Genomic DNA, 70,541 nt, shown 5'->3' with positions numbered 1-70,541 from the left:
TTAGTAAAATTTCGATGCCGCAAAAGAAATTGCACTCAAAGATAAATCTTCTCAGCAAGGCAGTTTACTTTATAGAAGGGTGTGGCTCACAGATGGAACAATGGTGAGTGCACACTTAGACAAGGGAGGAAAAGGGATACTTATTTCTGACGGGGGTCACACCTACTGCTGTCATTCCCTTATTGGCTAGGGTTAGACCTCACGGTCTAGACTAACCCCAATTGGCTATTTTAAAGAGAGCAGGGATCTGAGCTGGAGTGGCAGGGTGGGTGGTTTGATGGGAAGGATGGTTATGGGAGGGTCAGAGCAGGTAGCCAGTGGTCACCTAGGTCAAGGCGGGTGATTGAAGCAGGCGACTGGAACAGGTGACTGAAGCAAGTGACTGAGGATGAGTTAGGATGGAGCCCGGGGCCAGGGGAACAGATGTGAACTACTGATTAGAACCAGTGGAGAAGGTTGTTTACCGGAACTACAAGGAAGTTAAACTTTAAAAATGGAGGATAAGGCCGGGTGCGGTGGCTCAAGCCTGTAATCCCAGAACTTTGGGAGGCCGAGGCGGGTGGATCACGAGGTCGAGAGATCGAGACCATCCTGGTCAACATGGTGAAACCCCGTCTCTACTAAAAATACAAAAAAATCAGCTGGGCATGGTGGCACGTGCCTGTAATCCCAGCTACTCAGGAGGCTGAGGCAGGAGAATTGCCTGAACCCAGGAGGCGGAGGTTGCGGTGAGCCGAGATCGCGCCATTGCACTCCAGCCTGGGTAACAAGAGCGAAACTCCGTCTCGAAAAAAAAAAAAAAAAAAAAAGGAGGATAAATAACTGAACATACTGACATACTGATTCTTTTAAGAGAAATTTAGAACTCATTGTATCCAATACAAATGCCTCCATACTTTTCCCATCAGTGGACCCTCTGTACACACAAGTGCCTGTCAACTTGTCCTCTCCCCTGCTCACAAGACTGGGTCTGTCTTTGTCATCATCATGTCCCAGCCTGTAGTATGGTGCCTGCACATAGTAAGTGCTCAGTAAATGCCATTGTCTGTGGCAGAGGCTGCTCCCAGGCAGAGACCTCAGCAAAACTGTTGTGGAACAAATGTTCAACTCATTTCTGTCACCTCTTTCTTTATACCTTTAAATCTATCTGGTGTATTCTTGTACCATTCCTCTAGCACAGAAGCGAGTTGGGAATCCAGACCACCCCTTCCAAAAAATAGTTCTAGGTGATGTCTTGGCCCTTTTGTGCTCATCCCTGGCCTTGTCTTCTCCTTCGTGAAGCTCCAGGCTCTTGACCCTTACCTGTTGAAGGCCCAATAGGCCCAGACAGCCCTGAGCACCTATCTATACAGCTGGGGAAGTCTGAGCAGATCAGTGCTGCCTCCACCCAGAAGCAGCTAATGCTTACACTTCAGGAGACATGAGAAGACACATGGCTGCCTGGAGCATAAATGGCCAGTGCCTGGCCACAGGGCCTGTGTCTTCCTCATGTAAGGACCTCTGGGGATTTGGTGCGGGGGCGACATTTACAACTAAACAAAACTTGCTTCAGGCTTTTCCAAGTGGACACTGGCATCCTTCAGTACTCACTGGGCCCTTCTTCTTCCTTCCTCCTGGACTAGGGGAAATTCCACACAGTGCTGTCAATCAAGAAAAATGCCCAGACAAGGCTCAATCATTTTAGAAGGTTTATTTGCCAAAGTTAAGGGCACGTGCCCCTGACACACCCTCAGGAAGTTCTGATGTGTGCCCAAGGTGGTCGGGGAACAGCTTTGTTTTATACATTTTAGGGAGACAGGAGACATTGATTAATATATGTAAGAAGTACTTGGTTCTGTCCAGAAAGGTGAGGACAATTCAAAGCAGGGAGTGGGCTTCTCACAGGTAGGTGAGAGTCAAGTGGTTGCATTCTTTTGAGTTTCCAATAAGCCTTTCCAAAGGAGGCAATCAGAATATGCATTTATCTCAGTGAGCTGGAGGGATGACTTTGAATAGGATGGAAGGAAGATTAGCCCTGAGCAGTTCCCAGTTGAATTTTCTCTTTAGCTCAGTGATTTTGGGGGCCCAAGATATTTTCCCTTCACAGTGCCCAACGGAGCCAAGGATCCCCTGGCCTCAGAGCAGGAAGGGAGGCCAGGCCAGGCAAGATCCAAATAGGAGGCAGAACATCAAGGGTAAGGCTTTTTCATATCTTATCATTCAATCGATTCCCTTTCATACAAGAAAATAAAGACGCAGCAACAAGAACAATTATTAAATTCATGAAAAAAGCAGTTATGTGACAGCAATATTCTGTAAAGGAATCGAAACACATAAAAGCAAAAAATGAGCTTGCTCAGATAAGCAAGCTGCCATGGGAAACTTAAGGTTTTAAATCCACGAGTTTAACATGTTCTTGTTATAAGTAAATTTTCAGTGCTGCAAAAGAAGTAGCACTTGAATATAAATTTTCTCAGCAAGGCAATTTACTTCCATAGAAGACTGTGTCTCACAGATGGAGCAGTGGTGAGTGCACACCTGATCAGGGAAGGGGAAGGGGTTTTTACTCTTGACACAGGTAGCCCCTACTGCTGTGTCATTCTTCTGTTGGCTAGGGTTGGACTGTACAGTCTAAGCTAATCCTGACGGGCTATTTTAAAAGGAGCAGAAGTATGAGCCAGAGTGGCAGAGTGAGCAGTTTGGCCAGAAAGACAGTTACAGAACAGGTAACTAAAGATGACTCAGGTCACAGCAAGTGATCAGGGTGAGTCAGGACTGAGGAGATGACCAGGGGAACAGGTGTGAACTACTGATTAGAACTGGTGGAAGAAGTTGTTTACTAAAACTATGAGGAAGTTAAACTTTAAATGGAGGACAAGGAACTGAACATACTGACACACTGATTCTTTGAACTCATTGTAATGAGAAACTTAGGGGAATTTAGAACTCATTGTATCCAATCCAGTTATATAACGGCAATATTCTATATGGGAATCAAAAGGCAAAAAAATGAGCTTGTTCAGATAAGCAGGCTGCCACACCCACAGTTCAAAAGGAAAAACTCCTTCAGGAGGTTAAACATATTCTCAAGCTTGCGAGCCAGGTTCTGCTGAAGTGAAGACCCAGGGTGAACCTGGACCAGGGGAGACGAGGCAGGAAAACCTAAGGATTTAACTCCATCAGCCTAACATGTCCTCCTGCCCCATTCTCACAGTGCAGGAAATGCTTCCTCCCTTCAATGCCTTGGTTTTCACCAACAGAAAACTCTCACATGGGGTTGTTACAGGAAAGGGTCCTGATCCAGACCCCAAGAGAGGGTTCTTGGATCTCACACAAGAAAAAATTCAGGGTGAGTCCCTAAGCTGAAAGCAAGTTTATTAAGAAAGCAGAGGAATAAGGGCCAACTGCTGTGGCTCACACCTGTAATCCCAGCACTTTGGGAGGCCAAGGTGGGCAGATCACCTGAGGTCAGGAGTTCAAGACCAGCCTGACCAACATATAGTGAAACTCTGTCTCTACTAAACATACAAAAATTAGCTGGACGTAGTGGTGCAAACCTGTAATCTCAGCTACTTAGGAAGCTGAGGCAGGAGAATCATTTGAATCCAGGAGGTGGAAGTTGCAGTGAGCCGAGATAGTGCCACTGAACTGTCTAAGCGACAGAGCCCATCTCTCAAAAAAAAAAGGTAGAGGAATAAAAGAATGGCTACTCCATAGGCAGAGCAGCCCGAGAGATGCTAGTTGGCTATTTTTGTGGTTATTTCTTGATTCTATGCTAAACAAGAGATGGATCATTCATGAGTTTTCCAAGGAAATGGGTGGGTGATTCCTGGAATAAGGGTTCCTCCCCTTTTTAGGCCATATAAGGTAACTTTCTGACATTGCCATGGCATTGTAAACAGTCATGGCACTGGTGGGAGTGTCTTTTAGCATGCTAATGCATTATAATTAGTGTATAATGAGCAGTGAGGCCAACCAGAGGTCATTTTGGTCACCATCTTGGTTTTAGTGGGTTTGGGCTGGCTTCCTTCATGTGTCCTTTTACCAGCAAGGTCTTTGTGACCTGTACTTTTTGCAGACATCCTGTGACTAAGAACACCTAACCTCCTGGGAATACAGCCTGGTAGATCTCAGCTTTATTTTACCATTTTATCCAGCCCCTATTCAAGATGGAGTTGCTCTGGTTCAAACATCTCTGACACTTTCTCCAGTCTGCATCTCTAAAGTTTCTAACTCTGATCTTCTCTCTCTCTCTCTTTCTTTCCTTCCTTCCTTTCTTTCTCTCTCTCTTTCTTTTTTAGCATCTCACTCTGTCACCCAGGCTGGTGGGATCTTGACTCGCTGCAGCCTCAACCTCCCAAGCTCAAATGATCCTCCCACCTCAGCCCTCCAAGTAGCTGGGACTGTAGGTGTGTACCACCACAGCCGGCTATTTTTTGTGTTGTTTTTGTAGAGTCGGGGTTCGCCATGTTGCCCAGGCTGGTCTTAAACTCTTAAGCTCAAGCGATCTTCCGCCCCTCCTCCCAAAGTGCTAGGATTACAGGCATGAGCCACTGCACCTAGCCAGATTTTCTTCATATGTATGTCTACGTAAAAGAGGAAGCCGAGGCAAAATTAATATAGAGAGTCTATTTGGGCTAGAGTTAAGGAATGCTGCCTGATGTACACCTTCAATTTGCCTTGGGAAGTGTCCCAGAGAGCAAAGGAGAAGGTCATTTTTAAGACAAAGGGAAGAATCAGAGAAGGCGATTACAAAAGTTGTTTGTCAAGAATTCTCATCGGTTCTCAGAAAGAACATTGATTAGTGATTGCCTATACATTACTGAATGACAGGGTAACATTTTGGTGTCCAGTATATGGCAACGTCTATTAATGTAGAGCCCATATAGCAAGTGACTTCAAGAGGTAACTACATAGCTCAATGGGGGAGCTGTGATTACTGTTCCATTTTAAATGCTTCTCTGAGGCCGGGTGAGGTGACTCATGCCTGTAATCCTAACACTTTAGGAGGCCAAGACCAGCCTGGCCAACATTGCGAAACCCCATCTCTACTAAAAATGCAAAACTTAGTCAGGCATGGTGGTGCATGCCTCCCAGCTACTTGGGAGACTGAGGCACAAGAATTGCTTGAACCTGGGAGGCTGACGTTGCAGTAAGCCAAGATGGCACCACTGCACTCCAGCCTGGGTGACAGAGCAAGACTCTATCTCTAAATGAATGAATGAGTGAACAAACGAATGAATGAATGAATAAATAAAACATCCATGTGGCTAGCCAGTTATCCCAGTGCCATTTATTGAATATGTCAACTTAAAAAAGTATCTGCCAGATTTCATGTATTTGGGATCAGATACATGAAATAAATTGTATTTTATTGAGAAATAAAAAATACATAGTTACTTATTTGTATATATTTATGCTGTACAACACAACATTTGGATATATATCTACACAGTGGAACAGTTCCAACAAGCCAGTTAACATAAGCATTATCTCACACACTTACCATTGCTTTTTGTGGTGAGAATGCTTAAAATCTACTCTCAATAATTTTCAAATACACAATAGATTGTTATAACTATAGTCATCATGATGTATGGTCCTCCTGCCTAACTGAAATTGTGTGTGCTTTGATCAACATCAAAGAGATGAAAGATAACAAGTGTTGGCCAGAAAGTGAAGACATTATGTTAAAACCCTCAACAAGTAAGGCATTAAAGGAACACACCTGAAAATAATAAGAACCAACTATGGTCAGCCCACAGCCAACATCATACTGAATCAGCAAAAGCTGGAAGTATTCCCTTTGAGAAGCAGAATAAGACAAGGATACCCACTCTTATCACTCCTATTCGACATAGCGACATAGCACTAAAAGTCCTAGCCAGAGCAATCAGGAAAGAGAAAGAAATAAAAGACATCCAAATAGGAAGAGAGGAAGTCAAACCATCTCTGTTTGCAGATGATGTGGTTTTATACTTAGAAAACTCCGTCGTCTCTGCCCAAAAGCTCCTCAAGCTGATAAACAACTTCAGTAAAGTTTCAGAATGATAACCAATGTGCAAAAAATCATTGATTTCTATAAACCAAAACCAACAGTGTCCAAGCTGAGTGCCAAATCAAGAACACTATCTCATTCACAATAGCTACACAAAAACTAAAATACCTAGGAATACAGCTAACCAGGAAGGTGAAATATCTGCCTGTGGTCCCAGCTACTTGGGAGGCTGAGGCAGGAGGATCACTTGAGCCTGGAAAATGAAGGCTGCGGTGAGTGAGCTGTGATTGTGCCACCGCAGTCCAGGCTGGGAATGGACTGAGAACTTGTTTCTAAATTATTTTTATTTTTATTTATTTTTTTGAGACGGAATTTAGCTCTTGTCGCCCAGGCTGCAATTGCATGATCTGGGCTCACTGCAACCTCTGCCTCCCGAGTTCAAACGATTCTCCTGCCTCAGCCTCCCGAGTAGCTGGGATTACAGGCACACACCACCATGACCAGCTAATTTCTCTGTATTTTTAGTAGAGATGGGGTTTCATGATGATGGCCAGGTTGGTCTCAAATTCCTGACCTTAGGTGATCTGCCCACCTTGGCCTCCCAAAGTGCTGGGATTACAGGCATGAGCCACCATGCTTGGCCTCTAAATTTTTTTTTTTTTTTCATTATTAAAAAGTCCAGGCACAGTGGTTCAAACTCGTAATCCTAGCACTTTGGGAGGCCAAGATGGGAGGATCACTTAAGTCCAGAGACCAGCCTAGGCAACATGGTGAGACCCCATCTTTACAAAAAAATACATATATTTTTTTCAATTAAAAAGTAAAATCATCTTGCTCAGGAAGTCCTCTCTTTCTGAGATAAACAGCTGCTTGACAGTAAACAGAGGCAGGAAATCTCATATTTGATCTGCTGCTTGATAAGAAGATATCAAAACCACCATATTAGCAGCTTAAGATGATAAAAATGACCAGCCTCAGTACATGAAGACTGTGCATGAGTAACGTATCTCCAGCTCAGAGGAAGTTCAGCCCCAGCTACCACACATTTAGCAGATCCGTCCAGAACATCTGAGCCCATCACTGAGCCAGGAGGTGCAGTGACCGCAGTGGCCAGGGCAGACATGATGCCTGCTGTTGTGGATTTCACAGTGGAGGAAGAAGGCGGAGGATGATTTATTGGCTGAGTGTTAGAAAAGAGCATGAGGAGTGTGAGGAAGACACGCCAATGACTATGGGGGCTGAACAATCTCATCCTTATAAAACAGGCAGGCTCTTGGGGCTTCATGGAGGAGGTGGCATTTCAGCCAAGACATTCTGCTCCAGGAGCAGAGGGAGAGGAAAGGGTGCACCAAGCAGTGAGTGGGAAGAGCATGCGCAAAGGACCAAAGGTGGGAAGATGACTGCACATCCAAGGAAGAAAGAAAGCCAACATGGGCCGGGCACGGTGGCTCACGCCTGTAATCCCAGCACTTTGGGAGGCTGAGGTGGGTGGATCTCTTGAGCTCAGGAGTTCAAGACCAGCCTGGCCAACATGGTGAAACCCTGTCTCTACCAAAAATATAAAACATTAGCTGGGAGTGGTGGCACGTGCTTCCAGTCCCAGCTTCTTAGGGGGGTCAGTCAGGATAATTGCTTGAACCCAGGAGGTGGAGGTTGCAGTGGGCTGAGATCATGCCACTGAACTCCAGCCTAGGTGACAGAGCAAGACTGTCAGAAGAAGGAGAAGGAGAAGAAGGAAGAGGATGAAGAAGAGGAGAGGAGGAGGAGAGGAGGAGGAATTTGGCAGCAAGGAGTGGAGGAGTGACTCACGGAGCCTGTCTTTTTAGGCTCGGGTCTGATTTCAAAGGCTCTTCCCCCATAATCCCAACAGTCCCAAGATTACACTCATCCACATGGGTGATATTGTCTATGATACACACAGGAAGAACAGTGAGTTCAAATGAGATCAATCACTCCTGGAAAATGAATTTCAAATAAAGCGGGGAATAGCCATTCACATTTCAGAAGGATTTTGCAACTCACAGACTCTCCATAGCGCTGGAATGAGAGAGTCATTTGCTTGTTTTCTCATAAGTATTTACTGAGCACCTATTAGAGGCTCGGTGGTGTGGGACACAATGATGAGTGAGTCCTACCTTCTCAGGGCTTCCACTCTAGGGGAAGGAGCAAGGGATACATCCATTAAGTACCGTATGTGACATAGTGCAGTTCGCATTGCAGTAGCAGTAGAAGCGTTGGCCCCTCTGAGAGCCCTGGAGAACTCCCCCTCCATCTACTCCGGTGGCATGGAAAGTTCACAGGGGCCACGCTTGGCAGCAAGTGTTTTCCATGCTTTGCTTCTGATGACCAAGATGCCATGGTGCTTTCTGTAGCATTTAGCTGTATGGAGCTCTGAAACTCTTGTGTCTTGGGGGAAGAAAGGGCCACTTTTTCTTTTTTTTAAAAGACAGAGTCCTGCTCTTTCTTGCCCCGGCTGGCATGTAGTGGTGCAGTCTTGTCTCACTGCAGCCTCCACCTCCCGGGTTCAAGTGATTATCCTATCTCAGCCTCCTGAGTAGCTGAGATTACAGGCACCTGCCACCACACCAGGCTAATTTCTGTATTTTTAGTAGAGATGGGGTTTCACTATGTTGGCCAGGCTGGTCTCGAACTCCTGACCTCAGGTGATTCACCAACCATGGCCTCCCAAAGTGTTGGGATTACAGGTGTGAGCCACCGAGCCCGGCTGAAATGGCCACTTCTAATTCCTACCTATGTCTCTTGCTGCTAATTAAACATCTAAGTTTGGATTTGAGGGGGATGCTATCTGGGGACCATTCCTCCGGAGTGGAGTGAGCCTGCATTTCTGTCTTCACCTTAGCCCTGAGCTATGGATCAAACCTCGTCTGCCTGCAGCTCTGTGCCTGATCCTGAGGGACTCCTTCATTTGCACAAATGAAATGTATATAGGAATTGTGTGTCAACTTTTAATGAGTCCCCAGATGTCACTGAGAAATCCCATGGCTTATTCACTAATGACAATTAGAATTGGCTTCCCAGGCATTGTTATGACAGTAATTTGGTAGATTGTGCCGGTATGTGTTCCATTGGGCTGTTTGAGCCAGTTAAGGCCCTAACCAGGTGCGTCTCTGATGAGTCCTCCAGGAAAAGTGTCCAGGGGCTTTGATCCATGAGCATGGGGATTTTTGGAGCAGGGCTGGGGGTGATGGGTTCAGATGGATTCTATTAATTGCTTGGTATGTGGACCCTATGACATCACTCCAACTGAATTCTCCGGTAGAAGGGAAGGGAAGGGAAGGGAAGGGAAGGGAAGGGAAGGGAAGGGGAAATGTTTACTGAATTATGACTAGGCTCTCTTCAAGCAGGTGTCTTAGATGGGCCACCAGAAGCAGATTGAGTTAAAGAGCCTAGTGCTGGGACTATTTTAAGTGTGATCCTTAATCCAACGTGGGGCAGTGCACTGAGGACCTCTAGAGGACAGTGTAGGAAATGCACTGTTATTCCAGGAAAAGGGCTGGTTGGGGGTGAAGGATTCACCTGCCAGCTCCCATCAGTCCTTGGTTCAGAACCGATCCATAAGGGGTTAATTTCCCAACACTTCTAGGTGTGTCTGAAAGGCAGAGTGAGATCCAGCTATAGGAAGCCCTGCAGCAAAGAGACCTTGGCAGCTGGAAGACAGGAGCAAATATTTCAACAGCAATATCCAAAGAGATGCAGGCGGAGCTCTAACAGAACCTACTACAATTGGATGAAAGAACAAGAACAGACAGGGCAAGACCGATCTCTGCCTTACGGAGCTTGCTGCTCGATGAAGAAGACAAACTATTGCATAGCTCATCTGCTTTCAATAAACCAGGAAACAAACATGCTCTCAGAGCAATAAAATGCTATGACCAAAAGATCATGGGATAAAAATTATGTGGGTTGGAGGTGGTGTTTAGATAGAGGAGGAACAGCCTGGATGAGGTGACATTTCAGCCAATCCTGGCATCAGAGGAGACTCAGTCACAAAAGAGTTGGGAGAAAAGCATTCCAAGCACAGGGAACCACAAATCCAAAGGCCCTGGGACGAGAACAGACTGAGTCTGTTAGGAAATCAGAACTGAGCCCAGAGTGGTGGAGTGCAGCCAGCCAGGGAGGGAGAGCAGCCGGGAAGGGGGTTTGAGGGGTCTGCACGGATCAGTGGTGCCAAGTCCCTTATGCTATGAAAAGAGATCAATGTTTGCAGCAGGATCTTATTGGGAGATACTAACCGAGGTTTCCCTGATCCTCCCACCTTCTTGCACCTCCAGGTGCCCCCACCGCTCTCAGAAAAAAAAAAAAGTGCCTCCTATCCACACAGCAGAGAGGGCAGGCAGAGCTCATCCAATAAGCACATGTTAGAATTCTTCAGACAGGCGCGGTGGTTCACGCCTGTAATCCCAGGACTTTGGGAGGCTGAGGCAGCCAGATCACTTGAGACCAGGAGTTGGAGACCAGCCTGGCCAACATGGTGAAATCCCATCTCTACTGAAAATACGAAAATTAGCCATGTGTGGTGGGTGGTGGCTGTAGTGGGAGACTGAGGCAGGAAAATCGCTGGAACCCAGTAGGCAGACGTTTCCGTGAGCTGAGATGGTGCCTCTGCACTCCAACCTGGGTAACACAGTAAGACTCTCTGTCTTAAAAAAAAAAAAAAGTGGGACTGAGAGGAGTGGCTCACACCTTTAATCCCAACACTTTGGTCAGGAGTTTGAGGTTGCAGTAAGCTATGATTGTGCCACTGCACTCCAGCCTGAGAGACAGAGGGAGACTCTGTCTCAAAAAGCCAAAAAAAAAAAAAAAAAAAAAAAAAAAAAAACCCAAGAAACAAACAAACAAAAAAGCAAATGTAGGCTCCACTCGTGAAAAGTCTCACCTATTGTCTGTAGTCTGTAGGGGTGCCCAGTTGTCTGATGTGCCTAGGGCTGAAACCTGCTTTGAAAATCATGTTCTTGATAAGGCATGACCTCTGATGCCAAACTGCTCAGATTCACTCCCAACTCCCCACTTCACCGAGTGACCTTGAGCAAGTGAGTTCACCTCCAATCTTTAAGATCAGTGTAAGGATGAAATCAACATTTACCTGGGGGGAGCTGAAATGTCACCTTCTCCTTTCTCAGTGATCTGCTTCTGTTAATACAACCAAAACATTCATGTCTGTGGAGTTTCCATACCACACCTGTTCTATGAACACCTGTATCTTACATGAATATTTGCACATGTTTGCTGTGAAAATGAGATCTGTACCCCACAAGTTACTTGATGAATAATAACTCAATTTATTACTAATAGTCATGGTATATGAAGATAAGTCTTACAAAGTGAGACAAAGCACTTTTATTTTCTAACATAATGTCTTTTTTAAAAATTAAGACTGGGGCTGGGCGCGGTGGCTCACGCCTGTAATCCCAGCACTTTGGGAGGCCAAGGCGGGTGGATCACGGGGTCAAGAGATCGAGACCATCCTGGTCAACATGGTGAAACCCCGTCTCTACTAAAAATACAAAAAAATTAGCTGGGCATGGTGGCGCGTGCCTGTAATCCCAGCTACTTAGGAGGCCGAGGCAGGAGAATTGCCTGAACCCAGGAGGCGGAGGTTGCGGTAAGCCGAGATCGCGCCATTGCACTCCAGCCTGGGTAACAAGAGCGAAACTCCGTCTCAAAAAAAAAAAAAAAAAAAAAAAAATTAAGACTGATTTGAACACTTGGACTGATGGATACATAGATAATACACATGTTGAAGACCACAAAATAATGTTTCCTAAGATGATTTAATGTCATGGAAAGATGCTCACCATATAGTATGTGAACAACCCAGACAGAAAAAAAAATATGTGAGATAAAATAACATTTTTTCTGATTGAGGTAAAATTCACATAACACAGAATTCACCATTTCACAGTGTTCAGTCCAACAGCATTTAGTGCACTCACAATGTCATGCTACCTTCATCACTATCTGGGTCTGGAACATTTTCACCGTCCCAGGAGGAAACCCTGTCCTGATCAGCAGGTCCTCCTCAGTCCCACCTCCCCACAGCTCCTGAAAACCATCAATCTGCTTTACATCTCTTCACATTGGCCTGTTCTGGAAATTTCAGCTAAAAGAATCATACACTATGCGACCTTTTGCATCTGATGCCTTTCATTCAGTATCATGTATTCAAGGTTCATCCACAGTGTATGGATCAGTACTTCATTCCTTTTTATGGCTGCATAGTATTCCATTGTATGGATGGGCCACCCTTTGTTTATGCTTTCATCTGGTAATATATACATTGGGGTTGCTTTCAGCGTTTGGCTGCTGTGAATCGGGCTGCCATGAACATTCACGCACAGGCGTCTTTTTGTTTGAACACCTTTCTCAATTATTTTGAGTATATATCTAGGATGGAAAGCTTTACAGTGGAATAGAGTCATACGGTAATTGTATGCCCCACTTCTGATGAATCAGGGGGCGTTTTAGGAAGGGTAGAGTAGGTCTCTGCAGACCTCAGCTCAGGGGCTCCACACGCAGCCAAAGTCCGCCCTCCGCACGCAGGACCAGCTCCGGCTTCCTGCGGGGCTCGGTGTGGTCCAGCAGGACGCGGAAGCGCAGCAGCGTGAGCGCCAGCACCACCTTCATCTCCGCCATGGCGAATGCCTGCCCGATGCAGTTCCTAGGGGAGGGAGGTGGGAACTCACACTGCAACCAAGAACCCCATGCTGGCCCCATCAAGCCGGGAACCTGGCCTAGGTCAGTCAATTCCACCTAGATCGGCTTGAGGAACAGAGGCTGGGGGAGGTCTACATGCCTGGAGTCCCATGTGGGCTTGCATATCCTGCAGGCCTAGCCCAGAGCCAGCCCCCAGCCCAGACCAAGGTGGGGTGGGAGGGGACTCTGAGCAACCCACAGGGCTTCCTAGCACCAACCCAACCCTATTCTATGGACCTTTTCCCGTAAACTCCAGAGGCGGGGAGGGAAGGAGAGCTGGAACTCGGACCATCCGCAATGTCCTCCTTTTCCCCACTGTCATGCCCAGACCCCCGCACCCATCACCCTGTCCCTACCTCAGACACAGGCCGCCCTTACCTGGGCCCTGCCGAGAAGGGAATAAAAGCCAGAGGTGACCTCTCCTTGCTGTTTTCTGGGTCAAAGCGGAAGGGGTCATAGACCTGGAGGTGAGACCAAGGAGGCTTGCTGGGTGGGGACTCCCAGGACCGCCAGCCTTGGGGAGACAGACAGTTGTGTGTGTCTGGGAGGGAGGTGATGTTGGAGTCTCCGGATCAAAACCCTGCCCCCTCCTCTAGGAGCCTTGAAATGGACAAAAACGGGGGGTGGGGGAGGCGGGAGGGGGCGGGGAGCACCTCAGGGTCCGGCCACACAGTTGGGTTGTGATGGGTTCCCAAAACACTGATGAGGCAGATAACGCCTGTGGGAGAGAAGAGGGCAGTCAGGACAAGGCTCCCTGCCTGAGGGGCCCGTCCTCCTACCCAGGAGACTCCTCTCCCCGAGGCTGTGGGCACCTTTAGGGATGACCCGGCCGTCTGGGACCACAATGTCCTGTGTGACATGGCGGGAGATGACTGGGACCGGGGGATGTAACCGCAGGCTCTCCTTCACGCACATGGTCAGGAAGGGCAGCTGTGCCAGGTCATCCCTAGGGAAACACCCAGCCCCAGTCATCATCGAGGGAGCCAAGACACAACTCTACAGCTTCTCTGTGTGGAAGTGAGACCTTTTCTCCCTGTCACAAAATAAACTTTTAGAAAGAATTGTTACAAAGTCACAGGAATAAAAATAGTGTGACACTGTTGCAAAAACAAGAAAATAGACCCATGGAACAGAACGGAGAGCTCAGAAAGAGACGAGAGTAAGTGAAAACTTTCCATTTGTTCAAGAGAGCCCCTGCCCAAAACAAAATCCTGGGAAACTGATGGATTTCACTGTTGTGAAAGAAAAGTATGAACCAATTCAACTTCACAGAAGTTGAATGTGCTCAAGGTAGTAGTTTTTGGAGATAAAGGATAGTAACCAAAAGTACCCTCCGAAAGCTAAAAGGCAGTATTTTGCCACACAAGACAGAAAAAAAAAAAAAATCTAACTGATTTTATGAGACCAACATCATCCTGATACCAAAACTTGGCAGAGACACAACTAAAAAAGAAAATTTCAGGCCAATATCCATGATGAACATTGATGCGAAAATCTTCAGTCAACCGAACCCAACAGCACATCAAAAAGCTTATCCATCACGATGAAGTCGGCTTCATCCCAGGGATGCAAGGCTGGTTCAACATATGCAAATCTATAAACGTAATCCATCACAATTCTAACACACCATTCTTAAAAGTAAATATGTTTAAAGAATCAAAAAAAAAAAGTGAAATAATAAGGGAACCACTTCCATAAAAAGAAAACACGTAACGTCAACATGTGCAAGAGATGTTCAACCTCACTCTTATTTAAAACAATGTTCATCAAAAGGAGAAATACAAAGATTGGCATATATTTTAAAATTTAATAAAACATCAAGTATTGATAAAGTTATGGGAAAGCTTGCGCCATCAAATTCAGCTAATAGGAAAGATTTGCAATGATAATTAAAATCGTACAATGCAAATGGTCTTCGATTCAGCAATTGCACTCAGAGAATCTGTCCTGCAGAGATGCTTATACATGTAAGGAATGGTCACTGTGCAGATAGGCTGACTACCTCATGTCCACTTTTAGCAAAAGGTTGGGAACAAGCCACATATACACTGATGGGAAGAGGTTTAGGTAAGCATCCACACAATGGAATACTATATAGCTGCAAAAAAGGAGGAAGTAGGGATCACATGCCACAGGCTAGAAGGCAAATCAGTGCAGACATTCTGGAAGGCCAAATGGAAATATCTACTGTAATTGAAAACGTGTATGTGTCTTCAGCATAGGAATGGATTGAATAAAAAAAGGAATCAAATATGCAGCACTCAGAAAAAAATAGCATTAAGATACATTGTTGAGTGAAAAAAAGTTACATATGTATGTGTAAAAGGGCAAAAAATATATGGATATATATTTATGAAAATGAATGATTTATAGAAAGATGATGGATAAATGATACATACATACATATATACATAGATGAAAGATATGGAGACACATAGATATAGATAGATAGATGACAGAGAGATAATAGGTAGATAATAGATATACAAAGATAGATAATAGATACATAGATACATAGATAAAAGACAGATACAGAGATATGTAGATGATAGATATATAGAGAGAAAGATAATAGATAGATGCATACACAGATGATACAGAGATACATACATGATAGATAATAGATTATAGATATAGAAAGATAATAGATATATTGATAATAGAGATATGTAGATGATAGATAGATGATAGATGTAGAGAGATACATAGTAGATACACTGATGATACAGCGATACACAGATGATAGATAGGTAATAGAAACATTTGTATGTTTCTTAAATGAAAACATACAAATGGCAAACAGGTAGATGGAAAAAAGCCCAATGTCACTAATCATCAGAGAAATGGAAATTAAAACCACAATGAGATAGCATCCATCTATCTATTATCTGTCCATCATCTATCTATTTACTCTCTTAGCAATTTCAACTAATACAATACATTGTTCGCAACACACTGTCTCACATAAGCCAGGCTCAGAAACACAAACACACGTGATCTTACTTATCTTGGGACCTAAAATAGTTGAACTCATAGAAATAGGAGTAGAATGGTGGTTACCAGAGGCCAGGGTTAGGGGAGGGACAGGGAAGGGGGAGATGACAGTCAAAGGGCAAAAGCTTCAGTTAGACAAGATGGGTAAGTTTTTGAGACCTGCTACACAGCGCAGTGCCTTTAGTGAACGATGTATTGTATTAGTTGAAATTGCTGAGAGAGTAAATTTCAAATGTTCTCAACACAAAAATGATAAATACATGAAGTGATGGATTTGTTCATTACCTTGATTTAATAATTTCAGGTTGTATACATGCATCATAACATCACATTGTACCTCTAATACATATTATTAAAATGTACCAATGAAAGAACAAATTTAAAAACAAACTATTTTTCCAAAACTCATATTTTGAGAAAAATAAGATCTCAGATATAATGTGCAGACCTGCCATCTATTTCATAGTTTTATTTACAAAGAAAAATTCAATGTGTATTCACATAAATAAAAAACATAGTGTGAGTTCATATAAATGTGGGCAGCAAAATAGCCATTTTCTGGAAGAATACACAGAACACTATTGACTGGAGTCACTGCTAAGGTGACTTCTTAATAAGAAGGCTCATTTTTATGATAAAAATTTTTAAACCCTTTCTTTTAACCAGATGCATCATTCTGCTTGAAATCTGGGTTTTACACTCCAGGACATGGCTCTGGCCAGAGATTTTCTAAGTAAGACCTCAAAAGCACAAGCAATAGAGAAATCAGATCACATCAAGGCAAGAAGCTTCTACGCAGCAAAGGAAACAATCAACAAGGTGAAGAATCAACCCACGGAATGGCAGAAAATATTCGCAAATCACCCATCTGACAAGCGAATAATAACCAGAATATATAAGCAGCTCTAACAACTCAATAGGAAAAAAAAAATCTGATTTAAAAATGGTCAAAAGATCTGAATAGACATTTCTTAAAAGAAAACATACAAACGGCCAACAGGTAGATTGGGAAGTTTGTTTGCTGAACGTGTGCTATGTGGCGTTATCTGTCCTCACATATCATCACCAATTCTCTCAGCAGCCCAGTCTTTCACTCCTAAGGGCTTGCAACCTTTCCCCTGACAGTCGGGCGGGTATTAAGCCCTGCCTGTGGTCCTCTGCTCCTATTCCCACTAAGCAATAGTGGCTGAATCAACTCTTCCTCCCCTCCCCACCTGGAGAGCAGAGCCAATGAGAGGGGCTCAGGAACAGCCACCAGCACCCTCACTCACCATTCAATCTCTTTAGGCTCACGGTCCTTCAGAAGCTCTTGCACCTCCTGCCTGCAGCGCTCCTGGTATTCTGGGTGCTTTGCAAGGTGGTAGAGGACCCAGGAGAGACCACTGGCCGTGGTGTCATGGCCTGAGGGGCAGCAAGACAGGATTGGGTTTCTGGGCTGCTTCAGCACCTGAAGGTGGACAGCGCCCACACACTGAGGACCTCAGGGAGGATGGGGGAAGGGGCATGGGAAGGCTGAGGGGGTCGAGCCACCACATTCCTGGAATGGAGAGATCCTGGCCCCCCCATACCCCCACACTGGGACTCTCACCCTCAAACATGAAGGTGTCAGCTTCTGCTCTTATGTCTTCATCAGACAACTCCTTCCCATCTTCATCCTGGAAAGAAGGCAATAATCCCCCCCAAGCACCCCACCATAAAAAGTCACACCAGCTCTGAAGGCTCTTGAGTCTTATTGAGACAATCTCTGAAGATTCATCCTCTTTCCAGAAACCCCAGTCCATCTTGCACTCCTAGACCCCTCTTGGTCGCCATGGCCAGAGCCCCCACTGCATGGGCTTCCTCCCTGGCTTCCTTGTCTCCTCTTGGGTCCCTATTGGGAAGACTCAATGATCCATGAATGCTTTCCTGTTTCCGCATGATGACAACTTTCTGAGAAAAGGTTACTGGCAACCTGAGTTACAGGATAATTAGATGCCAATTTGCCTTGGAAATTAGAGATTAAGTATTGCTCCAAAGATATTTGCTCACATTCTAGAGTGGTAAATCCAGAGAATCTTATCTCCCTGGAGACATTTGGGTTGTAAGTCTATGGACTACTTGGGGGATGGAGAGTCAGTGCCACAATTCTACTGTGGCTGATAGTATTGCTGTGAGCAAGACATCGGCTGCTCTGATCCAGAGGTTTAATGCATCTGTCACGATAGACATACACATAGACACAGACACACATAGACAAAGGCACAGACTTAGAAACCGACACAGACACACACATACACATAGACATAGACACACAGACACACACGCACACACATGGACAAAGTCATAGACTTAGAAACTGAGACACACGCATACACATAAACATAAACACAGACAAAGACATAGACATAGAAACACACAGACACAAATAAACATAGACAAAAACAGACACAGGCACAAACAGAGATATAGATGTGGCACTGACACAGACATAGCCGTAGATGAAGACATAGAGATAGACACAGAGAAAAAGCACGGACACAGTCATACACTGAGACAAACACACAAACACATTGACACAGACACGGACACAGATGTGCACATAGACATAGACATGGATGATAATATAAACAAAGACAAAGACATCAACATAGACACAGAAAGACAGGACAAGCCAGGCACGATGGCTCACGCCTGTTATCCCAGCACTTTGGGAAGCCAAGGTGGGCAGATCACCTGAGGTCACGAGTTCAAGACCAGCCTGACCAACATGGAGAAACCATGTCTCTACTAAAAATACAACGTTAGCTGGGCACGGTGACTCATGCCTGTAATCCCAGCACTTTGGGAGGCCAAGGTGGGCAGATCACCTGAGGTCAGGAGTTCAAGACCAGCCTGATCAACATGGATAAACCATATCTCTACTAAAAATACAAAATTAGCTGGGCATGGTGGCTCATGCCTGTAATCTCAGCTAGTCAGGAGGCTGAGGCAGGAGAATCACTTGAACCCAGGAGGCGGAAGTTTCGGTGAGCCAAGATGGCACCATAGCACTCCAGATTGGGCAACAAGAGCAAAACAAAAAAAAAAAAAAAAAAAAAAAGAAGAAAGAAAGAAAGAAAGAAAAGAAAACTCAGGACAAAGGCATAGAACAGATAAAGACAAGGATGCAGATACAGACAAAGACATATGATATGGTCAATGACAAAGGCAGACATAAACATAGCATAGTCATAGAGACAAACTCAAACCGACAAAGATATAGAAAGACACAGGCACAACATAAACATAGACCCAGCCACAGATGTAGATGTAGATGTATAAATTAAAATGTGGCCAGTTCGCTCATTAACTTGTAATAGAGCAAACTCTCAGACTTGTTAGTTTCCTGCTAGGTGCACTCCACAGAGTCATCTCTAAAACCTGTCTCTGAAGTGTCCCTCGCTTCCTCAGTCACCTTCCATGGCTCCCCAGTGCCCTTTGGATCAAGTTCAATTCTTTCATGTGACATTTCGCATAAAGCTCCCTTCTGCTTCTGGAATTCAGATCCCAGAGAAGCCCACCTTGCTCAGCAGGAGCACATCAATGAAGTCCAGAGTCTTGGACTTGGCCTTGGCCTGGAGGAAGTCGTCAACACCCTGGCTGGGGAGGGTGCGGCGCCGCTCCTGGATGACGGCGTCTGTGAAGTCGTGCACCAGGCGGCAGGCCCTGCGGAAGCGTCGCCCATCGGGGGTGAGATAATACAGGAAGTCTAAGTGCAGGAGGGTCTCATGATGTCTTTTTGACACAAGGGCACTGAGCTCCAAGATGGCGGCGATGTATTCACTGGGCTTCCTGCAGGATAAGGGCGGAAAGGGAGGCAACAATTTAACACACCTGAAACCCCAGGAGCACCTCCCACCAGCAGCCGGGAGCTACCTCCTATCTGCAAACACAGTATCAAGGAACAGATGACCCCTCCCATACAGGGTGGGGATCAGCATGAGACTGACCCTCCAAGCTCTCTTCTCTCCCCGCGTCCCATCTCTGTGAGATGCCTCCATGCCGCTGGGCACCCAGAACAGCTTGCACATTATACTCCTCTCTCTCCCTCCCAGTACACAGTCCTGCCCCTTCTCCTTCTTGAAACTGTCCACAAACCTTAGAATGTATTCCCCTCCACCTGGTCCATGGTCCAGCCTCCACACTGGCCTCTTTGCATCCATTTTAAGTCCATTTAGTACTACATTACAGTCAGTCCCTGATAGAGACCCGCTCTGACTACACCCACCAGTTCAAACCCTTTCAATGGCTCCCTGGAAAACTCAAAATAAAGTTCATGCCAGTCCTTCAGTGATCAGCTATAACAAGACTCGTCCAGGAAGGTTTTTCTGATGTCCATGCTCAGTCCTCCCTCCCCCACCTACCCACCTTGGGTCCATGTCCCAAGATCCCAGACCCTGGGCAAGAACTCACTCCTGGCAATGGCTGTCAAAGCTGAAGACGCATTTCTGCAGGCTGTCCAAGGTCATGAGGCTGATGTGCTCAAACATGTCCAGACGGGCACTGCCCTCTGAGGCCAGGCACTGCCACTTGGCCTACTCAGAGAAGGGGACAGAGCTGGTGCAGGTCCCTTGCTCCCTTGAGCATCTCTCAAACCCCAACCACCAAGAGGGACCCCCCCCAGAATAAGCCTCTTTATCTTCTCCCAGGGAACCCTCTTCAGGGAGGATGAGCTTATGGTGGGAGCACAGGCTGTTACTATTAAGAGATGAAGACCTAAGATTGGGAGTCAAGAGACCAAGTTTCAAGTTCCAGCTCTGCCTCCTGCGCTCCGTGTGCCATTAGTCAACTCCTTACCCTCCCCTCCATCCCACCTGTCAAATTCTCAGGAACAGTTAAGATGATGTGCTTTGGAGCCACATAATTCACGTTAGAAACTCTGCTCCACCATGCCAAGCTCGCTCACTAGCTGGGTGAACTTGAGTTAGCTCCCAAATCTCTCAGACCCGCAGTTTTATCTTCTACCATGGGGCAGAAATACATAATGTCTCCTTCACAGAGTTTTTAAAATTAAATTACAAAATATATGCTCATATCTTGGAATGGGCACGTGGCATTGTTTCTGGCATATGGTGAGTGCTTAATAAATGTTGGATTTCCTCATCTACTTTGTTACAAATTGTTGGAAACAGATGCTTCGTGCCACAAAGAAAACTCAGCACTGAGACAAAGGATCTCTCAGCAAGCAAATTTTACTTCCTGTAGGAAGGGTAGCCTTGCTAGCCATCTTGCCATGAGAGTACAATGAACAAAGAAAAAGCAGACATATCCATCCCTTATGCATTTGGGGTTGTCCTTACTGCTGTGTCTGATCTCTGTTTGTTGGAGCCAGAGCTTACAATCTAAACTAAAACTCGATTAGCTAATAACTTAAAACTTTTTTAAACAGGTAAGAGGCATAGGCTGCAAGCTGGGACATGGCTATGAGCCCATCCAGCACAGACATCTCGGTTAAAGTACAAGGACATAGAATATACTACGTGCCTGTAAGCATGGCATGTCTAACAGATACATAGGATAGGGCTTAACAAAGAGTTAATAGCAAATTCGTTCTTTAACAAGAAAGTAAACTTTGAAGAGGAACTTTTATTTCCCACATAAATTGATTTTGAAAATATCCCTGTTTTGTAAGAGGTAGTCTTCCATGACTCCTGGGCAACCTTTCTGGACATGTCATGAATGCAAGACACTGATGTCCTTAACACGAAAACTTTCTTACAGTTGTGTTTGCAGAGAATAACTCAGAGATAAGGTAATGACTTCCCCTGGACATGTCACTTTTGCTTGCTATGAAGCAGATTCCCTAAGCTTAATGCCTCTTTTCTGTAATGCAATATACTATGTCAGCAGGCATTTATAGAAGCACACCTGTGTCAGCCCTTAGGATTTGGGAAGCTTGGAGAAAAAACTTCAATCTAATAAGAAACACATGCTGCTCTCTGTGCCATGAGTAGTAAACTATCCTTTGTCTCTGAACCAGGAGTCTCTTGTCTTTCTGGAAGAATTTATGAAACAGTAACAAGCTAACTTATCAATTTGCAAGTTTTTTAAAAAAACCCTAGACACTTCACAAAACCTTCGCCCCAATTCTTCCCTTCCCCCCATATCCACACCCTTTGCAACGTGATTTTTCAGCAACTCCCATGAATAGACAGAGTCTATTTTAGTCGCCGCCTTTGATTCTGTGTTGGACTTTAGGTTTTTGATGTCAAAATGCAATATGGTAAAAATGATGAGGAAATAACTAATGAAGCTGGGCCTTGTCTCACTCCCTGGAAACCTGCTGCACTGTAAACCATGGGGTGCCTTCTAGAAGGAGACAATCACAGAGAGGAATATCCAGGGGTCCCAGCTGAGGCCAAACCCAGACATGTGAGAGAACCCAGTCATGTCCCAGGTAAAACCCAAACATGGGAGAGAATTCAGCCAACACCTGCAAGGCTGCCTACCTGACCAGTACCATGAGCGATCCCTTCCACATCCAGAAGAACCCCCCACCTGTCCTGCAGACTTATTAGCAATCATAAATCCTTACTGTTTTTTTTTTTTTTTTTTTTTTGAGACGGAGTTTCGCTCTTGTTACCCAGGCTGGAGTGCAATGGCGCGATCTCGGCTCACTGCAACCTCCGCCTCCTGGGTTCAGGCAATTCTCCTGCCTCAGCCTCCTGAGTAGCTGGGATTACAGGCACGTGCCACCATGCCCAGCTAATTTTTTGTATCTTTAGTAGAGATGGGGTTTCACCATGTTGACCGGGATGGTCTCGATCTCTCGACCTCGTGATCCACCCGCCTCAGCCTCCCAAAGTGCTGGGATTACAGGCTTGAGCCACCGCGCCCGGCTAAATCCTTACTGTTTTAAACCACTGCGTTTTCAAGCAGTTTCTTACTCAGTATCAGCTGCTATGCAATCATCGTCATGACCCTCTTCAGTTTACAGGGCTTGGAAGATGGAAACATAGAAACAGATACCTTCTGGTCACCTACTGTGCACCAGGGACGTGACTCCATTACATCACCTCGACCATCTTTTAAGTAGGGATTATTTTCCCCATTTTACAGATGGGGAAACCAAGGCTCAGAGGGGAAGAGCAACGGCCCAATGCCACCCAGCAGAGCCAAAATTCCAGACCACATCTGTCTGTGGTCCCCCCACCCCAAGGCTGCAGCTGGGACCCTGGCTTCAAAGAACTCACATGCATGATGTTCACGCTCTCATTGAAGATCTTCATGTAGGGCTTCAGGATGTTGAAGTGGAAGGCGGGCGTCAGCATCCGGCGGTGGCGGCTCCACTTGTCACCAGAACTCAGCAGGAGCCCGTCCCCTGGCAGGGCAGCCAAGGGTCTTGGGTCAAGGGCAGCGCCCGCCCCTGGGCCCCCAGGTTGTTCCCAACCCTGTTCACCTGCAGATACTCACCCAGCCAGGGCTTCAGGAAGCTGTAGAAGAACTTGTCCTTTGGTGCAATGGCGGCTGACATAAATGAGGACATTCAGGGGCCATGGAGGCAGGAAAAGGAGGGACATTGGGGGTGGGGGAGGCTCCCAGCCAGAGGTTTGCACTTCTCCACCTCCAAGCCCCGCATAGCAGGAAGGGAACCAAGGGCAGAGGAAGAAGGGAGGATGGGGGAGGGGAGGAGAGCAGCCCAGGCTGAGGCAGCGCAGCACAGCAATGATGCCCTAACATGGCACAGAGGAGCTACATCAGGGCTCCAGCACGCCTCGACATGCCTCCTACATGATCCAACGTGTTCTGCAACCCCTGAGCATAGCTCAGCACTCTGCAAAGTGCCTTCACAAGGACCTAGGATGCCCTGTCTGCCCAAGCACACTCTGACATCTTCTGACAAGTCATCTTCTGACACGGACCGGGGACACGCAGCGTGACCCTGACATGTGCTCACATATCCTGACATGGTCACAAAACACATCACAATTCCCAACAAGAGACAGCATGCTCTGACATGCACATGAGATGCTCTAACACGACTGTAAGTACGTGCTCCACACACAGGCTCCAGGTAGAAGATAAATACGGTATCTTAAATGTCCCAGACAAAGCCCACATGTGACCCAGATGGTTCCTCAGGCATGACCCAAACATACTATCACACATGCCTCGGAAAAGACTCAAATACTGTCTCAGACAGTTCATGTAGGGACCGTGAGTCCCAGACCTCACACAAGCTCCAAACACGGCCCAGATGTGACCAGCAGGAGAAAATGACAATGTCAAACAGCATCTCAGACGACAGCTAGACGGCCCTCACATGCTCCAAATGTCCTTGGTTACAGATGAGCCCTGCACGTGACCAGCTCTACAGGACTCCGGTTGTAATGCAACACCAGATGTAACCAGGCATAACATCTTTCAGACGTGACCAGACCCAGGTGTAAGTACACACGTGACAAGACACGGCCATACGGCAGACCTGACCATACAACAGCCATCAGAGAGACACGCCCCAGACATGAGCAAACAGGAACGGAGGCCAGACAGGTGGAAGTCCAGGGGAGACGGAGGCAGTGGCATCTCCACCACGGCCCCTCCTGTCTGCACGTGGGCACGGGACCAGCTGGAGGCAGCACAGAGAGCCCAGCTGTGGGCAGAGCGTGGCCAGCGCGGTGTCTACCTGGAGCAAAGAGCACAGGCTTGATGCAGGTGGGGTGGAAGATGCAGACGATCGCGTGCCAGGGCCCCACCCACCAGCAGCACGCATCCCCAAAGGTGCACGCCAGGCTTTGTGTGTAAACGAGACCTTCCTCCGAGCTGCGAATCTGGAGAAAAACACACAGGACCCAGTTCATGCTCTCCTGGGCTGTCAGAGAGAAGGCTCTGCAGGGAGGAGGTCGAGGCCCTCGCCCTGAGAGTTTCCAGCGGCATCTCATCCTCCCCTCGGTGCCGAGCCCCGTGAGCTTCCTGCTCACATCCTCCGTCCTCCATGCAGGACTCTCCAGTCCCTCAGTGACACAGACAGAAAAGGTCTTTCCCCACGTGGAGCCACACACCACGTTCCCTGGGTGTGTTCATCCCATTTTCTAGATGCAGAGACTGAGGCTCTGGATGATAAAGTCACTACCCACAGTCCCAGACCATAAGCCTGAGGCCTGAGGCTGGGTCTGTCTGCATCCATGGCCTGAGTCCTTAGCCACCAAACTTCTTTGTGTCCCCAAAACAGTAGCTCTGGAAGTCTCAGACCTGCCAAGTCTGGGCCATCAGAGACACAGGGACTGGAGGAAAAATTGGTCCTGTGACCCAGGCCGGGACAAGTAAATCATGGGCCATTTCTGGGAACTCTGGGGGAAATGTGGGCTTTCCCATGGGAACTGAGCTTCTGGGACTCATCCTTGGCATCATGAGGAAAAGGCTGCCATGAAAGGAAAAGTGAAGTGGAGAAAGCGAAAGCCAAGAGAGGAAGACAGATTCCCAGTGACGCTGTATGAGACCTGGATCCAGCCATGCCTGAAGGCCACCTGCCCTGGACTTTAAAGTCAATAGATCCTTCGTTACTTAGACCACACCAGATTGGGTTTTCACCACTTACAATTGAAAGAGACCTCAATAACCAGACACAGCTGGGAACAAGCCCAGAATCATTCAGCATTTAGAGGTCAGACCCATGGTCTCTGTAGGATGCTGCCCATTCCCCTGCTTGGCCTGGCCTGTCCAAAGATGGGAAGCACAGGGGTCAAGGAAAGGGTCCCAAGCTGGGGGAGAGTCTCTTTTTGGAGATTCCTAGGGCCTGCAGCAGGAGAGCAATGAACTTAGAGCAGACAAGCTATAGGATGCAGTAGAAGGAATTGACCCACCAGGGGTGGACATCAAGGAAAGAGTAGTCTGTATCCTCCACCAGCCACAAGCCCTCCTCATTGTTCAGGGCTTTGGGACAGGCAAGGTGATGCTAGGCCTGGCACGGTACCTTGAATACTAACGATGCCCAATGGCATCACCCCACACTTTCCTTTCAAACATTCCTACTCATTGCTCCAGACACAGCTCCAGCAACTCCTCCTCCAGGAAGCCTTCCAGCCTTCCCCAGTGAAGACCTTGTTCTTCCCTGGGCTGACATCCATCTCCCTCTGGCCCTTTCCTGACCCCATGAAGTTGGGAATGTCTCTGTCAAGATCCATCTCCTTAATCTTGGGGGTTCCTCCAGGGCAAGGCCTTGGGTTGAGGTCTCTTGGAACCCCAGGGCAGCCCAGAGCACCAGAACGGGGAGTCAGAGAGCAATGGAGAGAGGAGACGCTGAGATGGGAATTGGTGGATACAAGAAAGAAAGAGGAAGATGGCTGAGAGAGAAGGAAGGGAGAGGCCTGAGTACCTCAGGGGCCACGCAGGCGCTTGGGGATAGAGGGACTTGCAGGCTTCAGACGCACCACAGCACCCACCACCAGGTGTTCCAGGTGGTACCTGAGGCGTTGACGACAGACCGGAGGATGTCCGGGTGGCACAAACTGAGGAGGGGGGTGATGGGGCCCATCCAGACCTTGAAGCCCTGGGGGTAGGTGGCCACCAGCTGAGTCAGGACCCTCATGCCCTCCTCCGTGGGGGGGACCTGTAAGCAAGGCAGGGGCCGTCACCTCCTGTGATGGTTACTCCTAGGTGTCCACTTGACTGGGCTAAAGGATGCCCAGATAGCCAGTCTAACATTATTTCTGGGTGTGTGTGTGTCTGTCTAATCTATTCATTCTAGCTATATAATTTCTCTATCTGGATATCTATCTGCCTACCCATCCATCCATCTTATCTCTACATTGCTCCATCTATTATCTATCTATCATCTATTAATAGCTATCTATCCATCACATATATCTACTCTATCTACCTAATCTATCATCTTATCTACTCTATCAATCTATCTATCCATCCATCCATCCTATCTGTGCATCCATCCATCTACCTATCCTATCATCTATCTCTACCTAATCTATCCATCCTGTCTACTCTATCTCGTCTTCCATCCATCCTTCCATCCACTCATCCATCATCCACCCATCCTATCTGTGCATCCATGTATCCATGCATTCATCTATCCTATTGTCAATCTTTCTACCTACCTATCCATCATCCATTCATCCATCCATCTATCCATCCTATCTGTGTATCTATCCTATTCCATCTATCTATCTGTCTGTCTACATTCCTTCTGCTCTATCTCTCTCGGGGCCATCTCCAAGTCCCAGAGGTGCATCCCAGGGCAGAAGGAGAAGACACACTGTCTGCTCACAGAGACCCATTTAACTTGAGAGGAAAGATTTTCTTGTTCTGGGAGTCATTTCAGCCCAGAGGCAGCCATATGAGGAGGTCCTCACAGGGGAGATTTGTGGGGAGCAGTATGGCCTCAGGACATGTCCCTAAGGCTGGTCCCCACATCCCTTCCTGTCCTGGCTGGTCCACACAGGTTCTGGTTCCTCCCATGGAGAGGGTTCTGCACACAGGGTACCTTCCTTCTCAGCGGCCACTAGGGGGCAGAGGTGACTCTGACGGCCCATCAGGACAGTGGCACCCGCCCGGGAGCAGCTTCTGCACCAGGCCCTGTGCTAGTGCGTCCTGTGCACCCTTCCACTTCACCTGATGAATTGACACGTCCATCAGTCCTGCCATTGGCAGTGAGAAGACTGAGACCACATCCCCCAAAGGGGAGAGTAGGTCTAAGCCAGAGGGCAAAGTCCGGGGGAGGAGGAGGGTCAGGGGAGGCTTCTGAAAGGGGAAGTGAGTGGCCAACTTTTATCAGGGATTGGCCAACTTTTATCAGGGAGATAAGAGAAAAAGAAAGGTAAGAGGAAGGTGCCTCTGGATGTGGTGGAGGTGGGAGACAGCCCACACCTCTCCTCTGGCCCAGCTCTACCCTCATCCCAGGAAACAGGCCAGGCTGGGAGAGGACCCTGGACGGTGGAGAATGTGGGAGCGCCAGGGGCTCGCCTCTCTGTGCACCCAAGCCCCTGCCCAGGAGCCCCGCAGAGGGGAACGGATGTAGAAACACAGGCAGGAAAAGGATTCAGTGCAGGCTAGGAGTGGGGGGACAAGGCGGTGAGGAGGGCTTGGGTTGGCACAGCACAGAAATGAGTGAGCACACAGAGGAATGAGTGGGACGCCTCCCCTGCTCCTCTGCGACCTCAGATCCCAGCATCCCCCCACCCCACTCCCTGAGCCCCATTATTACCCCTCAGGAAGTCCATCCACCCTGAGACCCCAGACCCAGCCTGCTGCCACACTCACCATTCCCATGTGTCCCCAAAACCAGTTCCGTTTCGGAGGCTGCGGGAAACACTGGAGCCGGCGGCGGTTGTCGTAGAAGGTGTAGGTCCAGGCCAGGACACGGGCCAGCAGCCAGGAGACCCCGACCAGCAGCAGGAGCAGCCACGGGGACGCTGCCACCGGCCCGAGGCCCAGCCAGGACAGGCTCAGCTGCGACATCCTGCAGGGGGACGGGATGGAGGGTGAGGTCCTGAGGCCCAGGGAAGAGCCGGGGGAGCTCAGGGGACAGCAGAGAGGGGCAGGGACGGGCAGTGCTGGAGGCAGAGCAGGGAGGCTCAGGGATGGGTCAACAGGGGCCGAGAAATAAAGTTCAGAAAGGCCCAGCAGCCCAGTGGCCTCCAGTGACCTGGTAAGCACTGAGACTGGGAGAGAGACACAGAGACTGATTAACGTCCAGAAATGCCCAGGCTGAATCAATGGAGGTGGCTAGGGGACTGGTTTCAGTTACCAGGAAACCACCCCTCCTCCAGGCCAGCACCCGGGAGCTGCCTGGGCCTTGGGCAATGCCCCTCTCCATCCCCAGCTAAGCCCCAGAGGCCCGCCACCCCCAGCCTGGCACCTTCTGTCAGCAGCAGCCTGTCTCACACAACCTCCTCTCTCCCTCTGCTGGGAGGTCTTTGACCCTGGCCCTTGATGTGGGGAAGGCTGCAGGAGGCTGGGCTGGGCTGGGCTGGGCTGGGCTGGGCTGGGCCAACCAATCTCCACAGGCTGGGTGCCTCTCCCATGCCTGGGCAGCCAGCCAAACCTGACATCAGGCCAGCTGCGTGCAGAGGAACACGCTCAGGGTCTGGATGAATGGGTAAATAGAGAGAGTAGATATATATGATGGATAGATTATACAGATGGATAGATGGCGATAGATAGATAGACAGACAGATAGATAGATAGACAGGATAAATAGACGGATGAACTTACAGCTAAGATGGACTGATGGATGGGTGGGCAGGCAGATAGACATATAGATAGAGAAATTAGAGAGATAGGAAGAATAGATTAGACAGACACACCCAGAAACAATATTCTATTTCTGCCCAGACATGTGGGATCCTCATTTGTGACATGGGAACTGGGGATTTTGGGTCACCCCAATACTCCAGATGCTACAAGACCAGTGACTTACTCAGTACAAAGCTAGGAACGTGACCATCAGAAACAGGATCAGAGTCACTCTCAGGCAAAAACAAACAAACGAACAAAACCCCCCAAGGATTAAATGTTATTTCCCATTGTCCTGGGGAGAAGTTACTTCAAAGGAGGTCCCAGGGCAGAGAATTCCTCCCCCCCACCACCACCACCATGGGCATACCATCACCCCTGCAGTTTTCTGATTTACACTTTGGCCCATTAAGCATGAACTTTCTTATGCCAGGTTTCTTTCTGATAAGGGAGAAGAGATAAATATCTACCTTTCCTCTCCTCGTCCTGCCTGGTCTCTGTGTTCCAGTTAAACTATAATTTATGTTGAGGATTTACAATGTCTGCCACACCTAGCTGAACCTTCTGCAGAGGTAAATGAAAGTGGAGGTTGACTGGGTGAAAGGAGAGACGTCATAAGCCCACACTTCAGTCTATGAGGTGGATTAAAGGTCTACCTTGCCCAACTCTTGCCTCGCCTGCTCCATGGTCTGAGTCAAAGTTTGGGTTCCAGGACTTTGAGGTTGTGCGAAGCCTTCCAGCCCCATACAGCAGCACAGTCTACAGCTGACTCTGCTGTGAGCTGCCCCGACTTTGCACGGATATTCTCCATTCCTCAAAAGGAAACTGCACCCTTCAAAGCTCACACATTTCTCTTCCTGGCTCAGCACAGGGAGCAAGTTCTCTAGATAGCTTATTATGAAATAAAACAGTGGAGAAGGGAACCCAGGCAGCTGGGCACAAAAGGGAATGGGCAACAAGCCTCCTCTCTAAGCGTGATTTTCTGTGTAAGGTCTTGGACACTCCCTGGACGGCTCCCAGCCATCTGCCTCGTGCCAGGTTTCCAGTTAACATAGAATGAAAAAAATCTCACATCTTCCTCCTAGATGTAACTGTGGTAATTTGAACTTAGGCAGTTGTCCTTGAGAAGCTTCTTAATATCTCATGGCAAGCTCATTCCCCAGTGCTTTTATTTTACTTCACTTGAATTTTTATTTACTTATTTTGTTTTTTTGAGACAGAGTTTCACTCTTGTTGCCCAGGGTGGAGTGCAATAGTGCAATCTCGGCTCACCACAACCTCTGCCCACCGGGTTCAAGTGATTCTCCCGCCTCAGCCTCCTGAGTAGATGGAATTACAGGCACGCACCACCATGACAAGCTAATTTTGTATTTTTAGTAGGGACGGGATTTCTCCATGTTGGTCTGGCTGGTCTCGAACTCCCAACCTCAGGTGATTCACCCACCTCGGCCTCCCTAAGTGCTGGTATTACAGGCATGAGCCACCACACCTGGCCTTGAATTTTTATATTAAACATTGGATTGAGCAAGAACAGAGAGGAGAATCACAATTATTGAGTAGATGCTACTTCCAAACATTGTAGTTAGATTTTCTCTTGTAATTATTACGGTGCTGGGACTATTCGAGCTTTAAAATCCTTTCTCAAGATCCCAAAGCTATCAGTGGTTCTGCTGGCATTAGAGGTTGATGTGGTTTGGATCTGTGTCCCTGGCCAAATCTCATGTTGAATTGTAATCCCCAGTGCTGGATGTGGCGCCTGGTGAGAGGTGTTTGGATCATGGGGGCGGATCTCTTATGGCTTGCTGCAGTCTTCATGTTAGTGAGTTCCTACAAGATCTGGTTATTTTAAAGTGTGGGGCACCTGCCCCCTTCTCTCTTGCTCCTGCTTTTGCCATGCAATGTGCCTACTCCTGCTTTGCCTTCTAACATGAGTGAAAGCTCCCTGAGGCCTCCCCAGAGCCAGATGCCACTATGCTTCCTGTACAGCCTGCGGAACCGTGATCCAGTTAAACCTCTTTTTTTTTTTTTTTGTAAATTTCCCAGTTTCAGGTATTCGGGTTTTGTTTTGTTTTTTGTTTTTTTTGTACAGACGAGGTCTTGCTTTGTTGCCCAATGCTGGTCCTAAACTCCAGGCCTCAAGCAATTCTCCCACCTTGGCCTCCCAAAATGCTGGGATTACAGGCATGAGCCACCATACCCAGCCAGGTATTTCTTTACAGCAACACAAGACTGGCTGAATATAGAAGGATATTGCCACTGATTTAAAACTAGTTTTCTAGGCTGGGCGTGGTGACTGACACCTGTAATCCCAGCCCTTTGGGAGGCCAAGGCAGGCAGATCACCTGAGGTCAGGGGTTGGAGACCAGCCTGACCAGCATGGAGAAACCTCATCTCTACTAAAAATACAAAAAAAGTAGCCACACGTAGTGGTGCATGCCTGTAATCCCAGCTACTCGGGAGCCTGAGGCAGGAGAATCGCTTGAAACCAGGAGGTGGAGATTACAGTGAGCCAAGATCGCGCCACTGCACTCCAGACTGGAGGAACAAGATCAAAACTCCACCTCAAAAAAAAAAAAAAAAAAAAACTAGTTTTTTTTCTTGTATGTCACTCTGCTTGATCAACCTTAAACAGTCTTTTAAAATAACTTGTAAGATTCACCTAACTGCACTTTTCATATTGTCCTTCAATCCTTGTACTTACTGCATATACATGTTTTATGCTTATCATATATGTATTTAAATAATGCATATTTCCAAAACAGAAAGCCAAGACCCCAATTGGTTCACTGATAAATTCGACCAAACATTTAAGGAAGAAATTATACCAATTTTCTTCTGTGTTTTTTGAAAGACAGAAGCAGAGGGAATATTCCCTAACTCATTTTATGAGGCCAGCATCACCCTAATGTCAAATACAGACAGACATCACCAGAAATAAAAGAAAAGAGAAAGAAGAAAAGAAAAGAAGAAAAGAAGAAATGAAGAAACAAAAAACTATACAGATGATTAATAGTGCTCACAAACCTAGATGCAAAGGAGTTGCAATCCTAGTCTCTGAAAAAATGGACTTTAAACCAACAAAGATCAAAAGAGACTAAGAAGGGCATTATTAAATAATGGCAAAAGGATCAATGCATCAAGAGAACTAATGATCCTAAATATATATGCACCCAATACAGGAGCACCCAGCTACATAAAGTTCTTAACAACCTACAAAGAGACTTAGACTCCCACACAATAATAGTGGAAGACTTTAACACTCCACTGTCAATATTAGACAGATCAACAAGACAGAAAATTAACAAGGATATCCAGGACTTGAACTCAGATCTGGACCAAGCAAACCTAATAGACATCTACAGAACTCTCCACCCCAAATCCACAGAATATACATTCTTCTCAGCACCACATCACACCTACTCTAAAATTGACCACATAATTGGAAGTAAATCACTCCTCAGCAAATGCAAAAGAATAGAAATCGTAACAGTCTCTCAGATCACAGTACAATCAAATTAGAACTCAGAATTAAGACACTAACTCAGAACCACACAACTTCATGGAAACTGAACAACTGGCTCCAAATGTCGACTGGATAAACAATGAAATGAAGGCAGAAATAGAGATGTTCTTCAAAACCAACAAGAACAAAGACACAATGTACCAGAATCTCTGGGACACATTTAAAGCAGTGTCCAGAGAGAAATTTATAGCAATAAGTGCCCACCAGAGAAGCAAGGAAAGATTTAAAATCGATACCCTATCATCAAAATTGAAAGAGCTAGGGGAGCAAGATCAAAAAAACTCAAAAAACTAGCAGAAAACAAGAAATAACTAAGATCATAGCAGAACTGAAGGAGATAGAGACACAAAAAATCCTTCAAAAAATCAATAAATCCAGGAGCTGTTTTTTTTTTTAAAGATCAACAAAATAGACCATTAGCCAGATTAATAAAAAAAGAAAAGGGAGAACAATCAAATAGATGCAATAAAAAACAATAAAGGGGATATCACCACTGACTCCACAGAAATATAAACTACTATCAGAGATTACTACAGACAACTCTATGCACAAAAAACTAGTAAACCTGGAAGAAATGGGTAAATTCCTGGACACTTGCACCCTCCCAAGCCTAAACCAGAAAGTAGTTGAAACCTTGAACAGACCAAAAACAAGAGCTGAAGTTGAGGCAGCAATTAACAGCCTACCAACCAAAAAAAGTCCGGATCCCCCCAGACAGGTTCACAGCTGAATTCTACCAGACGTATAAAGAGGAGCTTGTACCATTCCTTCTGAAACTATTTCGAACAATACAAAAAGAAGGAATCCTTCCCAAATCATTTTTATGAGACCAACACCATCCTGATACCAAAACCCAGCAGAGACTTAACAAAAAAAGAAAACTTCAAGCCAACATCCATGATGAACATAGATGCAAAACTCTTCAATAAAATACTGGCAAACCCAGTGCAATAGCACATCGACAAGCTTATCCATCACAATCAAGTAGGCTTCTTTCCAAACATGCAAGGCTGGTTCAACATACACAAGTCTATAAATGTAATCTACCACATAAACAGAGCCAAAGACAAAAACCACATGATTAGCTCAGAAGATGCAGAGAAGGCCTTCACAAAATTCAACAACCCTTTATGCTAAAAACTCTCAATCAACTAGGTATCAAAGGAACATAGCTCAAAATAATAAAAGCTGTTTACAACAAACCTACAGCCAATATCATACTGAATGGGCAAAAACGAAGCATTCCCTTTGAAATCTGGCACTAGACAAGGATGCCCTCTGTCATCACTACTATTCAATACAGTATTGGAAGTTCTAGCCAGAGCAATCAGGCAAGGGAAAAAAAAAGGGCATTCAATTAGGAAAAGAGGAAATCAAATTGTCTCTATTTGCAGATGGCATGATTGTATATTTAGAAGATCCTATCATCTCAGCCCAAAATCTCCTTAAACTGATAAGCTACTTCAGCAAAGTCTCAGGACAGAAAATCAATGTGCAGAAATCACAAGCATTTCTATACACCAACAAAAGACTAACAGAGAGCCAAATCATGAGCGAACTCCCATTCACAATTGCTACAAAGAAAATAGAATACCTAGGAATACAACTAACAAGGATGTGATGGACCTCTTCAAGGAAAACTACAAACCACTGCTCAAAGAAATAAAAGAGGACACAAACAGATGGAGAAACATTCCATGCTCATGGTTAGGAAGAATCAATATCATGAAAATGGCCATACTGCCCAAAGTAATTTATAGAATCAACGCTATCCCCATCAAGCTACCAATCACCTTCTTCACAGAACTGGAAAAAACCACCTTAAACTTCATATGGAACCAAAAGAGGGCCTGCATAGCCAAGACAATCCTAAGCAAAAAGAACAAAGCCAGAGGCATTATGCTACCTGATTTCAAACTATACTACAAATCTACAGTAATCAAAACAGCATGGTACTGGTACTAAAACAGAGATATAGACCAATGGAACAGAACAGAGGCCTTGGAGGCAATGCCGCACATCTACAACCATCTGATCTTTGACAAACCTGACAAAAACAAGCAATGGGAAAAGGAGTCCCTGTTTAATAAACAGTGTTGGGAAAACTGGCTTGCAGTGTGCAGAAAGCAGAAACTGGACCCCTTCCTGATACCTAACACTAAAATTAACTCCAGAGGGATTAAAGACTTAAACATAAGATCTAACACCATAAAACCCTAGAGGAAAACCTAGGCAATACCATTCAGGACATAGGCACAGGCAAGGACTTCATGACTAAAACACCAAAAGCATTGGCAACAAAAGCCAAAATAGACAAATGGGATCTAAATAAACTCCAGAGCTTCTGTACAGCAAAAGAAACAATCATTAGAGTGAACTGGCAACCAACAGAATGGGAAAAGCTGTTTTGCAATCTATCCATCTGACAAAGCGCTAATATCCAGAATCTACAAAGTACTAAAACAGATTTACAAGAAAAAAAAAACAAACAAACCCATCCAAAAGTGGAAGAAGGATATGAACAGACACCTTTCAAAAGAAGACATATTTGAGGCCAATAAACATACGAAAAAATGCTCATCATCACTGATTATTAGAGAAATGCAAATCAAAACCACATTGAGATATCACCTCATGCCAGTTAGAATGGCGATCATTAAAAAATCTGGAGACAACAGATGCTGGAGAGGATGTGGAGAAACAGGAACACTTTTACACCGTTGGTGGGAGTGTAAACTAGTTCAACCATTGTGGAAGACAGTGTGGCGCTTCCTCAAGGACCTAGAAATAGAAATTCCATTTGACCCAGCAATCCCATTACTGGGTATATACCCAGAGAATTATAAATCATTCTGTTATAAAGACACATGCACACGTATATTCATAGTGGCACTGTTTACAATAGCAAAGACCCGGAACCAACCCAAATGCCCATCGATGATAGACTGGACAAGGAAAATGTGGCACATATACACTATGGAATACTATGCAGCCATAAAAAACGATGAGTTTGTGTCCTTTGTAGGGACATGGATGAATCTGGAAACCATCATTCTCAGCAAACTGACACAAGAACAGAAAATCAAACACCGCATGTTCTCACTCATAGATGGGTGTTGAACAACGGGAACACATGAACACAGGAAGGGGAGCATCACACACTGGGGTCTGTTGTGGGGGCCAAGGGAGGGACAGCAGGGAGGTGGAGAGGTCGGGGAGGGATAACATGGGGAGAAATGCCAGATGTAGGTGACGGGGGAATGGAGGCAGAAAACCACATTGCTATGTGTGTACCTATGCAACAATCCTGTATGATCTGCACATGTACCCCAGAACCTAAAGTACAATAAAAAATAATATAAAAATATATATATATCAAATAAAATCCTAGATATAAAAATTATTACATGTTAATGGGGTGACATGATATCTTACAATGGTTTTGACTTTCATTTCCCAGATGATTAGTGACGTTGAGCATTTTTAAATTTGTCTGTTTGCCATTTGTATCTCCTCTTTTGAGAAATGTCTATTCAGATAGTTTGCCTATTTTTTAATGGAATCATTTTGGGGTTTTGTTTTGTTTTGCTATTGATTTGTGTAAGTTCCTTATATATTCTCATGACTAATCCCTTGTAAGATAGATAATTTGCAAATATTTTTTCTCACTCTGTAGATTTTCTCTTCACTCTGTTGATTTGTCTCTTTGCTGCGCAGAAGCTTTTCAGTTTCATATGATCCCATTTGTCTATTTGCCTTCGTTGCCTGTGCTTTTGAGGTCTTATCCAAAACATCCTGGTCCAGACCAATGTCCTGAATTGTTCCCCAAATATTTTCTTCTACTAGTTCAAGGTTTCATGTCTTGCATTTAAGTGTTTATCGTGATGGTTAATACTGTCAACTTGATTGAATTGAAGGATGCAAAGTATTGTTCCTAAGTGTATTTGTGAGGGTGTTGTCAAAGGACATTTGAGTCAGTGGACTGAAAAAGGCAGAGCCACCCTCAATCTGGGTGGGCACAATCTAATCAGCTGCCAGCACAGCCAGAATAAAAGCAGTCAGAAAAAGGTGAAGAGACTAGACTGGCTCTCAGTCTAGTCTCCCAGCCTACATCTTTCTCCTTGCTGGATGCTTCCTGCCCTTGAACATCAAACTCCAAGTTCTTCAGCTTTGGGACCTGGACTGGTTTCTTAGTTCCTCAGCTTGCAGGCAGCCTACTGTGGGACCTCACCTTGAGATTGTGTGACTCAATACTCCCTAATAAGCCCCCTTTTATATATACATCTATCCTACTAGTTCTGTCCCTCTAAAGAGCACTAATACAGATTTTGGTACTAGAAGTGGGGTTCATACATCTATCCTATTAGTTCTGTCCCTCTAGAGAACCCTGACTAATACTGATTTTGGTACCAGGAGTGGGGTTCATACATCTATCTTATTAGTTCCACTCCTCTACAGAACCCTACCTAACACATCTATCTTGATTTGATTTTTGAATAGGGTGAGAGATAGGAATCTAGTTTCATTCTTCTAAATATAAAGATCCAGTTTTTTCAGCACTATTTATTAAAGAGACTGTTTCTTTCTAAGTGAATGGTCTTTGCAACTTTGTCAAAAATTAGTTGACTCTAAATTCATGGATTTATTTCTGGGTTCTTTGTTCTGTTCCATTGGTCTATGTATCTCTTTTTATACCAGTACTATATGGTTTTGATTACTATAGCATTATAATATAATTTGAAGTTGGTAGTGTAATATCTTCATCTAAGTTATTTTTTCTCAGGACAGCTTTGGCTATTTGGGGAGTGTTCTGTGATCCCACAAGAATCTTAGAATTTTTTGTATTTTTGTGAAGAATCTCATTGATATTTTGATAGGAATTGAATTCTACCACTATATTGCTTTAGTAGTAGGGTCATTTTCATGATATTATTTCTTTCAATCCATGAACATGGGATGATGTTCCATTTTTTAGTGACCTTTTCCACGTCTTTCATCAGTGTTTTATAGTATTTCTTGCAGAGATCTTTCAACTACTGGGTTAAATTTATTCCTGAATACTATATACACACACATGCACCTGTTGTAAATAGTATTGCTTTCTTTCTTTTTCTGCTGGCTCATCATTTGTGTATGGAAACACTAGTGATTTTTGTATGTTGATTTTGAATACTGCTGCTTTTCTGAATTTATCAGTTCTAAGAGAGTTTTGGTGGAGCTCTTAGGGTTTTCTATGCACATATTATGTCATCTTTAAACAGGGTAAATTTGACATCCTTGCCCTTTATTACTTTCTCTTGCCTGATTTCTCCAGCCAAGACTTCCAGCACTATCTTGAATATAAGTGTTGAAAGTGGGCATACTTTTCTTGTTCCAGTTCTTAAGTGAAAAGCTTTCAGTGTTTCCCCATTTTGTATGATGGTGGCAGTGATTTGTCATGCCTATCCTTTATGTTATGTGTGCTTGTTCCATACCTACTTTGTTTTTGTTTTTGTTTTGTTTTTTTCCATACCTACTTTGTTGAGTGTTTTTTTATCATGAAGAAACGCTGAATTTTATCAAATGTTTTTCCTGCATTTATTGAGATGATCATATGGTTTTTGCCATTCACTCTGTTGCTCTTCAATAAATATAATGTGATGTCATTTTTAATTTGAATATATCAAAACATTTTTGCATCTCTGGGATAAATCTCACTTGATCATAGTAAATTATCTTTGTGGTCTGCTGATGGATTTAATTTGCTAGTATGTTATTGAGAATTTCTGCACCTATATTCATCAGAGATAGCAGTCTGTTTTTTCTTTTCTTCTTGTGTCCCATTCTGGATTTGGTATAAGGATAATGCTGGCTCCATAGAATAAGTTACGAAGAATTCCCTCTTCTTTGATTTTCAAAATCTTATGAGAATAATTGATATTAAGTTTTTTTTTTTTTTTTTTTTTTAATGTTGGTAGAATTTAGCACTGAAGCCATTAGGTCCTGGGCTTTTCTTTGATGAGAGATTTTTAACTACAGATTATATTTTATTATTTGTAATTAGTCTGTTTAAATTTTTTGTTTCTTTTTGTTTCCTTCTTGATAGGTTGTATGTGCCCAAGAATTTATATATTTTTGCTAGGTTTTCCAATGTGCTGGATAAAGTTCAATTGTAATAGACTCTAATGATTCTTTGTATTTCTGTGGTATCACTTGTCTCCTTTTTCAATTCTGATTTCATTTATTTGAGTCTTTTTTTTTCTTACTTGGGCTAGCTAAATGTTTGTTGATCTTGTTTATTACAAGCCCAACTCTTTGTTTTATTGATCTTTCGTATTTTATTTTTACTTTAAATTTATTTTTTCTCTAACCTTTATCATTTCATTTTTTCTATTGAGTTTCGTTTGCTTTTGCTTTTCTCGTCCCTTGAGGTGCATCATTAGATTCTTTATTTGAAATCTTTCTACTTTTTTTGATGTAGGTGTTTATGGCTATAAACTCCCTTCTTAATACTGCTTTTGCTGTATTCCATAGCTTTTAATATATTGCATTTAAACTTTCATTTGATTCAAGAAATTTTAAATGCCTTTCCTAATTTTTTATTAATCCATTAGTTGTTCAGGAGCATGTTGTTAAGTTTCATGTATTTGTATGGTTTTGAAAGTTATTTTTGTTATTGATTTCAATCTTTATTTCCTTGCCATCAGAAAGTATATTTGATGTGATTTCAGTACTTTCAAATTTGTTGAGACTTGCTTTGTAGCCCAGTGTGTGGTCTATCCAGGAGATTCTTCCATGTGCTAATGAAAAAAATGTGTAGTCTGCAGCTGTTGCATGAACTATTCTGTCAATGTCTGTTAAGTCTGTTTGGTCTAAAGTGAAATTTAAATACAATGTATCTTTGATGACTTTCTGTCTAGTTGACCTGTCCAGTGTTGACAGTGGGTTATTGAAGTCCACAATGACTATTGTATGGGAGTCTAGCTCTCCTCTTAGATCTAATAATATATAGATTTCCTATTGTTATATGCTCTTGCTGAAGTTATCCCGTGTCTGTGCTATTTTTATCTGATATAAACGTAGCTACTCCTGTTTGCTTTTGGTTTCCACTTGGGTAGAATGCCTTCTTCCATCTCTTCACTTTAAGCCTTTATGTTTCTTGACAGGTAAAGTGAGTTTCTTGCAGGAAGCACATAGTTGGGTCACTTAAAAAAATCCATTCAGCCAGTCTATATATTCTAAGTGAAGGATTTAATCTTTTTACATTCAAAGTTATTATGCATAAAAACATGCTTCTGTCATTTTATTAATTGTTTTCTAGTTGTTTTGTATATCTTTTATTCCTTTCTTCCTCTCTCATTGTTTCTGATTGTGGTTTGGTCGTTTTCTATAGTAATAAGATTTGATTCTTTTCTCATAACTCTATCTGCTTTGCCAGTGAATTTTATACTTTTGCATGTTTTCATGATGGTAATCATCCTCTTTTCACTTCCGGATGCAGGACTTTCTTCAGCATGTCTTGTAAGACAAAAAATTCAGTATCGTCAGGATGTCAGTTCTTCCCAACTAAATCTATAGATTCAATGAAATCACAATGAAAATATCAGAAAGTTTTTGATAGATATCAGCAATCTAATTCTAAAACTTACATAGACAAGTGACTCAGAATAATCAACACAGCGTTTGAAGGAGTAGAACACACAGTTGGAGGACTGACAATATCCAACGTCAAGACTTACTGTGAAGCTACAGTAACCGAGGTGTTGTTGCATTGGCGAAAGAAAAGACAAATAGGTCAATGGGACAGAATTAAAAGCCCCCAAAATAGAGCCACATAAATGCAGTCAACTTATCTATGATAAAGATGCAAAGGCAATACAGCGGACGCAAATGAGAAAGTATATTTGGAGATCAGAATCAAGACCAGAGTAACTGAGTGTAGCAAGGGAAGGAGATTAGCTAGAGAAGAGATTAGAGAAGTCAACAGGGTTCCTGATGTAACCTCCCTTAGGCTATGAAAAGAGGTCAATGTTTGCTGCAGGATATTATTCTGAGACACTAACTGAGGTTTCTCTCATTCTCCTACCATCCACATAGTCAGGGGCATTCACCACCTTCAGAAAACAAAAATTACCTCTTATATACACAGCCCTTTAGGGAGAAGAGATTGTTCACAGAGCACAATATTAGAATTTTTGCCTTTGAGTTCCAAAACACAGCCTTTAAAGTCATGGTAGAAATAACAATCTTGAAAGACGACATTCTTTAACAGCCAGACTTTCTGAGAGAGGAAATAATAATGGCCCCATATATTTAGCATTCATTGTGTGCCAGGCACAGTGCTGAGTCCCTTATATTGAGACCTCGGAAACCTAGATGTAGGCAATACTGTTGTCCCCATGATATGGTTGAGGGAACTGAGTCACAGAGAGAGGAATTAACCTGCTCCAATCACGCAGCAGGGCCAGGACTTGAGCGCAAGCGGCCTGGCCTGAAATCCTATGCCTCTGAAGGTACGGGAAGAGAGTCACAGAGGGAACCAACTGGGAGGGGGAGAAACAGGGGTGGGAAGTTGTCGGGAAAAGGAACTAAAAATTTCTGAGAGCCTGCCAGGGTGGAAACTGCCCCCTTTCCCTTTGCTCTGAGCTGGGGACTCCAGTCTTGAGGGGACATTCCAGGACAGACGAAGGCATCTGCCCCTGTGGTTGCTTCTCGCTAAATAAGAGTCTCAGTCTTGCTCCTTAAATCCATTCTTATTCCTGTTCCCTCTCCTGCTTAAACATCTCCCAGGGCTCCCTACTGCCCACAGGAGAAAGTTTTTACTTGGGCTCCGGGAGAACCCATTAAGGGCCTAGGTGCCCTGTGCTCAGCCAGAAAAGCAGTCAGGGTTTTGGGTTCAGAGACATCACCCTGCCCCCACCCACTCACCGGGCTTTCTTGTATCCCACCAGTTCCCAGGAGCCCTATGTTGGCTGTCAATGAGGCTCAAGCAGAGGTGTCAGCATAGATTTATTCCTGGGAATCTAAAAAGGTGGGTGGGTGGATCCGACAGTCACGGTGGGTTCACACCCAGGGACTCCAACCTCAGCCAGAGTCCACCCTCTGCGCGCATGACCATCTCCGGCTTCCTGCGGGGCTCAACGCGGTCCGGCAGGACACGGAAGCGCAGCAGTGTGAGTGCCAGGACTACCTTCATCTCAGCCATGGCGAACGTCTGCCCAATGCAGTTTCTGGGGACGAAAGTGAGGGAATCTGACTGTGCCCATGACGCCCCATCCTGGCCCCATCATGCTTAGAACCTGGCCTGGGACCCCGACTTGCACCCTGATCAGCTCAAGGGGCAGAGGGAGGGGCTGCGTGTCCCGAGGACACCCATGTGTGCTTGCATACCCCCCAAATCTGGCCCAGACTCCTACCCCCAGTTCAGATCAGCAGACAGAGGAGGGGGCTCTGAGCACACCGCAGACCCCTCTAGGACCTGCCCAACCCCACTCTGTGGACCGTTGCCCATAAACTCCTGAGGAAGGGAGGGAAGGAGAGCTGGGTCTGGGACCATCTGCAACTTTCCCCTTTTTTGACCCCCGCACCCGTCACCTCATCCCTGCCTCAGACACAGGCTGCCCTTACCTGGGCCCTGCTGAGAAGGGAATAAAAGCCAGAGGTGACCTCTCCTTGCTGTTCTCTGGGTCGAAGCGGAAGGGGTCATAGACCTGGAGGTGAAACCAAGAAGGCTTGCTGGGTGGGGTCTCCCAGGTCTGCCAGCCTTGGAGAGACATTTTGGCAGCTGCATGTCCATTAAGGGGAGGTGATGTTGGATTTCCCTGGTCAAAACCCTGTCAGCTCCTCTAGGAACCTGGAATGGACCCCAAAAAGGGTGGGGTGAGGGAGGCAGTACCTCGGGATCTGGCCACACAGTTGGGTTGTGATGGATCCCGATAATACTGATGTGGCAGGAAACGCCTGAGGGAGAGACAGGGGCAGTCAGGACAAGGCCCCCCTACCTGAGGGACCCCTCTTCCTACCCGGGAGGCTCCTCTCACTGAGGCTGTGAGCACCTTTGGGGATGACCCGGCCGTCTGGGAGCACCACGTCCTGGGTGCAGCGTCGGGTGATGGCTGGGACTGGGGGATGCAACCGCAGGCTCTCCTTGATGCACATGGTCAGGAAGGGCAATTTTGCTAAGTCGTCCCTAAGGAAACACCCAGCCCCAATCATTATCCAGGGAACAAACACAGGATTCTCCAGTTTCTCTGTTTCCAAGGGAGACTTTCTCCCTATCACAAAATAAATTCCACATAGATGAAATACTGAGGAATTTTTAAAGTAGAAAAAATTAGAAAGCAGAGAATTAGAAAAGTACCCGAAAGAAATGTAGCCAATTTTTAAATGATTATTCTGAGGAAAACATAACACTCTGAAGCAGCTATAAAAAAAAAGTTAACACACTTGCATAAAAGTAGATGTTTTTATGGCAAGAAAGCAAACACAAAATGCAAGCGAATAAGAAACAAAATACCCAGATCCGGTATATTGCTCGTATTCATCATTGTACTAGAGATACTAGCAAATGCAACTAGACAAGGGGGAAAAAACGGAATTTGAAATGTGGACGGAAATGTATCATTCTGGCAGATGGTGATTTTATACTTAGAAAAACAGGACACTTCACTGAAAAACACCTATAAACATTTAAGATCCAGTAAGGGAGCTAAATTCTTTGTGTAATCTTTCTTTGTTTTCTGTGGTGCTTTGTACACTTAAGTGGTTCAAAATTTGAAAAGCATAAAACATCACCCACCCCTGTGGCCCAATGTCACCTGCTGCTTCTCCTCACAGGTTGCCTATGTTATTATTATTTCTGTGTATCTCTCTAGAGCTAATTTTTAGCATCATAAAAATATGAGTACATCAATTACTATACACATATTCCATATCATTTCTCATTTAACAATATGTCAATCTTTTCTTGTACAGTTCCTGGGACTTGTATCAAAATAGGATTATCCATACTCTGGATCTATAAAATAATTTTCCTATGGTTTCCTCTAGAGCTTTTAACACCCTTTAAAAAAGACTATATGCTTGAGTAATCTGAATATTGTCTTATTATAAGACATGACAACCAGGTGGAGTTGATTGTTAGTCCAGAAAATTTCCCAGTTACCTAATGATCTATATTTTTTCTCTTGATACAAAACATCATCTTATCATGTACTATGTTCATTGGGCACTCCATTTACAAGCAGAAATTATTGCTTTTTCTATGTAAAAATAACAAGCAGCTAGAAAAGATAATAAAAGATAATAATAATATAAAATATCTGAATTAAATTTAACAAGAGATATAAAGTCTCTGTATTTCAAATGAATTTAGACATTTCCCTCAGTCTGAATAAAAGATACACTTCACCATAGCAACAAGATATAAAAAGACTGATTTAACAAAACATGCATATGTTGACTAAGCAAATATTTTAAGCTTTATTAAAAGCTTAAACATTATTTGATGGATTAATAACCATTTCACTATGACAAACTATGTGTCAATATTATGATGTTACCTGTTTTTCACTTATCAATCATATATTCAAGTCAAACAAGAGAATATATTCAGTGCAAATGATTATTTTTAGGAACTTGAAGAACTTGCTCTAAATGTTTTTGGAAAAAAAATTATGAAGAGCTAGTTCAATCAAAATAAAATATTAGAGAAGAGGAAGTCAGCATAGGCAAGGAATGCATGACTAAGATCTCAAAAGCAAATGCAAAAATAAATAGGTGCTAATTAAAGTCAAAACCTTCTGTATAACAAAAGAAACAATCAGCAAACAGACAACCCACACAGTGGGAGAAAATATCTGCAAATTATGCATCTGACAAAGGACTAGTATTAAGAATCTACAAGGACATCAAACAAATCAGCAAGTAAAATAAATAAATAAATAAATAACCTGGCTGGGCGTGGTGGCTCACGCCTGTAATCCCAGCACTTTGGGAGGCCAAAGCAGGCGGATCACCAGCGGTCAGGAGTTCGAGACCAGCCTGACCAGCATGGATAAACCCTGTCTCTACTAAAGATACAAAATTAGCAGGGTGTGGTGGCGCAGGCCTGTAATCCCAGCTACTCGGGAGGCTGAGGCAGGAGAATTGCTTGAGCCCGGGAGGCAGAGTTTGCAGTGAGCTGAGATAGCGCCGTTGCACTCCAGCCTGGGTAACAAGAGCAAAACTCTTATCTCAAAAAAATAAATAAATAAATAACCCATCAAAATGTAGGCAAAAGACATGAATAGACATTTCTCAAAAGAAGATGTACAAACAGCAAACAAACACATTTTGAAACACTCATCACTAATCATCAGGGAAATACAAATTAAAACCACATGAGATACCACCCTACTTTTACAAGAATAACCATAATTTAAAAAGTCAAAAAACAATAGATGTTGGGTGTGGTGACAAGAGAACACTTTTACACTGCTGGTAGGAATACAAATTAGTATGACCTCTGTGGAAAGCAGTAAGGAGACTCCTCAGAGAACTAAAAATAGATCTACCATTCCATCCAGCAATCTCACTACTAGCTATCCACCCAAAGGAAAAGAAGCCAGCGTATGAAAAAGACACATGCACACGCATGCTTGTAGTGGCACAATTCACAACTGCAAAGGTACGGAACCAGTCTAAGTAGCCGCGGACAAATGAGTGGATGAAGAAAATGTGGCATATATACACCGTGGAATACTACTCAGCCATAAAAAGGAATGAAATAATGTCCTTTGCAACAACTTGGATGGAGCTGGAGACCGTTATTCTAAGTGAAGTAACTCAGGAATGGAAAACCAAGTATCACAGAGTCCCACTTTCTGTACCCGCAGTCATGCTTCTCTTGCTCTCAGCCTCATTCCCGCCCATGTGGGCTGGGAGTTTCCTCTCCTGGGACTGTTCCCCGACCAGGCTGGGAGCACCTGGAAAACAGATTGCAGGGCTGGATCCTTCCAGGGTCTGCAGAGCACTGAAAGGTGCTGGAAACAAAACTAGGGGTGGGAATGCAGTGTGGGAGCGTTTGCTGAATGAAGACTGGATGGATGAACGGTGCAGGTGTTCCGGACGGGAATGAATGACTTTTGCCCTCAGGTCTTTCTTACAAATCCCTGGACTGAACAACAGGATTGAAATTAGGGTACGGAAGAGCAAACATTCAGGAAGTGAAGATGTTTGAAAAACAATGATAATTCAATGAAAAGAGGAAGTGGAGGAGAAATTCATTTGCTGAACATAGGCTAAGTGGCATCATCTGACCTCGCATACTGTCAGCAATTCTCCCAGCAGCCCAGGTCTTTCTGTCCCCAAAGCCTGCAAACCATCCTCTGCCGGCTAGGCTGGGTACTCAGCCCTGCCTCTGGGAGTTGCACCTTTCCCGCTAAGTGATAATCGAAGAAATGATAATTAAACAAACAAACAAAACACCTCTTCCACCGCTCCTCGCCTGAGGAGTAAAACCAATTAGAAAAGATCAGGAACAGGCCAGTACCTGCACTCACCATTCAATCTCTATAGGCTCACGGTCCTTCAGAAGCTCTCGGACTTCTTGCCGGCAGCGTTCCTGGTATTCTGGGTGCCTTGAAAGGTGGTATAAGATCCAGGAGAGACCACTGGCTGTGGTGTCATAGCCTGAGGGGCAACCAAGCAAAACTGGGTTTCTGGGCTGTTTCCGCACCAGAGGGTGGACAGCACCAATACTTTCAGGCAGGAGAAGGTAGGGAGGGGGAGGAGGATGGACAGAATGGAGTGATCTAGGGTCCACCCACCACGTTCCTGGAACGGAGAGTCCCCTGTCCCCACTGCAGTCCCACACTGAGACCCTCACCCCCAAACATGAAGGTGGCTGCTTCTGCTCTTATGTCCTCATCAGACAACTCCCTCCCATCTTCATCCTGGAGAGAAGGTAAGACAATACCCACGCCCCACATCACACCAGCTCTGAGGGCTCTTGAGTCAAACCTAAAACAATTTCTGAAGATCCATCCTCCTTCCAGAAACCCAAGCCCATCGTGCACTCCTAGCTGTCTCTTGGGCACCACCATCAGAGCCCACCACCCACAGACAACCCCCTGGCTTCTCTGCCTCCTATGTGGCCCTGCTGGGAAGAGTCAGTGACCTATGGATATTTTCTTGTTTCTGGATAATGAGGACTTTTGGAGTAAAGCGTTACTGCATCCTGGGTCACAGCATATTTCGATGGCAATTTGGCTTGGAGGTTGAAAATCAAGTATTGCTCTGAGGATAGCTGCTCACATTCTAGAGTGGTAAACCCTGAGAGTCCTTCTTATCTTTCCAGAAGGCATCTGGGTCACAAACCTATAAACCTAGGGGCATGATCGTCTCCCTGGAGAGGAGTAGTTTTTACTCCAAAACAAAGCAAACATCTCTCTCTCTCTTTCCTATCTCTCCCTCTGTCTCTGTCTCATTCTCACTCTGCCCTGGAAGGAAGAAGGGGCCGATTGCTAGCTGTCCTATATAAGTTCCAAGATGTAATAATGCGGGGCCCCTTTCTGCTCTGCATTCTGATGTATTTACAGGTAAATCATTGTGTTCCCCTGGGAGGAATATGGGAATAGAGAGCCAGCTCTACAATCCTACTCTGGTTGCTGCTACTGTTGTGAATGATTAATGGACTGCTGTAACCCAGGGGTTTGGTGCATCTGTCATCATAGACATAGACAAAGACCTAGACAGAGAGATATGCATAGAAATGTGTCACTAATTTACTGAGATATAAGTAAAGAAAAATCTCAGGCTCCCCACTGTCTCAAATGTAGCAGTCCCCTGCTGCTGAATTCCACCAACAACTCTCAAACCTCTCTCTGATCTGTCTTTTTCAAGCGTGTTCCATGGCTCCCAGTGCCCTCTGGATTGACTACAGGCCCTTTCACTTGACATTGGCATAAATGTCCACTGTTACTTGAACTCACATCCCAGAGAAGCCCACCTTGCTCAGCAGAAGCACATCAATGAAGTCTAAAGTCTTGGACTTGGCCTTGTCCTTGAAGAAGTCATCAGTACCCTGAGTGGGGAGGGCGCGGCGCCGCTCCTGGATGACGGCGTCTGTGAAGTCGTGCACCAGACGGCAGGCCCTGCGGAAGCGCCGCCCATCCGGAGTCAGATAATACAGGAAGTCCGAGTGCAGGAGAAAGCGCTGGTTTCTTTTTTCTACAGAGGCACTGAGTTCCAAGGTGGCGGCGATATAATCGCTGGGCTTCCTGCATGGAGGTAACAACATATGCAGTGTCCCAGGAGCACCTCTCACCAGCAGCTACAATCTACTGCCCATCAGGAAATTGAGCATCCAGAAACAGCCAGGAGACTTGACTCTCCAAACTCTCTTCTCTCCAGGCACCTAGGTACCCAGAGCACAGCTTGCACACCATGCTTCTCGCCTGTGTCTCACACCCGCTATCCAGTCTGGACTCTTCTTTCAAAACACTGTTCACAAAACTCAGACCTCACCATCTTCCAACTCTTTCTGGCTCAGCCCCCACCATAACCGACTTGCATCCAATGTCAGCCCCATGTAGTGTCTACATGACAGGCAGACCTCCACAGACCTCAGCTGTGACTGCACCTGTCATCGGCTCAGGCCCCTTCAAAAGATTCCTGGGAACCTCTTGATAAAGTTCATGCCACTTTTCCTGATTTTCAGTGTCCTGAAATCTAGCCCCGTCTACTTCCACCACCTCATTTCTACTGCCTGTTACACATGCTTGCCTCATCCTAGCCGCCTTGCCTATATTCAGCTATTTCTACCTACTTGAAAGGACCATGCTTCCTGTCTCGCCTTCCCCACCCTTCAAAGCCCAGCTGTGACACAATTCCTTCAGGAAGGCACTTCTGGTTACCCTGGTCAGTCATCCCTTTCCAAGCTACTCCCTTGAGATCGCAGCCCAGGTTCTCAGGCCCAAGGGAAGGACTCACTCCTGACAATTGCTATCAAAGCTGAAGACACATTTCTGCAGAGTGTCCAAGGTCATGAGGCTGATGTGCTCAAACATGTCTAGTCTTGTGGTGCCCACTGAGGCCAGGCGCTGCCACTTGTCCTGGCCAGAAGAAAAAAAAAAACAGAGCTGAAGTTGGGAACTGCCTCCTGAGAGCCCCTTCCCAGACCCAGACATAAAGATCGACGCCCTGCAATCATCCTCCTGTTCCCCTGCCCCAGGCACCCATCCCCAGGGAGGACCAGCCTTGGATAGGAGTGGAGACTGTTGATATTAGGAGACAAAGACTCATGGCTGGGAGTCGAGAGACCTGGGATCAAGTCCCAGCTCAGCCTCCTGAGGGAAGGTGTTCTCTTTCCAGGATCCACAAAGGGACGTCGTTTTAAGAGCAAGAATTTCCCAGCGCCATGCCCCCCCGCCCCCACATGTCTCTCCATCCGGGAGATTTAACGGTTTAGGTGCTGGAAGAAACTAAGGGACAGTCACTCCAGCAGAAGTTGGAAGGAACTCCTTTCATTGGCCAGGGGTCTTGGAGAAGGTGGGGGTTCCCCCCAGGTTTAAAGTCCCCTTCTTCCACACCCCTTCGGACTCCAGGTTCGGGTCCCCTTCCACCAACACTCTCGTGGAAGCCATCTTTCTCTTTCCTGGATTTCCCTTCTGGGTCCCCTGCCACAGTCTCTCGTGGAAGCCTGCCTTCCCCTCCTAAACTCCATCTCTGTCTGTTCCCTTGCACTCAGTGTGGAAGCTGCTTTCCTCTCCTGGATCCCATCTTCCTGGATTCCGTCACTCAGCGTGAGACTTAGCTGTTTCTGTCTGTCTCCACTTGTTTCTCTCTCTCTAAATAAATCACTTTCTATAAACGCTTTGAGTCCGGCATTTACTGTGCACTGTGCCGTGGTCCCGTCTCTGATTCTTGAGAGGGCAGGAGGCCAAGAACCTCGAGAAACGTCCTCTCAGGGGGGCTGAGGGCACCCTGCACCTGTGAACCCCAGTATTACATTTTGGAGAGCCAGCCAGAAGCGGGGTACACCATGAAAGGGGTGGAGCCGGAGAAGAAGACGTCAAAATCTTGAGTAAAACCGGCCCCATTCTGTCCTGTCTCTTTATGAACACGTGGAGCGGTGCAGCCAGGCAGGACAGCGGGATGGGGTGGCGGAGCCTCAGAGGCAGGACCGGCTCCGAGGGGTGCGGCCCGGCCAGAATTAAAAGCACAGTTTCTTTACCTTCAAGCTCTCTCTCTGCTTTCTGCCTCCTCTACCCGTGGGATATTATCTCTGGGACCAAAGCCTGAGGGAGCCTGTGGGGCCGAGCAGGCGAGCACGGCCTGGGGCCTTTCGCTCCTTGCTGCAGGGAGCAGCCCAGCCCCAGGGGCAGAACGGGTGAAGCGCGGGCGGGAGAACACAGCGGGGAGGGGTGAGGTGCGTCTGGAGCCTATGGGGACTGGGGAGCGAGGCGGCCTGGCGCGGGGCTCTGGCAGGTCTCTCAGCATTCCCCAGTCCCAGGCAGCAGGGTACAAAGGCTCCCAGGGCATTTTCCTGCTGGCCACGGGTCCCTGTGTGGGCAGTAGTAGCTCAGGAAGTGGTTCTGGCGGGGTCACCATGGTGACGGAATGCCGCGGAGGCGGGGGAACTCACGGTGGCCGGAACAGGGCTTTTCAGCTGAGGGCAGCAAGCGGCTCTTTTCCTCTGCCGGCCTGCAGCTCTGAGGGACCGGAAGCGGAAGTGGCTGCTGGCCGTCAGCCCCGCCCAGCTTTTAGCCAGGCCACACCGAGTCAGGGTGCAGCATTCGCATTCAAAATGCGACTGAAGAAAGCTTTCTGCCTTCTCTGCTGCCAGTGGCCTGTTGCACAGCTGGTTAAGGTGTAGGAGCTGCAAGGCTGCTGGTTCAAATCCCTGGTGGAGCCAGTCTTGAATTGGTGAGAGCTTTTGGGAAATGCAGAAGCTGAAGGCTATGGGACTGTGTGTTTGGCATCTAATTTGTCTTGCTTAGGATTGGCTCTCTCTCTGGCAGAACTTGTCCACCTGGAAGATCATAGTTAAACTGGTTCCAGGACCAAATGGTCCACAGCAGGTCTCACAGTCATTTTTTTTTTTTTTTTTTTTTTTATGGTGGAGTTTCACCATTTTGGCCAGGCTAGTCTTGAACTCCTGACCTCAGGGGATCCACCCACCTCGGCCACCCAAAGTGCTAGGATTACAGGCGTGAGCCACTGCGCCTGGCCAGGTCTCACAATCTTAAGAGCATTTTCCTACAATGGAAAATGGGTTAGGGAGAGGAAGCTCCGGTCCTGAGGGTATTATTCCGGCCTCAGCCATGCCCCGCCTGCCTTCTTTAAGCTGTGTGCTCTAATGGCCCCTCCCTAGGAGTCTACCCTTCTGGGGCAGTTTTATAATCTGGCTTGTGTAAATTGGACTTTTCCTGGGAAATATTGGTACCTATATCCTGAGCCTCACTGGCCTTGTTGGGTACGTGACTACCCAACCCAACAGCTCCTCTGGTTCCATGCCTCTATGGTATTCGCTGGAGGTCATGCAGGCAGTGAGTGGTCCCATGGCGCTGGCAGGTCATGATTGGAATCCAGTACATGGGAGCCCTTCTGATAAGATGGATCATGCATCTTGGGCACACGAAATTTTGGGGTGCTGACTGAAAGACGTTTCATTTCAGTACTCATTTTACCTGGGGGACACCTCAGGTCAAAGTGGCTGTAATTTCTTTAACCGGGGATGCGGGCATCCCTTGTGTTCAATTTCAGATGGGTGCTTCTATTCCCAAGCTCAAGTCTCCATTAAAATGTATACTGGAAAATTGGGACCAATTTAGCACACAGTCTTTAAAGATGAAGTGGCTTATTTTTCTCTGCCAAACAGCATGGCCAAATTACCCTCTGCTGAATGGAAAATCTAACCCCCAAAGGGAAGGGAAGAAAACCCAACAGTTTTCCTTGAGTGATTGCGGGAGGCTTAAGAAAGTACACCCCCTGTCACCAGACTCCAGAGAGGGTCAGTTAATACTAAAGAACAAGTTTATTACTTATTCAGCAGCAAATATCGGGAGGAAGCTCCAATAGCTGGCTTTGGGACCAAAGCAGAGCCTAGAATTATTACTGAACCAGCAACCTCAGTGTTTTATAATAGAGACCAAGAGGAACAGGCTGAAAGAAATACGAGAGATCAGCCTTAGTCATGGCTTTCATGCAAGCAGACCCTAGGGGCTCAAATGAGAGAAAGACTTGGGTTAGCCACTAGTCTGGCGGAACTTGTTACCAGTGCAGCCTGAAGGGACATTTTGTAAAAAATTGTCCCCGGAGAAATGGACCACCATCTCGTCCATGCCCACTGTGCCAAGGGAATCACTGGAAAGTCCCAGGGGATGAAGGTTCCCAGGGCCTGAGGTGTCTGACCAGATGACCCAGTGGCAGGACTGAGGGTTCCTGGAGCAAGTACCAGCCTGAGCTGTCACCCTCACAGAGCCCCAGGTAAAGCTGACCATAGAGGTCCAGGAAGTCAATCTTCTTCTGGACACTGCATGGCCTTCTCAGTATTTCTCTCCTGCCCTAGAGACTTGGTCCTTGTTAATTCTCTCCCCTCAGACCCTCCGTCTCTAGGCCCATCCTGGGAAGGCCATTTTCAGTCATTCTGTCCACTTCAACGGCAGTTAAGGTAGTGGAAATAGACTGATGGATTCATCACACTTTGGTGAAGCCTTGGATACGCCCTGAGGAAAGTCACAGACCCTGCACTCCACAGCCTGAAGTTCCAGGAGACAACCCTTTATATCCCTGTGAGCCATTAGAAAATCTACATCTGCTTTTCTAGATCCTTAGGGAAGTAACCACTCGTGTCTAAGTTATATCCTGGCATTAACAGGACTATAACCCTCAACTTTGCTATCTCTCAAACTACAAGTATCCTTTTCATAGTGAGAAGGAAACTTGCCTGTTTCTAGGAAAAATGCTGCTATTTTGTAAACCAAACCACAAAGTCACAAATAATCCTGCTGCTGGAACCCTGGATGTCCTTGGCTCGTGAGCTCTATTGTGGACCTCTAGATCAACCTGCACCCCTTAAAGCCTCCCCTCTGGAGGAAACCTCAACTGCGGAGTCCCTTCTACGCCCCATTTCAACAGGAAGTAGTTAAAGAGGACCGACACCCGTGTTCCACTGGAAGTTGGGCTTTCCCGTTAAGAGGGAAGGAATAAGGGAAGGTGTTCTCTTTCCAGGATCCACAAGGGGGCGTCGTTTTAAGAGGAAGAATTTCCCAGCGCCATGCCCCCCTCTCATCTTTTTCCATCTGGGAGATTTAACGGTTTAGGTGCTGGAAGAAACTAAGAGTCAATCACTCCAGCAGAAGTTGGAAGGAACTCCTTTCATTGGCCAGGGGTCTTGGAGAAGGTGGGGTTCCTCCCAGGTTAAAAGTCCCCTTCTTCCACATCCCTTCGGACTCCATGTTGGGGTCCCCTTCCACGAACACTCTCGTGGAAGCCATCTTTCTCTCTCCTGGATTTTCCCTCTGGAGTCCCCTTCCGCAGTCTCTCGTGGAGGCCTGTCTTCCCCTCCTAAACTCCATGTCTCTCTCTGTTCCCTTGCACTCAGTGTGGAAGCTGCTTTCCTCTCCTGGATCCCATCTTCCTGGATTCCCTCACTCAGCGTGAGAGTTACCTGTTTCTGTCTCTCTCCTTCTGTCTCTCTCTCTTTCTCTAAAAAAATCACTTTCTACAAACACTTTTGAATCTGGCATTTACTGCGCACTGTGCTGTGGTCCTCTCTCTCATTCTTGAGAGGGCAGGAGGCCAAGAACCTGGAGAAATGTCCTCTCAGGGAAACTGAGGGCACCCTGAACCCCAATATTACACTCCTGTGGTCTGTGTGCTCTTAGTCAACCTCCTGCACTCCCGTAGGTTCCACCTATCAAATCTTCAGTAACAGTTAGGACAACCTGCTCTGGGGACAGATAAACCAGGGTACAATCGCTGCTCCACCACTTCTAGCCCACTTACTATCTGGTTGAAATTTGGCGAGGTCCCTAATCTCTCCGGCTCTCAGTTTCATCCTCTGCAATGGGGCAAAACCAACCATAACCTCACAGAGTTATTAAAATTAAATTCAAAAACATATATCATGGAGTTGGCAAATGGCCCTGTTTCTGGGGTATGGTGAGTGCTCAGTAAATGTTGGTTTCACTCATCTCTTTTTCTATAAATTCATTTCAAATGTATCCCTGTTGTGGGAGGGAACACTACACACTGGGGCCTGTCAGGGGTAGGGGTCAAGGGGAGAGAGAGCACTAGAACAAATACCTAATGCATGAGGGGCTTAAAACCTGGATGACGGGCTGGTGGGTGGGGCAAAGCGCCATGGCACATGTGTACATATGTAACAAACGTGCTTGTTCTACACATGTATGCCAGAACTTACATATGTACACTTTCATAAAATATATTTATTTAAAATGAAACATTTTAAAATATATATTTATACTTTATAAATATTTTATATACATGAAGATTATATATAAATATATCCCTGTTGTGATATGCCAAGAATGTAAGACCCTGTTGTTCTTACTTGGGCTCTTTCTCAGAGTTGTGTCTGCAGACAACATTGAGAGATAAGACAATGACTTCCCCTGGACCAATATCCAGCCTGCTTCTGCTTGCTATAAAAGCACTTCCCTGAGCCTAGTGCTCTTTTCCTCCCGTGCAAGGCACTGCATGAGCAGGCAGCTATTGAAACCTCTCTGTGGCACCCTGTGGATTGGGATGGAGAAATGAGGCAAACCAAGAACATGCTGCTTGCTATGCCATGAGTAATAAATCACCCTTTGTCTCTGACCCAGGACTCTCATATCTCCTGGCAGAATCTATGAAATATTAACAAAGCTAGCTCACCAGCTTGTTAATAAGTAAGAAAAACAACCTAAGCAATTCACAAAATCCCAACTCCCAATTCTTCACTTCTCCCTGTATTCACACACTTTGCACTATGATTTTCCAGCAACTTCTATCAAGAGATGGGGCCTGCTTTATGCCCCTTTGAGTCTGCACTGACGTCAGCCTGGTCGAACTTGGAAACATTGCAGAGAGAATGTCCAGAGCCATTGCAGTCTCCTCTCAGTCTCTCAGAACCAAGTCTATGCCGTGTGAACAGCAGGGTGCCTCCTGGAGGCAGAGAAACAGATGGAGAAAAAAGTCCAGGTATCACAGCTGAGGCCATCCTAGATCAACCTGAAGCTGTTGAAGCCCCAGGCAAACAAGTGAATAAGCTGAGCCAGGATCAGCAAAGCTGCCCACCTGACCCACAGCTGCTCATGTACCAAGAGTGATTCCGTCCCCATGCAGAAGAACCAGCCAACTGTCTCACAGACATGCTAGGTATCATAAACACTATTGCTCTAAACCAGTGGGTTCTGAGGTGGTTTGTACTCAGCAATTGCTACTATGCAATCTTCGTTTTTACTCTCTTGAGTTTGAAGGGTTTCTGTGAGAGAAACATGGAAACTCACACCTTCTGAGACCTACTGTGTGCCAGGGACATGACTCCATTACATGATCTTACCACCTTTAAGTAGAGATTATTATTCCCATTTTACAGATATGGAAGCCAAGCCCCAGAGAGGAAGAGCATTGGCCCCAAAGCACAACCAAAATTCCAGACCAGATACGCCTGTGGTCCCTCTGCCCTGAGGCTCCAGCTGAACCCAGAGTTGAAGGGACTCACGTGCATGATGTTCACGCTCTTGTTGAAAATCGCCACATAGGGCTTGAGGATGTTGAAGTGGAAGGCGGGCGTCAGCATGCGGCGGTGGCGGCTCCACTTGTCACCAGCACTCAGCAGGAGCCCGTCCCCTACCAGGGCAGCCAAGGTTAGTGGCCAAGGGCAGCACCCTCCCCTATCCCTAAAGGATATACCTGGCCCCATTCACCTGCAATTACTCACCCATCCAGGGCTTCACGGAGTCATAGAAAACCTTATTCTTGGGTGCGACAGCAGCTGACATGATTGAGGACCATCAGGGTCATGGACAGGGGTGAGAGAAGGACTTTGAGCATGGAGGAATGCTCCGAGCCATGGGTGTGAACTTCCACCCTCCCCACCCAGCACAGCAGAAAGATGGCGGAGGGAAGGAGAGACCGGACCAGGCTGCAGCGGCAGAGTAGAGCAATAACCCAGCATGCCCCAGCACACCACGACAGGACTCCTGCATGCTCCAGCGTGTTCTCCAACACCTGAGCATAGCTCAGTGCTCTACTGAATGCCTTTATTCGGGCCCAGGACACCCTGTCTGCCTCCAGCATGCTCTGCTCTCTTCTAACGTGGATCTGGGACCTGGGATGTTGCCCTGACATTTGTTAACATTCACTGACGTGGCCAAAACACACGAGACAAACCCTAGAAGACACAACATGCACTGCCATGGACCCGAGATGATCTGATATGACCTCTGTGTAAGCAGTGACAGGAGCCAGATAACATTTAAATATGATGACATTAATATCCTAAACATGGCCCAGGTGTAACCAAGACCAATCTTCAGGCATAATTCACATCTACCCTAAGACCTAACTCTATGAAGACACAAATAATACCTCAGACAGTTCTCAAACAGACCCTGGGTCCTACACCCTGGACAAGCACCAAACGTGGCCAAGACATGGGAAGCAGGATAGAAAGACACTGTCACAATACATCTCAGACAAGAATCAAAAAGGCTCTGACAGGCCCCAAATGTCCTCAGCCACAGCTGAGGCCCACACATGCTGACTTCTCCTTATGATCCCAGGTGGAAGCATACACCAGATACAGTCAAGTATAATGTAGGAAGCATAGGCTGTCTGTGGGACCCTTGGGGAAAGATGGGCTTTCTGATTGGAACTGGGCTTCTGAGACTCATCGTTGACACCATAAGAAACGGCAAAGTGACATAGAGTATGGTAAAACCAAGAGAAAGACAGATTCCCAGTGATGTGGACTGAGGGACACCTGCATCCAACTATGCCAGAAGACCACTCTACCCGGACTTTAGAGCCCACTGATTCGCTTCATTTGCTTAGACCACATGGGTTTGAGTTTCCATCACTCACAACTGAAAGAGACTTCAGCAACCAGAGAGAGCTGAGGACCTGCCCAGTCACTCAGTGTTTTGAGGTTACAGCCATAGTTTCTGTAGGTTACTGCCCCTGGCCCTGCTTAGCTTGGCCTGTCCAGGGACAAGATGAGCAGAGGGAAAGAAAGGGCCTCGGACTGGGGTGGGATCTCCCGTTGGAGGTTCCTGGGCCCTGGAGCAGGAGAGGAATGAATAGGGTGGATGAGTGACAGGATGAGGTAGAAGGAATAAACTCACCAGAGGTGGACATCACATAAATAGCAGCCCAGATTCTCCACCAGCCTGAAATCCCCCTCGTGCTGTAGGCTTAGGGACAGACGAGGTTGGTGCCAGGCCTGACATGGGGGCCTGGATACTAATCATCACACTTCCCCTTGCTTTAAAACCTTTTACTCGTTTTTCCAGCAACTCCTCCTCCAGGAAGCCTTCCAGCCTGCCCCAGCAAAGACCTTGCTCTCCGGGTTGCCACACCCATCTCCTTCTCTCGACTCCTGACTCCACAAAGTTTGAGATGTCTCTGTCCAGATCCATTTCCTCAAGCATGGGGTTTCCTCGAGGATGGGGCCCTAAACTGAGGCTTCTTGGGGCCCCAGTGGTACCCAGAACACAAAGGCGGGGACAGATGGCAGTGGAGGGAGGAGACGCTGAGATGGGGGTTGGTGAATACCTGAAGGAAAGAGGAACATGGCCGAGAGAGAAGCAGGAAGAGGGGCCAGGGTCCCGCAGGGGCCACACCGAAGCTTGGGGGGAGGAGAGGCTAGAAGGCCTCCCATGTTTCCCAGCGCCCACCACAAGCTCTGCATGGGTACCTGAGGCACTGGTGATAGCCCGGACCGTGTCAGGGTGGCATAAAACGAGGAGGGGGAAGGTGGGACCCAGCCACAACTTAAAGCCCTGGGGATAGGTGGTCACCAGCTGGATGAGCCTCTTCACGCCCTCTTCCGTGGGAGCGGTCTGAAAGCAAGGCAGAGGCTGTCAGCCCTTGACATGGTTAATTCTAGGTGTCCTCAATTAACCGTGAATTCCACATGACTGAGCTAAGGGATGCCAGATAAAACGTGCTGGGAAAACATTATTTCTGGATGCGTCCGTCAGTGTATTTCCAGAAGAGATTAGCATTTGAATAGGTAAACTGAGGAAGGAAGATCCACCTCCCCAAGGCGGGTGGGTGTCCTCCAATCCTTCGACGGTGCAGATACAAGAAAGAGGCAGAGGAACGGGTGAATTTGTGCTCTCTTCCGGAGCTGGCTCATCCATCCACTCCCGTCTTTGGACATGAGAAGTCCCGGTTCTAGGCCTTTTTGGACTCAGGCTGAATTTACACCACCAGAGTCCCTGGTTTCCGGCTTTCAGATGGTATATCATGGGAATTCTTACCCTCTATCATCACATTTTCCAACTCCCATAATGAACTAACTCCCTCCCTCTCTCTGTCCCTCTCATACATGCTTGAGAGGTAGCAGAGAAGATATCCTGTTGACTTGGTTCTGGGGAGAACCTCACCTAATGCATCTCCCCAGAGGAGCCACGGCGAGTTCCCCGCAGCCTCCAGATGTGGTGCAGCCCCTGCCCTGAGCAGCACATCTGGATTCGGAACAGCTGCGGGGAATCTCGGCTCACCCCTGCTCCTCTCTTGGGGCTCTCTCCAAGATCCAAAGATAATGGCGAGGCATGGTGGCTCGTGCTTGTAATCCCGACACTTTGGGAGGCCACGGCGGGTGGATCACTTGAGCTCAGGGGTTTGAGACCAGCCTGGCCAACACGGTGAAACCCCATCTCTACTGAAAATACAAAAACTAGCCGGGCGTGGTGGGGAATGCCTGTAATCCCAGCTTCCCAATAGATGCTCAGAAGACTGAGGCACAAGAATCACTTGAACCTGGGAGGTGGAAGTTGCAGTAAGCTGAGGTCATGCCACCGCACTCCAGCCTGAGCAACAGAGACTCTGTCTAAAGAAAGTAGGAAAGAAAAGAAAGAAGAAAGGAAAGAAGGAGGGAAGGAAGGAAAGAAGGAAGGAAGAGTAAATACTGAAGCAGAGGGAGAAGGCAAGCTGTCTGCTAAAGTGGATGTATTTTCTTGTCTTGGAAATGGTTTCAACCTGGGGGTGGCCACATGGAAAAGCCCCTGTGGGAGGAGGATTGTGGGCAGCAGTGTGGCTTCAGGACTCGTCCCTGTGGCTGGTTCCCACGTCCTCTGATGTCTTGGCTGGTCCGCAGGGGCTGCTGTTCCTCCCACACTGGGGACCTTCCATTCTCAGCAGCCCCGAGGAGTACAGAATTGACTCTAACTGTCCACAGTGAGCACCTCCTGCACGTCATGCCTGTCCAATCATGACCTGGGCACCCTCCACTGCACCGTGGACACGCCCATCAATCATGCCATTTGCACGTGAGCAGACCAAGGCCATGTCCCCCAAAGGGGAGAGCAGGTCTAAGTCCGAGTTGAGGTCTGGGGAGTCGAGGACAGCTTCTGAAAAGAGAAAGGAGTGGCCAGCTTTCGTTCAGGCCAGCAGCAACGCCGACTGGGACCTGTCAGTGAGGAAGAGCAAGGTAGGAGGAAGGTGCCTCAGGAAGAGGAGGCAGCGGGAGATGCCCACACTTCTCTTCTGGCCCAGCTGTGTCCCTGCATAGGGGAAGGCGCTCAGAGCTGACTCCTGTGGGAAAGTAGCAGCCCAGACACCGTCAGACACAAGCAAATGGGAGCAGCCCCTGGAGAGTGGGCTCAGGAGGCCTCCAGTCCAGCAGTGGAGAAGGTGCAAATGCCAAGGGATGTTTGCTCTGTGCACCGAAAACCCCTCCCATGGGGGCCCCTCAGAAGTTCCGTCATGCAGGGAAGACAGGCAGGGAAAACGTTCACACAGGCTGGAGTGCGAGGTCGGGGAGGAAAGAAAGACTTGGGATGGCACAACAGAGGAATGAGTGAGTGGGAGGGGAATGAGTGAGTGAGGAGAGGAATGAGTGAGTGGGGAGAGGAATGAGTGAGTGGGGAGAGGAATGAGTGAGTGGGGAGAGGAATGAGTGAGTGAGTGGGGAGGGGAATGAGTGAGTGAGTGGGGAGAGGAATGAGTGAGTGAGTGGGGAGAGGAATGAGTGAGTGAGTGGGGAGGGGAATGAGTGAGCGAGGAGGGGAATCAGTGAGTGGGGAGAGGAATGAGTGAGTGAGTGGGGAGGGGAATGAGTGAGTGAGTGAGGAGGGGAATGAGTGACTGGGGAGGGGAATGAGTGAGCGGGGAGAGGAATGAGTGAGTGAGTGAGTGGGGAGGGGAATGAGTGAGTGGAAAGGGGAATGAGTGAGTGAGTGAGGAGAGGAATGAATGAGTGTGGAGGGGAATGAGTGAATGGGGAGGGGAATGAGTGAGTGGGGAGGGAAATGAGTGAGCCGCCTCCCTCTCTTCTCTCTGTTTCCAGACACAAGCCACCCTCGTAATCCAGCTCCCTGAGCCCCATTCCTGCCCCTCAGGAAATGCATTCACCCTGAGATCTCAGAGCGGTCCAGCTGCCACACTCACCAGGCCCTGGTGTCCCCAAAACCAGTTCACTTTTGGGGGCTCCGGGAAATACTGGAGCCAGCGGCGGTTGTCATAGAAGTTGTAGGTCCAGGCCAGGACACGGGCCAGCAGCCAGGAGACCCCAACCAGCAGCAGGAGCAGCCACGGGGACGCTGCCACCGGCCCAAGGCCCAGCCAGGACAGGCTCAGCTGGGACATTCTGGAGGGGGGATGGGATGGAAGGTAAAATCCTAAGGCCCAGGGAACAGCTGGGGGAGCTCATGGGACAGCAGAGAGGGGCAGGGATGGGCAGTGCTGCAGGTAGAGCAGGGAGGGCTCTGAGATGGGTCAACAAGAGCTGAGATCTAAAGTCCAGAAACCAGCAGCCAAGTGGCCTCTAGTTCCACAGAAAGCCAAAGAGGGAGAGAGGCTCATTAGAATCCAGAAAGACTCAGCTTGAATCACTGGGAGGTTGCCAGGGGTCCAGTTACCAGGAAATCACCAGTCTCCCCAGCCTTGGGCAGTGCCCCTCCCCATCCCAAGCCAGGACCCTCCAGCCCTGCCACCCTCAGCCTGGCACCTTCCGTCAGGAACAGCTTGTCCTGCACAACCTCCTCTCCCCCTCTGCTGAGAGGTCTTTGCCCCTGGTCCCGGATTTAGGGGAGGCTGTGGTAGGCTGAGCTGAGCTGGGCCGGGCCGGGCCAGCCAATCCCCACATCCTGGGTGTGTGTTCCGTGCCTGGGTAACCGGCTAAAACCTGGCATGGTATTTCTTTGGTGCCTGGGCAGCCAGCCAAAACCTGGCATGGGTGCATGTTTTGTGCCTGGGCAGCCAGCCAAAACCTGGCATCAGGCCAGCTGGATGCAAAGGAACCAGCTCAGGGGGACACAGCACGGGCTCCAGATGCTCAGGTCTCAGCAGTTCACACCTAGGTGGGAGGGATCTTGAGGTGCAGTCAAAGGTGACTCTGAGCCCCAAAGTGTACAGCCACCCTGCCCTTCCAAGCCCAGCACATGAACTTGAGAGTTTAGGTGGCAGGTGAGCTGGGCCGGGCCAGCCCTTGTCCCAGATCATCTCCTGAGCTCCCCTCCACGTGTGGGCCAGGAGTTCCCCATGCACCGTTCCTCACTGCAGACTTGGGAGATTCGGACAGAAGCTTCTGGCCTCTGCCTTCATGGCCTAGCAGAAGTTCAAGTCCTGCCTGCAGGCAACCCAGGGCCTGGGTCAAGACATGACAGACAGGGGCAGAAACGAAGTATCTAACTGTGCTGGGGGTGACCAGGACAGATTTTAGAGATAAAGACCCTCACTGGAGGGGAAAACCTGGAGGCTGGACTCAGCATAGGAGAGCAGAGACGGGGGTGGGAGGTGAGGCTGAGAGGAGCCATGACCGATGGGATCAGGGAGGGGAGGGCAGGGCCAGGGGCCCTGAGTGGAGTCCTTGTTCTGCCCTGTCCTTGCTCTGAGTGTGGGCAGTGAGCTCCTCCTGGACTCAGGCTTCCCTGAGGCCCAGGGAAGAGCCGGGGGAGCTAAGGGGACAGCAGAGAGGGGCAGGGATGGGCAGTGCTGGAGGTAGAGCAGGGCGGGTCTGAGATGGGTCAACAAGAACTGAGATCTAAAGTCCAGAAACCAGCAGCCAAGTGGCCTCTAGTTCCACAGAAAGGGAAAAAGGGAGAGAGGCTCATTAGAATCCAGAAAGGCCCGCCGGGCGCTGTGGCTCAAGCCTGTAATCCCAGGACTTTGGGAGGCCAAGGCGGGTGGATCACAAGGTCAAGAGATCGAGACCATCCTGGTCAACATGGTGAAACCCCGTCTCTACTAAAAAAAAATACAAAAAATTAGCTGGTCATGGTGGTGTGTGCCTGTAATCCCAGCTACTCAGGAGGCTGAGGCAGGAGAATTGCCTGAACCCAGGAGGCGGAGGTGGCGGTGAGCCGAGATCGTGCCATTGCACTCCAGCCTGGGTAACAAGAGCGAAACTCTGTCTCAAAAAAAAAAAAAAAAAAAAAAAAGAATCCAGAAACGCCCAACCTGAATCACTGGGAGGTTGCCAGGAGTCCAGTTACCAGGAAATCACCAGTCTCCCCAGCCTTGGGCAGTGCCCCTCCCCATCCCAGGCCAGGACCCTCCAGCCCTGCCACCCCCAGCCTGGCACCTTCCGTCAGGAACAGCTTGTCCTGCACAACCTCCTCTCCCCCTCTGCTGAGAGGTCTTTGCCCCTGGTCCCGGATTTAGGGAAGGCTGTGGTAGGCTGAGCTGAGCTGGGCTGGGCCGGGCCAGCCAATCCCCACATCCTGGGTATGTGTTTTGTGCCTGGGTAACCGGCTAAAACCTGGCATGAGTGCATCTTTCATGCCTGGGCAGCCAGCCAAAACCTGGCATGGGTTCATGTTTTATGCCTGGGCAGCCAGCCAAAACCTGGCATCAGGCCAGCTGGATGCAGAGGAGTCAGCTCAGGGGGACACAGCACGGGCTCCAGATCCTCAGGTCTCAACAGTTCACACCTGGGTGGGAGGGATCTTGAGGTGCAGTCAAAGGTGACTCTGAGTCCCAAAGTGTACAGCCACCCTGCCCTTCCAAGCCCAGCACATGAACTTGAGAGTTCAGGTGGCAGGTGAGCTGGGCCGGGCCAGCCTTTGTCCCAGATCATCTCCTGAGCTCCCCTCCACGTGTGGGCCAGGAGTTCCCCATGCACCGTTCCTCACTGCAGACTTGGGAGATTCGGACAGAAGCTTCTGGCCTCTGCCTTCATGGCCTAGCAGAAGTTCAAGTCCTGCCTGCAGGCAACCCAGGGCCTGGGTCAAGACATGACAGACAGGGGCAGAAACGAAGTATCTAACTGTGCTGGGGGTGACCAGGACAGATTTTAGAGATAAAGACCCTCACTGGAGGGGAAAACCTGGAGGCTGGGCTCAGCATAGGAGAGCAGAGACGGGGGTGGGAGGTGAGGCTGAGAGGAGCCATGACCGATGGGATCAGGGAGGGGAGGGCAGGGCCAGGGGCCCTGAGTGGAGTCCTTGTTCTGCCCTGTCCTTGCTCTGAGTGTGGGCAGTGAGCCCCTCCTAGACTCAGGCTTCCCATGTGGGAAATGGGATGTCAGATGAGGCCTTATTTGGGGACAGATGAAGGATTCGATGAGGGAGCCTGAAAAACGGAGTGAGGGGAAGGGGCTGGCAGCCAGCACCTTAGCTGCTGCGTGTCAGTCTCTGCTCTTTGCAGATGACCATATGCAAAGTATTTTTACTGTGTGCTGGGTTCCATTCACACATACCATGTGCTAGGTACTCTGTGTACATGTTGCGTACCATGTGCCGGGTGCTCCTTGTAAAGAGTGCCCACTGTGTGCTGGACACTCTGCAGAAAATCTTGCCTCTGTGTTCTCAGTCCTCTACATAAAGTGAAATTTGTGCAGAGTAACTTATGTAAAGTGTACCTACTCTGCACCTGCTGCTCTACAAGCACACCTACTGAGTGTCAGATGCTCTACACAGAGCATGTTTACTGTGTGCCTGGTGATCTATGTAAAGTGCACCTACTGTGTGCCAAGGCTCCACACAAAGTGTGCCTACTGTGGGGTGCTGGGTACTCTTCATAAACTGTGACTCCCTGTGTCCAGTATTCTACATAAGGCACCTACTGTGTGCCCGATGCTCTACGTAAAGTGTTCTTTCCATGTGTCGAGTGCTCTACATAAACTTACTCGGTGCAAAGTTCTTGACATAAAGAATGCCTACTGTGCGCAAGGCGCTCTCCACAAAGCACTCCTACTGTGTGGCAGGGGTTCTAGATAAAGGCATGCCCGCTGTGTCCCTTACTCTAGGTCAAGTGCACCTGCTCGTGTCAGATGCTCACCTGCATCACCATGCCCAAAGCCTTCCCACCAGCCTCCCTCAGTTCTCTGGGCCAGAACCCTGGGATTGTTGGAGACCCGAGTGATGGCGTCCAGAGGAGCGAAGGCGTCCGTTGAACAAAGGAGCAAACTGAGTCAGGGAGGGCAGACCTCTAGCCCAAGTTGCAGAGCTCACAGGAAACCAGGTTTGTGAGACCCTCGAGCCCAGACCTTTTTCCTCTGCTGTGCTGTTCGGCACCCATTCATTAGGGCCAATGCCAAATTGACACAGGGACATTTACAATGGAGGAATCTCAGGCAACGTGGTGGCCCAGAGGGGAAATATCTGGAGGCCACTGGATCAGCACCTGGCTCCTCCTTCCACACCCAGGGTGCTCCTCCCAACAGATCTAGGGCTCCCCTCCTGGCCCTCCCTGCATCCTGTCGAGAATTGCCCTGTGGGGTGGACTTGGGAAGGAAGGGTCTTGAAGGATGGGGCTCCTAGCAGAGCTGCCGAGCAGGACGGTGGGGAAGACAGTGCTCCTGACACTAGCTGGGTATTGGAGAGCCCCCAGACCTCCACTACTGCCAGCTCAATCAGCCAGGAGATTGAGGCAGCTGGCCTTACAGCCTCAGTGTGGTGGGTGCATCCCCCAGAGTCCCCACCTCTCTGCAAGGACAGACCTTACCTGGTGGCAGTTCTGTTAGGCTCAGGGAGCAAAGCCAGAATTTGATTAACCAGGCAGGGTCCTAGGGACACGGAAGAAAGTGTCCCCAGTGGCTAGAGGGGCTCAGCTCACTGTAGACCTCCTATGTGCCTGGGATGGGCAGGCAGCCTAGAGCAGGACTGGTGGTCACCACCGTTTGCCAGCAAGAGTCATGGAACCTGCTTTAAGTCTTTTAAGTATGTTAACCGCCTTGTTTTTCATTTTACAAATGAAACCTTAGGCCTGGAAGATATTTAAGTGCCCATTCACAGTCGCACAGCTGGTGGAGCCAGGCTGGTTACCCAGACCACCCAGCCAACCTCACATTGTGCTCCCTCACCACTGGGCTGTGCGCCTTCGTGTCTGTAAATGGGCGTTTCAGCAGCACCCGTCTCACATGGTTGTCGCAGTACTTAAAACAGACAATCCATGCAGAATGCACCAAACAGACCAAAAGCTCAGCAAGGGCAACTCACTGCTCCTGCTGTTGCTGCGGTTGCTGTGAAAGCCAGATATGGAGTCTGACCTGGATCCGGCAGTGGGCAGAGGCATGGCCTTGCACTGTCTGGGAGAAGGGCCCTAAAGGTCCAGCCTGTCCTCACCACCTGCTCTGTTTGGCTGTGGATAATGGCTCAGGGAGCAACCTCATGCTCTCCATGAGGGAGCCTTGGCCTGAATGTAGAAGAGTTTTTGGTGTAGAACAACAGGAAAGCTTAAACTCCTGCCAGGTGTGGAGACAGACTCACAGGTGGATTTTGGGGGAGGACATCAGCTCTTCTGGGGCTGGGAACTGGACAGCACATGGAGCCCAGCCTCCCGTCCAGTGAAAAGGTGAGCTCTGCACAGCCCAGCTACTGCGTCCCTGACAGTCTGTGCTTGAATGCTCCCCAGCATGGAGAGCTCAGCACACGCACACACATACACACACTCACGACCACACACCCTGTTCCTTTACATAATATTAGAAGGTAGATACTCTACGGCAATGGGCCTCGAACTTAACCAGTCATAAAATCGATGAGGAGGGGGGTTGTTTAAAATACATCTTTATGTGCACACGTGTCAAGGGAGGCAAGAGCTGATGCTAAGAGAATGAGGTACAGAACAGCAGGCACACCTGCAACATTTTCACAGAAATGAGCCGGAGAGTGCATAAATGCATGTGCTTCTGTTTGCCATATTTGCACAAACTCCAGCATGAATAACTTTTATTCGTGACATGTACTTGTTTATGTATGTATAACCATTTACATGTTTATGTATTTCACTTGCAACATTTGTTCCCTCTGTGTGTGCAACCGGTAATCCTCCCAGGTTTCCACTCTGTGGGACCCTGCACGGTTCCTGGTCCTTGGACTTTGTGCTGCTGGAGTGTACGGGATGCACCTGAGCCAGAGTTCCCTGCAGCCTAGGAGGCCAGGGAATCCCAGAGCAGTCACTGTCCCTGGTGCTGAAGGAGACGGATCCCCTTCCTTCTCCTGCACCCTCCTCTCACCCCCGCAGCATCCTCCAGACACCTGGACATGCTGTCAGGATCCAAAGGCAGCGTTTTGAAGGCCTTAGGGAGGTAACCACTGACTCTCACACCTCTACACACTTTGGCTGCTTAGAAAAAGTAGGGAAGCCCCTACGGCAAAAATTTCAATGTCCCTTCTGGTGTCCAGCATCTGGCAGGGCCAGCCCTACTTGTATCTTCCATGTATGAAATCTTGACATTTGAACTCACACCTGAGGTTGACCTAGACAGCCCTAGATAGCTCTGAGCTTTGCACCTGTGACCTATTGGCATGGCACTGCTTTCATGTGAGTGACTGGGATTTGGCAGCCTGATAGTGCTGATGCACTGATTTGGGGGTCACTCCACGTGAACCCACACTGAGTTCAGGGCTGTGGCATGCAGACAAAACAACAGCCTTGGGTATGGATTTGTGTGAACCTGTGTGTCTGGCTTCATGTGTTCATTTTCTGGTGTCATCCGTAGTCCCTAATAAGGGAAAGGATGGTTTTTATTGAAGAAGGCACATCCTTTGTATAATAGATAAAGTCCACCCCCTGACCCGGTGTGGTGGCACACACCTGTCATCCCAGCATTTTGAGAAGCTAAGGCTGGTGGGTTGCCTGAGCTCTGTGGTTCAACCTGGCTTTCTTGCAGCTGGCTGTTTGTAAGGGGGCACTCACCACTGAGTCCTGCTCCAAGTTCCCTGTTGAAACACACAAGGTGTCTCCAAGGCTGAGGACAAAAAGGAGGACATGGCCCCTCTGCACCCCCTGAAATCCCCACAGCAGTCAAGCTACTCCAAACCTCTAGCTATCCCTTATTTTTCAGCTCTGCCCTGACCCTGTGGGAAACTGAGGATCTTGGGTCACTCCAATCACCCCAGACCACACCAGGTCAGCCCCGCCTCTTTCGTCAGTACGACTCCGAGGAAAGTGACCACAAGGGTAGCGTGCGGTGGTGCAATCGTGGCTTACTGCTGCCTTGACCTCCTGGGCTCAAACAATCCTCTCACTTTAGAGTGGGACAAACAGAGTCAGGCGATTAACTCCAGGGATTTATGTTTGATCCCATTATCCTGGGGAGAAATTAATCCAAAGGAGGTCTGGGAGCAGAGAACATCCACCAATGGACACACCATCACCTCGGGGTTTTCTGGTTCACTCTCTGGCCCAGTGGAGGTGAACTTTCTGATGCTGAGTCCTGTCCTGATAAGGGAGAAGATATCTACACATTCACCTCTCCCGTCCCTGCCTGGACTCTGGATTCTAGATTAAATCATGATTGATGCTGAGGATTTACAATGTCTGACACACCTAGCCAAGCCTTCTGCACAGAGATACATTGGGAGTGGAGGCTAATGGGGTCAAAGAAGAAGCACCATAAGCCCACACTCCAGCCTATTAGAGTGGATTAAAGGTCTACCCTGCCCAGCTCTTGTCTCACATGCTCCCATGGCCTGGGTGGAGGGTTGGGCCCCAGGACTATGAGGTTGTGTGGAGATGTCCAGCCCCATACCAGCCTTCAGACCCATCTTCTGCTCACTCTGCTCTAGGCTGCCCAGATCTACACAAATACTCTCCACTTGACACAACTTTTCACAAATATTCTCCACTAGTTCTTTTTTTTTTTCATTTTTTGTTTGTTTTTCTTTTTCTTTTATTTTTAAAATTTATTTATTACACTTTAAGTTCTGGGGTACATGTGCAGATGGTGCAGGTGTGTTACATAGGTATACACGTGCCATGGTGGTGGTTTGCTGCATCCATCGCCCCGTCATCTACATTAGGTATTTCTCCTAATGCTGTCCTTTCCCAATCTCCCCATCCCCTGCTATTCCTCCCCTAGCCCTCCACTCCCCAGGGCCTGGTGTGTGATGTTCCCTTCACTGTGTTCATGTGTTCTCATTGTTCAACACTCGCTTATGAGTGAGAACATGCAGTATTTGGTTTTCTGTTCTCGTGTCAGTTTGCTGAGAATGATGGTTTCCAGTTTCATCCATGTCACTGCAAAGGACATGAACTCATTCTTTTTTATGACTGCATAGTATTTCATTGTGTATATGTGCCACATTATCTTTATCCAGTCTATTATTGATGGGCGTTTGGGTTGGTTCCAAGTCTTAAAAGAAAACTGCCTCCATCAAATCTCACACATTTCCTTCCTGGCTCAGTACAGGGAGAACGTTATCTGAATAGGTTATCAACAAATAGAATGGTGAGGGAGAGAACTCAGGCAGAGGGGCACAGAAGGGATTGAGCAGCAAGCTTCCTTTCCAAACATGATTTTCTGTCCATGGTCATGGACACTTCCTGGTCTGCTGACGGAACATGGGATTCATGCTAGGGTGCTGGTCAATTTAACATCCAAAGTCTCCCATCTCCCTTCTAGATGGAGCTGTGGCAATTTCAACCAAGGCTGTTGTGCTTGAGAATCCTCTCCTTGTATTAAAGGCAAGGTTGTTCCCCAGTGCTTTTATTTACTTTCATTTGCATTTTGAAATTAGGAGTTTAATTCAACAAGAAGAGAGGAGAGAATCGCAATTACTGAGTGGTTTCTACTTCCGAAGCCTGTAATTAGAATTTTTGTGTGTCATTATTACAGTGCTGGGACTCTCAGAGCTTTAAAATACTTTTTTGAGATTCCGAAGCTAGTAGTGGTTCTTCTGGCATTCGAAATACAATGTCACTGGGATTAAAATTGCTTTTCTTGGGCCGGACTTGTAGCTCATATCTGTAATCCAGCACGTTGGGAGGTCAAGGTGGGAGGATTGGTTGAGCCTGGGAGTTCCAGAATGGCCTGGGCAACAGAGTGGGACTCCAACCCTACAAAAAATTAAAGAATTAGCTGGGGCCGGGCGTGGTGGTTCACACCTGCAATCCCAGCACTTTAGGAGACTGAGGCTGGCAGATCACCTGAGCTCAGGAGTTTGAGACCATCCTTGGCAACATGATGAAATCCCATCTTTACTAAAATACAAAAAATTAGCAGGGCGTGGTGATGCATGCCTGTAGTCCCAGCTACTTGGGAGGCTGAGGCACGATAATCACTTGAGCCTGGGAGGCAGAGGTTGCAGTGAACCGAGATGGCACCACTGTACTCCAGCCAGGACTGCAGAGTGAGACTCGGTGTCAAAAAAAAAAAAGAGAGAGAGAGAGAATTAAGCATTAGCCGGGTGTGGTGGTACACGCTTGTAGTCCCAGCTATTCGGGAGGATGAGGTGGGGGGTTCACTTGAGCCCAGGAATTTGAGGCCCTGACTGTGCTACTTAACTCCAGTCTGGGTGACAGAGTGAGGCCCTCTCTCAAAAAATAATATCGACAATAAAATAAAATTAGTTTTCTTTCCTGTATGCCACTCTGCCTGATTAACCTTAACAAATAATCTCTTTAAACACCTGTACAATTTACCTAACTATAGTTTTCATCATGTCCTTTGATCTTTATACTTACTGTGTAAATATTTTACCTGCTTATCATTTGAGCATGTAAACAACTGATATAAGCCTTATGTTTCTCATAATTTTTATCAGCTACATAATATTGGACCATATGTATATACTATCATTCACCTTTGATCTATCCAAAATATGTGAGAAAGGAGAAAGAAAAGAGAGAGAGAGAAAGGAGAAAGAAAAGAATAAAGAAATAAAGTGTAATAGACCATCTGAATAGGCCCATAATTATTGAAAACTGATCTGTTTCCATATCATAAAAATATTCCTAGGCTGGGTGCAGTGGCTCATGCCTATAATCTCAGCACTTTGGGAGGCTCAGGCAGGTGGATCACATGAAGTCAGGAGTTAGAGACCAGCCTGGCCAATATGGTGAAACCCTGTCTCTACTAAATATATAAAAATTAGGCCGGGCGCGGTGGCTCAAGCCTGTAATCCCAGCACTTTGGGAGGCCAAGGCGGGTGGATCACAAGGTCAAGAGATCGAGACCATCCTGTTCAACATGGTGAAACCCCGTCTCTACTAAAAATACAAAACATGGGAGAGAGATCCAAGATGGCTGATCACTAGCAGCTCGGGATTGTAGCTCCCACTGAAAGTGCAAAGAATGAGAGGACGCCATACCTTCCCATGAATTCTTGTTGCTCACACACCAGGAGATTCCCAGCGGAGGAGCCCCACGGGTCGCCAGCGCGACTCTTGTGACCGGCGAGGCGGTTTTGCCGGGGACTTTGAGCGTCGGTTCTTGGTGCAGAGTCAGAAAAGCACCATCAATCTTAACGTCGCTGATTTAGTCGGCGCAGTGGGTTGCTCAGATTTTGGCGCTGAGAATCAGTAAGTTGGATGTCCACTCAGAAACCCAATTACAAAGACGGTAAATACAAAGACCACAGATGGATAAATTTATAACAAAGGGAAGAAAACAGCCAAAAAAGGCTGAGAATACCCAAGATCAGAACGCCTCTCCCTCAGCGGGGGATCACAGTTCCTCATCAGCAACGAAACAAGGCTTGATGGAGAACGAGTGTGTTCCAATTACGGAAGCAGGCTTCAAAATGTGGATAATGAGAAACTTCT

General features: G+C 47.2%; 2 protein-coding genes across 5 annotated transcripts; both read right to left on the bottom strand.

Annotated features, from left to right (window-relative positions):
- Positions 1-5,542: 5,542 nt before the first annotated feature.
- On the bottom strand, positions 5,543-28,597 carry CYP4F2 (cytochrome P450 family 4 subfamily F member 2). The gene is made up of 13 exons (XM_010330190.3): positions 28,515-28,597; positions 27,917-28,115; positions 26,108-26,252; positions 23,117-23,170; positions 22,897-23,024; positions 20,117-20,238; positions 19,225-19,495; positions 17,274-17,340; positions 16,957-17,086; positions 13,504-13,637; positions 13,345-13,409; positions 13,070-13,152; positions 5,543-12,656 (listed from the first exon to the last, which is right to left on the bottom strand). The coding sequence occupies exons 2-13, from the start codon at positions 28,112-28,114 to the stop codon at positions 12,491-12,493; spliced, it is 1,563 nt and encodes a 520-aa protein (XP_010328492.2). The 5' UTR covers position 28,115; positions 28,515-28,597; the 3' UTR covers positions 5,543-12,490.
- Positions 28,598-39,979: 11,382 nt separating this feature from the next.
- CYP4F11 (cytochrome P450 family 4 subfamily F member 11) lies at positions 39,980-60,640 on the bottom strand. Of its 4 annotated transcripts, XM_074384457.1 has the most exons (13): positions 60,559-60,640; positions 60,000-60,198; positions 57,301-57,445; positions 55,324-55,377; positions 55,105-55,232; positions 48,366-48,487; positions 47,383-47,653; positions 46,261-46,327; positions 45,935-46,064; positions 42,449-42,582; positions 42,289-42,353; positions 42,021-42,103; positions 39,980-41,623 (listed from the first exon to the last, which is right to left on the bottom strand). In XM_074384457.1, exons 2-13 carry the CDS (start codon positions 60,195-60,197, stop codon positions 41,446-41,448), a joined length of 1,575 nt encoding a protein of 524 aa, XP_074240558.1. In that variant the 5' UTR covers position 60,198; positions 60,559-60,640; the 3' UTR covers positions 39,980-41,445. The 4 variants fall into 4 exon arrangements, with proteins under 4 accessions (XP_074240558.1, XP_074240559.1, XP_074240561.1 ...); XM_074384458.1 differs by lacking the exons at positions 39,980-41,623; positions 42,289-42,353 and having other exon boundaries at positions 42,416-42,582; XM_074384460.1 differs by lacking the exons at positions 39,980-41,623; positions 42,289-42,353 and having other exon boundaries at positions 42,059-42,103.
- Between the last annotated feature and the right edge of the window lie 9,901 nt (positions 60,641-70,541).

This window comes from Saimiri boliviensis, chromosome 14, assembly GCF_048565385.1.
Source record: "Saimiri boliviensis isolate mSaiBol1 chromosome 14, mSaiBol1.pri, whole genome shotgun sequence".
Classification (NCBI taxonomy): Eukaryota; Metazoa; Chordata; class Mammalia; order Primates; family Cebidae; genus Saimiri; species Saimiri boliviensis.
The sequence above is the reverse complement of the archived record's forward strand: the minus strand, read 5'-3'. Positions and strand labels throughout refer to the sequence as shown.

Bases quoted from the DNA above. Each gene is read 5' to 3' on its own strand.
- CYP4F2 (XM_010330190.3), bottom strand. From the start codon at position 28,114: ATGTCGCAGCTGAGCCTGTCCTGGCTGGGCCTCGGGCCGGTGGCAGCG. The intron at 26,253-27,916 runs GTGAGTGTGGCA...CCTTGCTTACAG, and splicing joins TTTGGGGACACATGGGAATG to GTCCCCCCCACGGAGGAGGG. The intron at 13,410-13,503 runs GTGCCCACAGCC...TCTCTCCCACAG, and splicing joins CGGCCGGGTCATCCCTAAAG to GCGTTATCTGCCTCATCAGT.
- CYP4F11 (XM_074384457.1), bottom strand. From the start codon at position 60,197: ATGTCCCAGCTGAGCCTGTCCTGGCTGGGCCTTGGGCCGGTGGCAGCG. The intron at 55,233-55,323 runs GTGAGTAATTGC...CTGCCCTGGTAG, and splicing joins CTCCGTGAAGCCCTGGATGG to GGGACGGGCTCCTGCTGAGT. The intron at 46,065-46,260 runs GTGAGGGTCTCA...GTTGCCCCTCAG, and splicing joins AGCCACCTTCATGTTTGGGG to GCTATGACACCACAGCCAGT.